The sequence below is a fragment of the Arachis duranensis genome, chromosome 6 (assembly GCF_000817695.3).
Source record: "Arachis duranensis cultivar V14167 chromosome 6, aradu.V14167.gnm2.J7QH, whole genome shotgun sequence".
NCBI classification, from domain to species: Eukaryota; Viridiplantae; Streptophyta; class Magnoliopsida; order Fabales; family Fabaceae; genus Arachis; species Arachis duranensis.
In genome coordinates, this window is record NC_029777.3 from 94,709,432 (window position 1) to 94,771,731 (window position 62,300).

A 62,300-nucleotide genomic window follows, 5' to 3' on the forward strand; every position below is an offset into this window, starting at 1 on the left:
TATACTCCTGCTGGTGGTTGGGAGGTCTGAAGGAATTGGAAAGGGAAGTATTAGTTAGACTGAAGAATCTTTAGTCAGATGCCCTTTATGGTTTAGCTTGTTTATAAGCGTTGATATTATCTGGAGGAAGTTCTAGGATTGCCTTTGGCTTTCCTCCATTATTATGTATTATATATGTGGAAGCTGTTACCATGCTGGGGACCTCTGGTTCTCACCCATGCGGATTTTGTGGTTTTCAGATGCAGGACGTGAGGTTTCCCGCTGACTATGTTTCCGATGCGGATTTTGTTCTCGGGGCTATGTTTCGGTTTATATGTTTTGCTTAGATACTTTTATCTCCATTAAATAATACAAACTGTGATGACTCCTCTTATGGGAGAATTTTGGAGAATAGGACTTATGTATTTGTGTCCCTTTGGGTTTCCTTTGGGGTTTTCCTCATTATATCATATGTATATATTGTTATGCTCGGACCGGTTATCTTCGCAGCCGAATTTTGAGTCTTGATATTCCTATTTTTGACACTCCTCTGTTTATATATAATCACGCGTTGGTTATCCTTGTTCGTTACGTTATCGATCGGAGTGTTACGCTTTCGAGTTGCGGTTTTTGTTTACCCCTTTTCTACAAAGGCTCCTAGTTATAATCAATTATTCATACTACTATACGTACTAAATTTTTATTTTTAGAGGTCGTAATACCTTGCCATCTCTGAATTATGACTTAAGCATAAGAATCTGTATGGTAGTGTGTTACAGAATTCATACATGATATAAGAACGAGGGTCAAAAATATAGAGAAATATGTGCAGTTGATTATCAAGCCCCAGAAAGAGGAACAAGCAAATTCCTTCCCAAGAGATATAATGCAAAATCCTTTGAAAGAAAGTGAGGAAATCAATCAAAGGAGTTCATACTCCAGTGAATTAGAGAACTTTCAACCCTCACACATGGAAGAAGAGGAAGATGCACCAACAAAGAAGGAAGATGCACAAACAAATGAGGTTGTAAGGGATGAAAACAATTATGGGAATCTACACTCCAATGAAGCAGAGAGTGGCATAGAGGGTGAGTTTATTGAACCACCAATTCAAGAAGTTCTTGATGAAGGGTACACTCTAACCATCACACAACACCCAAATTTTAAAATCAAAGAAATGAAGGCAACCAAGAAAAGTACTAAAAAGGGGATTGTGACCAAGAAACAAAAGAAAATATCCATGAAAAAGAAAAGGTCAACAAAAAAACAATCCAAGCTCTACCCCAACAAGCAAGGTGAATCAAGCTAATCACAATAAAAGAAAGCTTGTTAGGAGGAATTTATATCATGGGGAACTAATTTTCACCTCTCCCCCCTTGGAGACATTTCTTTTAACCAACTGGAAGAGGAGGAAGAAACTTTAACAATCAAGTGTCAAGCTAGTGACATTAAAGAAGCGCTTGTTGGGAGGCAACCCAACTACTAGTATCCTTGGTTTTGCAGTTACTTTAGTATTAATTTTATAGTTATTTTAGTTTTGGTTTTAAATTACTCTATCTCAATTTTTTTTAGAAATTTTGATGTTTTACATGTGTTTTGGTCATGTAGAGTGGTTAGAATAAGAGCATGAGCAATTAAAAAGGAATTTTTGACACCCTGGAGTTTTTCTTTGCTTGGGGACAAGCAAACTTTAAAGTTTGGTGTTGTAGAGTGCGCTCTCTATTTAGCTTATCATCAGTGGCACCATGGGGAGATGAATATTCTTCATGGAGGAGCACAACCGGAGGAATGAGATGGCCACCAGACCAAGGTGGTTGAGTTCCTTTCATTCTATTTTTCGTTCCGTTCTTATTTTGTTGTCTTCTATTTTCTGTTGCTTTGATTGCCTGCATGATCTTTAGTGCTTTCAGTTCTTAGATTTGGTTGCATTCTATTATTTGCTTTTAGTGAAAAAAAATTTGTCTCGTGTACCGCTCACTAAGCTTGAATCTAAAAAAAAAAGAAAAGAAGTGATGTATTGCATGAGAAATTGAGTTTATATTTAAGAGTAATCTTATTTACTTAAATATGGTGGTATTATCTGTGATTTTGAATGCATGACATGAACAATGCATATTTGAATTTGAATCAAGGGATGTTGATGTATAAGGAACAAGATGAAAGAGAACTATTATGACTTCTCTGAAATTAGTGAAAGCTTAATCCTTGAAGCAAAAGAAACAACAAAAGAAAAATAAAAGCAAGGTCTAAGACTTTGAGCATCAATGACTAAGGAGATCAGACATGAATAAAAACTCAAAGAGTTGTTTCCTTAGTCATATGCTTGTGGTGTTCTTGTGTCAAGTAATCCTTAAGACAGAATATTTAGAGTTGAAACCAGATACATTTAGCAGAGTATACCAAAGGTTTTGAGCACCATTATCTGGGAGTAGATGAAAGAAAAAAAATATTCAGAACTTAAAGAGAGTTTCCCAATTAAGTGCTTGTGGTGTTCTCGTGTCAACTAACCATTGAGACAGAACATTTAAAGTCACGGCTAGGCTCAAGGTGCAAAGCACCAGTGTCATGAGAATTAAAGGATATCTGATGTGTTTAAGGATTAAACTAAAGTTTAAGGATCAGAGAATTCATAATATAATCCGGATTCTAATTCCAAATGACAGTGACACTCCTCTGATTCAAAGGAGAGTGAGATGCCAAAACTGTTCAAAATTATAGGAGATAAGACCCACTTTAAGAATAGACATGAGCATAACTGAACTCTCACTTTTCATACAAATTCACATGTTAATCATGTACAAATTTTGGTTGCTTGAGGACAAGCAACAATTCAAGTTTGGTGTTGTGATGCGTGAGCATCTTCTCTATCTTTTCCAAGTGAATTTGCACTTGAATTCCTAAATTTAATCAAGATTTAAGTATTTTTGAGCCACTATGAATGCAACTTTGAGTTGTGTACAATTTGGTTTATTTCAGGTAGCATTCAGATGGATTTGATGGAGTTTTATAGCAGAAAAGGAAGGAAGCGAATGATGCTGTCAATCCCGACCTCCTTGCACTCAAACAAGAATAACTTGAGCTACAGAGATCCAATTGACGTGATTCTAGTAGTATTAGAAATCTAACTTCCAGAGCTTTTCAACGATATATAATAGTATACCCTTTTCTTCCATTTTGTATGGCCTTCTCCACGCTGAACTTGAGCTTTCTCAAGTTCAGCGTCAACTCAACGCACCAAAGGAACATCACGCGCATCACTCCACGCTGAACTTGAGAATTCCCAAGTTCAGCGTAGACTCTCAAGCCTTAACTGTTTTCTCCATATATTATTCACTAATTGTTTACTGCTTGCTTTTTGATATTCTGAATTTACTGTTTAATACAATTGAACTCTCAAACACCATTTTTTGTTTGTCTAACTAAGCAAATCACTTGACCATTGTTGCTTAATCCATCAATCCTCGTGGGATCGACCCTCACTCACTTGAGGTATTACTTGGTACAACCCGGTGCACTTGCTGGTTAGTTTGTGGGATATAAATTCCGCACCAAGTTTTTAGTGCCGTTGCCGGGGTTTGACTGTGATTGACAACTATTCGTTGTTTGATTGCTTAGATTAGATAATTTTTCTTTTAATTAATTTTTTTTATTATTATTAATTTTTAGGGCAAAGTACTAATTTGGTCCCCCTACGTTCGGGGTGAATTCTGTTTTAGTCCCCAACGTTTAAACTGTTCTATTTAAATCCAAAAAAGTTATGATTTGCATCAATCAGGTCCTACCGTTAAGTGGGTGTAAAATTCTTAACGTCGTATCCGACGTGGCAAGCGAGAGGGGACAGTGGTTAATAGACGTGTTATCATTCCCGCCTTTGGACAGAACGCATGCTTACCCTGACTCTTCTTCTTCTTCTTGTGAAGCACGAAACGATAACCAAAGGCAACAAACCCTACCGATCGACACTGAAGGGTTGTGATTCGCAGCCAGAGAAGTGACATTGTCCTTCAGTAACGTTAAAGGTCCACGGTAGCAGTTAGTTTGAAAGCCTTGCTTTCCAGAAGAATATCGTATCAGGTATTCCGTTATCAAATCTTCTCAACCCATTTGGTTTTAATCATCTTAATGCATGTTGATATGTAATGAAGCATGTTGATGTGTGATTTTTTTGTTTTATAGTTTCATATTCATTTCTTGTTTTGGTTTGGAAGTTTTTATTTTGCCCTAGTGATTGCATTTATGTATTTCTGTTGTTCTTGATCAATGTGAGAAATTTATGAAGTCTACTGTGTTTGTCTAACAGATTTTTCAGAAAATGAGTTATTTTAGTGTCAAGATACACCATGGAGAAAAGTTTGGGTTTGATGGTGAACCTTTACACTATGTGGGGGTGAGACTTCCATAGTAGACTACTGTGATGAAGATAGGTGTAGTAGGTTTGAGGCCATGGAGATAGTGGTCGAACAGGGATATGTGGCAGAGAACATTGCTGCAATGTGGTATAAGTCTCTGAAAGATTAAACAAATGTAGAACTAAGGATGCTTCACACAGACCAGGATGTAATGGACATGGCCAGAATTGGAATGAGGGATAACATGGTAGAGCTTTTTGTTGTTCACAAAGATGGTGCTACTACTAAGAAAGGCTGCACCATTGAGGAAGTTGAAGACATAGATGCTGGTGAGGCTGCTGCACCCACTGCAGACACTGTTGGGCCTGGTCCAATTGTGCTGCACAAGGCCCAATCATTTGCTCAGGCCAAAGTGGGTAAGAAGCCCACAATGGTGAAAGAAGCCCAGAATGATATGTTGGAGGATGATGATGAAGAGAGGTTAGAGAGGTCAGATTTTTTAGGTGATGATGAATCTGAGGATGATGACTACTAGCCAGGAAATGATAATGAAGGAGACAGTGATAAATAGTGGAGTGAAAACGGCTCTGGAGATAGTGATCTGGAGGTTGCATTTGATGACAGCGATGATGATTGGAATGGTGATGGGGGTTTGTATGATGTTGAACTCACAACCATGAAAGATTCCCAAAAGATGAAACAGAGTGTTCCAACTGGGAGAGTACAAGGAGAATTTAGTGGCAGTGTTAATAAGAGTAAGGAGAAAGTGGTGGCTGCTGGACTAAGGGATGAAGATGATGGGTATGAGAGTGAGGAGTTGTGGGATGTCCCTGTAAGTGATGATGCAAGTGGTTTGCTTACTGTCATAAGATGAAGAGAGAGGATACATGGCAATTGACCAGCTGTTACAAAAAACACAGATGTAGTAAGGCAACCAAGATTGGTATCATGAGTTCTCAGTGGTTGAGTAAGGCTTTTATGAAGAAGATCTGTGAGAACCCTAAAATCAAGTTGAGAACTTTGATAAAGAAGGCTCATAGCAAGTGGAATGTTGATCTCACAATGACCAAAGCTGCCAGAGTAAAGCAGCAAGTCTTGGATGAGATTAATGGTACTTATGGAGAGCAATATAAGAGGATTCATGACTATGCTGCCGAGTTACTGAGGTCAAATCCGGGTTCCACTGTTCAGATACAAGTGGAGAGACCCCCTAAATTTCAATTGGAGACACCAATTCCTGGTAAGGACATGAGACCACAATTTGAGAGGATCTATATCTGCTTAGATGCTTGCAAACGGAGTTTCATGGTGTGCAGACCCATGATCGACCTTGATGGATGCTTTATCAAGACTCCATATAGGGGTCAACTTCTAACAGCCATTGGATGGGACCCCTATGTGATTGTTGTTACTGTCTGATGAACCCAATTTATTGAACTAAATCCCCTGATGTCACTGTTTGTTGTTACTGTTTATAGAATAAAGCAGCTCCACAAGCCAAGAAAGGTGCTGGCACAACTAGGACTCCAAACCCTAGCAAGATCCCAGCCAAGACAGCAACACAACCAGCAACAAAACTTCAGCCAAAGAGAAAGAGCAATACACAAGTTGGAGGGAGCCAAGAGTCACAAACATCCTCCAAGAGACCTAGATGCAGCAGCAGCACCAGTCAACCCCAGCCATCGACAGCAACAGTCACTAGCCCATCAAGGAGGACCTTGAAGTTCATGGCAAAAACACCACCTAGGGTCTGGAAAGCATTGGGATGAAGAACATAGTAGATTTTAGTGTTTACCTTCTGTTTTGTAATGAAAGTGGCAATGACCAAGGGCTAATGTCCCTGTGATACTTTAGACACCCTACTTTAAGACTACTACTTTCATGTTGATCTCTTTTGTGTTGTTATCTTTTCATGGTTATATTTAAGACTTGTTTGGATATTATAATGGTTAAGAGAAGCTACTTTAAGACTTCTCCATTATCTAATGATTTAAATGAATTTTCAGCAGCATAGTTATGTGAATTGGCAAATTAAGCCTTCTATTTATTGGTAGATCAAACTGAAATAAACTTTTACAGAGCCAAATAATGCATGTCAAAATACAGGAACTCATGGCTTTTCATTTCACTAAAAAACTTGATAATGTTTACAGCAAATACCTTTACACATACAACTTCCAAAAAGTTTCAACTAACACATCACTGTTATCACCCTAATTGTATGTCAATTTTTTCAATCCCGTAAATAATTCACATTCCCACCAAACTAGGGACAACAACAGCAAAGCAAACAAACATAACTGATAACCCCCTAAACCTCAATTAAGTCGATCATATAGCAGCAGCCCAGCATTATCCATCCAAGAATTCCAACAGCAAGTGCCAATACAAATTTTCTTTCAGCTTTCTGCAGTTCTTGTTTCAACGAACTTGCTTTGTTCTTCAATCTTTCAATTTGTGGATCTTGCCCTTCAGGCTCTGCCCAAGAAAAATAATCGCATCCTTCTCCTATCTGTTCTTAACCAAACCAAAACAAAGACATCAAACAGTTCAGATCCTCTAAACACTAACACCCAACGCAATTTTGAAACAAGAGACAGAAAAGAGGAGACTCACCTGATAGTTGACACAGCTCCAAAATCTTCTTCCTGGGTTCTCCGCTGTAGATGATGTCTGCAATGATGGTCTCTCTCCACAGAAGCACGTCCTCCTTCTCCCACGATTCTTGCTGCTGCTACCCGAACTTTGGAAAGACGACTAAGGGCCATTCTCAACAAACGAAGAACATCAATTTTGGGGATTAAGGTTTACTTATTGGACCAAATTTCATTTCCTTTTTTTTCGTGCTTCTAACTGTTAACTGTAGCTACACTACCGAGTTTGCCACGTCGGATGCGACGTTAAGAATTTCACACCCACTTAACGGCAGGACTTGATTGATGCAAATCAAATTTTTTTTGGATTTAAATAGAACAGTTTAAACGTTGGGGACTAAAACAGAATTCACCTCAAACGTAAGGGACCAAATTAGTTCTTTACCCTAATTTTTATTTTTTATTTCTTTTGTTTCCTTTATTTTTTTTCCTTGCCTTTCGTTTCCATCCCCCTGTCCCCTGTTTTCTTTTTTTTACTTCCTTTTATTTTTTTCATTTAACTCTCGTCCGTTCTTTTATTAATTTTTCTTTTTATTTTTATTTTTTTGTATTTTCATTTTATTTTTTATTCCTTTTTTTTCACTTTTTATATTTTATTAGTTTTATTCTATTTTTGTCTTTAATTTTTAAAAAAAAAAAGTTGCATCTTATATATTTTTTTTCTTAATTTCTGAAAATAAGTTTGATATCCCCTTAGTTGTTTTATTCTTCCTAGCTATTTTACTTATTTAGTTTAAATTTTATACTCCTTTTTGCTTATTAGTTATTTTATTTTCTTAATTATTTAGTTTATTTTTTTATTTTATATTTTTTTGTTTTCATTTTCTTTTATATTTTATTTTATTTTTCTTTATGTTGTTTCTTCTTTACTTGCCTGTTTACCACATGGTGCGTTTAATTCTGTTTGGTATTTTTTGCTAAGAAAATATAATGGAAAGAGATTACATGGGTTACTACTCACACCCAAGGAGTGATTCATATTATTGTGGATGGAGCAAGTACCCAAATTTTGGTAGGCAAAGTCAAAACCAAAGAAACTTCAGTACTCTATGTTCGAACTATCAAGAACTACCATATCCATATTCATACCAAGAACCACCACCTCTTTATCCATATCAAGAACCATCATCTTTCTACCCATATCAAGAGCCACCATCTCCCTATTCATACCAAGAACCATCCTCTTTTTACTCTTATCAAGAATCATCATCTCTTTCTTATTCATATCAAGAGCCACCATCTCCTTATTCATATCAAGAACCATCAGCTCTTGAGCTTCTCATGAAAGAATTCATACATGATATAAGGACGAGTGTCAAAAATGTAAAGAAATATGTGCAGTTGATTATCAATCCCCAGGAAGAGGAACAAGCAAATTCCTTCCCAAGAGATATAATGCAAGATCCTATGGAAGAAAGTGAGGAAATCAATCAAAGGAGTTCATACTCCAGTGAATTAGAGAACTTTCCACGCTCACACATGGAAGAAGAGGAAGATACAAAAACAAAGGAGGAAGATGCACCAACAAAAAAGGAAGATGCACAAACAAAGGAGGTTGTAAGGGATTAAAATAATTATGGGAATCTACACTCCAATGAAGCAGAGAGTGGCATAGAGGGTGAGTTTATTGAACCACCAATTCAAGAAGTTATTGATGAAGGGTACACTCTAACCATCCCACAACACCCAAATTTTGAAATCAAAGAAGTGAGGGCAACCAAGGAAAGCACTGAAAAAGTGATTGTGACCAAGAAACAGAAGAAAATATCCATGAAAAAGAAAAGGTCAGCAAAAAAATAATCCAACCTCTACCCCAACAAGCAAGGTGAATCAATCAAATCACAATAAAAGAAAGCTTGTTAGGAGGAATTTATATCAGGGGGCACTAATTTTCACCTCTCCCCCCTTGGAGACATTTCTTTTAACCAATTGGAAGAAGAGGAAGAAACTTCAACAATCAAGTGTCAAGTTAGTGACACTAAAGAAGCACTTGTTTGGAGGCAACCCAACTACTAGTATCCTTGGTTTTGCAGTTACTTTAGTTTTATTTTATAGTTATTTTGATTTTAGCATTATAGTTATTTTAGTTTTGGTTTTAAATTACTTTATCTCAATTTTTTTTAGAAATTTTCATGTTTACATGTGTTTTGGTCATGCAGAGTGGTTAGAATAAGAACAGGAGCAATTAAAAATGAATTTTTGACACCCTGGAGTTTTTCTTTGCTTAGGGACAAGTAAACTTTTAAGTTTGGTATTGTAGAGTGAGCTCTCTGTTTAGCTTATCATCAGTGGCACCATGGGAGATGAATGTTCTTCATGGAAGAGCACAACCGGAGGAATGAGATTGCCACCAGCATAACTGAGGTGGTTGAGTTCCTTTCATTCTATTTTCCCTTCCGTTCTTATTTTGTTGTCTTCTATTTTCTGTTGCTTTGATTGCCTGCATGATCTTTAGTGCTTTCAGTTCTTAGATTTAGTTGCATTTTGTTATTTGCTTTTAGCTAAAAAAAATTTGTCTCATGTACCACTCACTGAGCTTGAATCTAAAAAGAAAAGAAAAAAAGTGATGTATTGCATGAGAAATTGAGTTTATATTTAAGAGTAGTCTTATTTACTTAAATGTGGTGGTATTATCTGTGATTTTGAATGCATGACATGAATAGTGTATATTTGAATTTGAATCAAGGAATGTTGATGTATAAGGAACAAGATGAAAGAGAACTATTATGACTTCTCTGAAATTAGTGAAAGCTTGATCCTTGAAGAAAAAGAAACAACAAAAGAAAAATAAAAGCAAGGTCCAAGGCTCTGAGCATCAATGACTAAGGAGATCAGACATGATTAAAAACTCAAAGAGTTGTTTCCTTAGTCATATGCTTGTGGTGTTCTTGTGTCAAGTAATCCTTAAGACAGAATATTTAGAGTTGAGACCAGATACATTTAGCAGAGTATACCAAAGGTTTTGAGCACCATTATCTGGGAGTAGATGAAAGAAAAAAAATATTCAGAACTTAAAGAGAGTTTCCCAATTAAGTGCTTGTGGTGTTCTCGTGTCAACTAACCATTGAGACAGAACATTTAAAGTCACGGCTAGGCTCAAGGTGCAAAGCACCAGTGTCATGAGAATTAAAGGATATCTGATGTGTTTAAGGATTAAACTAAAGTTTAAGGATCAGAGAATTCATAATATAATCCGGATTCTAATTCCAAATGACAGTGACACTCCTCTGATTCAAAGGAGAGTGAGATGCCAAAACTGTTCAAAATTATAGGAGATAAGACCCACTTTAAGAATAGACATGAGCATAACTGAACTCTCACTTCTCATGCAAATTCACATCTTAATCATGTATAAATTTTGGTTGTTTGAGGACAAGCAACAATTCAAGTTCGGTGTTGTGATGCGTGAGCATCTTCTCTATCTTTTCCTAGTGAATTTGCACTTGAATTGTTAAGTTTAATCAAGATTTAAGTATTTTTGAGAAACTATGAATTCTACTTTTAGTTATGCGCAATTTGGTTTATTTCAGGTAGCATTCGGATGGATTTGATGGAGTTTTGTAGCAGAAAAGGAAGGAAGCGAATGATACTGTCAACCCCGACCTCCTTGCACTCAAACAAGAATAACTTGAGCTACAGAGATCCAATTGACGTGATTCTAGTGACATTGGAAAGCTAACTTTTATAGCTTTCCAACGATATATAATAATATATCCTTTTTATCCATTTTGTATGGCCTTCTCCACGCTGAACTTGAGCTTTCTCAAGTTCAGCGTGGACTCAAGAAAAGCACAAAGGAAACACACTGTCTCATCCACGCTGAACTTGAGAATTTCCAAGTTCAGCGTGGACATTAATACACAAGTGGTCCCCAATACGTCCAGAGGCTGCACAAGAAGCATTTAATAAATTTTGATTAAACTTTATTTCTTTTATAAATAGGAAAAGATATTATTTAATTTTGAGAAAATATATTTTACATTAATTAGGATTAGATATAAAAGGGAAAAGAATCAGCCCTTAGGGTTCTTCTCTTCTTCTCTTCTACCTCATTCTGCACTTTACAGTTTTACAGAATCCTAGTTTTCTCTCTAAACCATGAGCAACTAAACCTCCACTGTTAAGGTTAGGAGCTCTGTCTATTGTATGGATTGATACTATTATTTTTTTGTTTTAATTCATGTACTGATTTATAATTCAAGAATTGTTTTCGTTCTTTATCTTATGAATTTGGGTGGAACGGAAGTACGACCCTTGTTCTAATTGCGTTCTTATATAACTTGGAAAAGCTCTTTACTTGAACAACAGCTTGAAAACATATTCTCCTAAACTTCTAATTATCTGAACTTAACGGGATACGTGACATATAATCCTCTTATATTTGGGTAATTAGGGTTTTTGTGGCATATAAACTAGAATTGAACTTCACCCTTTAATTGAAATTAATTGACCAAGGAATTGGCGGTTGATGAGAGCTAGAGGAGACTAAAAAGGCCTAAGGAATTAGGGTTTAGTCACATATAGTTTGCCATGAATTGAATCTTGCATGATTAAAATAGTTAGTAAGAAAAGTCAATCCGGAAAATAGATAACTCTCAAGCCTTAACTGTTTTCTCCATATATTATTCACAACTTATTTACTGCTTGCTTTCTGATAATCTAAATTTACTGTTTAATACAATTGAACTCTCAAACACCATTTTCTATTTGTCTAAGTAAGCAAATCACTTGACCATTGTTACTTAATCCATCAATCCTCGTGGGATCGACCCTCACTCACCTGAGGTATTACTTGGTATGGCTCGGTGCACTTGCCGGTTAATTTGTGGATTATAAATTCTGCACCAGTGACCTCCACTGATCCTCGCCGCCGCCGCTGCTGCTCCTCTCCCCTCTTTCTTCCTCGTCCTTCTTTCTTTCTTCTTCTCTCTCTCTTTCCCCTTTCCCCTTTTTCTGTGCCTTCGCCACAACCAGCCCGTCGTCGCCGTGCCGCCGGCGAACCCATCACATTCCTCTTCTCTCTCCTTTTCGCACTTCATCTCTGCCCTACTTCTGTTTGGCCACTCCCAGTTCTTCGTGGCTTTGACAAGTGAAACAGGGCCCAACCTCTATTTTTAATTCTCTAGCCACTCACAACCGCCTCTGGGCCGGCCACCTTTTCTGCTTCGGCTAACACATTCTTCAGCCACCTCCAGCCCCTTCCCGTCATGCCCAGACCACCGGCGCTCCACCACTGCCTCCCCTGTTTCCTCTTTTCTGTTTTCTATTTTCATAATTCAGGTTACCATTTTGCTTTCAATTTCTGTTTTTGGTTAGTGTTAGTTCCTTGATTTGATTTTGGATTTGTTTAGCTGAATTTTGATTTTCTGTTAGTTGATTTTAGGTGGGTATTGAATTGCTAAAAGTTGCTGTTGAATTGTTGTTGTTGACTTAGTTTAGATTTGATAGAATTAGCTGAGGTTATTGAATTTATGTAGTTAAACTGTATACATAATCTATTGTTGTTGTTGTTCTTCTGCGTCTGGTTGTTGTTGTTACTTCTGTTGTTCTTCCACTTCTGATTTAGCTTCAACTTCAGCTTCTGTTTTTGGTGGATTTTCAAGAAGAATGAGGAGGGTATTTTCGTCTGAATGACGATTTTAAAACAAACTGGAACCTTTGGGACCATTTTGTAACGAAAAAAAGGTTGGGGACGAAATAAATTTTTGACCTCTACATTTGGAACCAAAATCGTACTTAACCCTAAATAGTAAATAGGAACTCAAAGCATCTATCTCTTCTCTATTAGGAGGAACTAACTTTAGTCCTTGTTGTAGTCCCACTTAATTAATTTATTAAAATACTTAAAATTAATGTAATTATTTTTTTCAATAATATTATTTAAATTTATAAATTCAAAAATAATTTACTATTATAAGATATTAATATTAAAAAAAATCATATATAACAATAATACACAATATATAATTTGAGATTACACTAATTTATAAAATTACTTAATACAAAGAAAAACATAATTAAACTCTATAATTGATAAAAATAAGCAACCCATCCAAAATTATTTTATAAAGTGTAAAAATTAAATTATTTTTTTATATAAACAAATTTAATTAATTATAATTTAATATAATAATATAAATAATATTCAATATTAATTATGATATAAATAATTAATATAAATTATTAATTAAATAAAAATATAATTATTTAATTAATTAAAATTTTATACAATTATTTATTTTTATAATCATTTGCCACTTGACAAGTTATTACAAGTCTCCATTCAAAAGAACTCTCTTCTCTCAAAAATCGAGACCCTTCTTCTCTTCCCTCCAATGGTTGATTTCTCTATTTGCCAAAAAAAAGTGTTATTAGAACCGGAGCGTTGGAGTTGCTCTTATGACTCGTCCAAATGATCGTTCACATTATGCAGCAGTTTCAAATTTCATACTCAAGTGTCCAGAAAAGGCACAAGCACTATGGCCCCTTATCCCCAATTTCATAACACAGCTGACCATACACTGAGCCGCTAAGCCGCCGTCGTAAGGGTTGTACCGTTGTACACTCAGGGCATCCACCCAGAATTTTCAATCTACATGCTTTGGTTACGGGAACATCCAGTAAGCCACTCACAATGCTGTGCATAATCACATCATCACGTCAAAAATATTCGACAAAATCTGACCCTTCAACATGTTTTATTGAAAAAATTCCATTCTATCCTGAGTCCTGAGTTCTCAGAGATGCTAAAAACTAAAATGATAAGTCCATCTCCTCTATTTATAAAATATACACTTTCTTCGTTTATAACATTTAAAAAACTTCATCTTTAATCCATTTTAAATTTTTGTATTAACTAACGTTAATTTTATCCATTTTAAAAAAAATAAATTATTTTTTACAAAAATATCTTTTAACAAAAATTTTATTTTTTTGTGATTAAATTTTGTTTTTCAAAATATCCTTTAATAAATTATTTTTCTATTGATTAAATTGTATTTATACAAAAATATTTTTAAAAAAATTAAGAAAATCTAAAAAGAAAGCAATATGGAGAAGGAGAAGTATGGATTTTTCAATGACAATCTTCAGAAATAAGAGTGACTGTTATTTGTGTTTTTGAAAAAAATAATTTGATCATTAAAAAAAATAATTTTTTTCTTATAAAAATATAATTTAATCAATAAAAATAATTATGTTATATTAATTATAAATTTATTATTTTATTTTTAATCACACTTGTTAAATTAGAAAAAAAATCAAAGAAACATCAAATTAGAATTTATAGACAAATTCAAATTGAAATTCTCAGTAACAAGTTACTTCTTTATAAATAAATACATCATAAATAATTTTTTTTATAAATTATTATTAGCTTTAAAGATCCAATTTTCATCAAATCTAAGGTCGGATTAGGATTTAAAAAATATATCCTGTATATATTTAGAGTTGGGTTTAGGTTAAGACAAACCCAATTTCACCCGGCTCTCCCCTAGTTTGGTTGACTCGATTCTTTGCAACATCCATAGTGATACTCATAAATTGACTTTAACTTAATATGGTCTTTTAAATTTTGATATTTGACCCATAATAAGTTAGAATCATATTGGATTGAATTTATACAGATAAGCAGCAACACTGAAGAAACGAGACTAGGAATACTTGGATGCAAATTAAACAAATGATACAACATTCTATACTAATAATTATTATAAATATTCAAAAAAGAATACAATTAAATACGACTTCCAAAAACTACAAATCGAATTTAACAGTTCTCACGACAGGTTTCTTTGAATTACAATGATTCTGAAGGGAATCGGTATCAACTGTGCCCATGGCAGATAGTTTGATGCCAAAGGAAGCGAGTCTATTGATGTCCCTTGGAAGAGGAGATTGCCAAAGGCCATCCCACCAGGCAGGAGGGAGAAGTGGCGTGAAGGCGCATTGATTGGGCTGACGGCGACAACTCAATGGCCCGGCATATCTGTTCCAAACATGGCCCCAACCAATCTGGTTTTTCAAACCATCATTCAACAAATTACTTTGGAAGCTGCTAAAGAATGCAAAATTTGAACCGGTTGAGTTGTTTCCTAAATGTCAGATCATTAAGTTGTGGAATGATATTTAGACATTATTCTGCATAGTTAATAATGAAAGAAAAATCAATAGAAGGGACGGAGGTTGTGTTGTGCAAGCACCTAGATTTTGTGCTGCAGCGAGGGCAGCAATTAACTGAGCATAGGTAGTACCAACTCGCCGGTGCGCTCCGGAAATAGCAGCATATCTAGCGCGAGATGCAAGGAAAAAATCAACAAAAGCAACCCATCTGGGAGCTGGGCCCCAATCCTTCACTCTAAAATCAGCCTTCTGCAATCCTTGAAACATACTTCCCTTGAAGTTTTCATAATCAAAATGAATAACCTGGTCAAGCATATAATCAAAGGCACATGAATTTTGCTGCGTCTATTGATGGCTACCTCATACATCATATTCAGAAAAGTATTAAACTAGATGGAGGAAACAATTACTTAACACATTACATTGACAAGAAATTTCACACTTAAGAACTGAAACTTACCTCAGCAAATTCACTTATATTGGCTATGATACTTTTAACGAGGGTAGGTGTATCTGACACAACCACCACCTTTGGTCTTGATGTTAGGTGTTGACTCTCTATGGCTTTTTTTATACAGCGCAATGCTGCCTGTACAGCTCTTATAGACCTGAAAAATGGAAGAAATTGTATCTATCAATTAAGGCCATATTTCATTGTCGAGGTTGAAATTGCCTATTGCTGAACAGAAGTCAGGAAAACAGTTGAAAGCTCGATGGAAGATGCCAAATTTCAACAAATGGTACAAATGAAATAATAAGCTAACAAGAAAGCTAAGTTATTTTACATTGTTAAGGGACACAGTAGACGTTTCTCTTGACTTGTTTGCCTTGATTTATATAGAAGTTGAATGGGTACAGATCAGAATGGTGGCCAGACGGGATGAAAACCAGGATCATTCAAAATATAACCATTGCCCCAAAAATATTATTCACATTTTGATGTGTTCCGAGGTGTTAATTGCCAGTTTGAACAGTGGTTGAAAAACCAGTTTAAGATTTTATAAACAGAAATCTCTTCAAATTGCCTTGCAATATTTAAGACTCGCATTGCCATAGTTGGATAGGAGGAGAGGGAAACAATCAAAACAGGATGAGGAGGCAGGAATACTGTCCATGGAGGTATGGAGCAGAAACAAGAATCACGATACTCCCAAACCAAGGCACGTTTGCTGCTATTCCTAATTACAGTATGAATTCACTGAGTTGATAAGGAATATCTAAGGCTGGCCTTAATTTCTAATCTGTCAAGGAAAGACTTACAAGCACCTGCTGATATATGCGGTGTATTTGCTTCATTATGCAATGAAATTATCACAGATAAATTAAGTTATTTAGTTCTTTTTGCAAAGCTGCCCCACCTATTGGGATAAAGCTTTGTTGTTATCCCATTCATTCATTCTAATAGAGAGGCGCCTACTACTTGGGTCACATTGTCTCGGCACAAGGGGTCTCGGCTGATCCTAACAAAACCACAGCGATGCTAGAATGGTCGGTGCCTACGGACTAGCGGGCTTTACGGGGATTCTTGGGCCTTACCGGCTATTATAGGCGTTTTGTGCAAGGATACGGGGTGATCGCCAAGCCGTTGATGGAGTTGACAAAGCGAAATGCATTTGAATGGAATGACAAGGCCCAGGAGGCTTTTGAGAGATTGAAGAGGCTGATGCAGACCTACCGACTCTAGCAGTCCCGGATTTCAATCGATACTCTGTGCTGGAAACTGATGCATCGAGTGAGGGGTTGGGTGCGGTGCTGTCCCAGCAAGGCAGACCAATAGCATTTCTAAGCCAAGCAATATCTCCAAGGGCCCGGCAAAAATCTGCATATGAGACGGAGTTGATGGCCATTGTCTTCGCTGTCCAAAAGTGGCAGCATTACTTGTTGGGCCGCCATTTTATTGTTCTCACAGATCAGCCAAGTCTGAAATTCCTCACGGACCAGCGACTCGTGGACCCAGCTTACTTGAAGTGGACCACTAAATTGTTAGGCTTGGATTTTGAGATCCAATACCGGCCAGACCTTGAGAATAAGGCAGCAGATGCGTTGTCACGACAAATGATGGCAAGGGCAATCTCGGTAGTGCATATGAACCTCTAGGAAACGGTGGAAGAAGAGGTGGCTCACGACCAAGAGCTGCAAAAGATCCTGGTCGCCCCTGCAGTTTATCAAGGGAGAGCAGTGTTGCCCGCAAATTCTTCTCAGATCCCACTTTTGCTGGCTGAGTCCCATGATAGTGGGGCAGGAGGACATTCAGGCTTCTTTCGAACCTATAAGCGGCTGGCAGCAGCGGTTCATTGGCGCAGCATGAGGCTTTGGAGTATTTGGTGCGCTGGCTGGGCCTCTCCCCTTGTGAGGACAGCTGGGAGCGAGTGGCGGGCCACCTTTCCAGAGTTCCACCTTGAGGACAAGGTGGTTGTCCAAGGGGGGAGTATTGATGGAGAGGCGCCTACTACTAACAGGTTTGGGCTGTGTTACAAAAGGAGAGGTAAGTGGCGGTTAAGTAACGGTTTGTTTTAGGAGTTGTAGGCATGTCCAGCTGGCTGATAGGTTGTTAGAGTCTATTACTCACTGAATATAAATAGCTAGGTTATAGTTAGTTTAGGGGAGTGTATTTTCTGTTGTGAATTCTGTTAGAAGTTGGAGGGAATCTCTCTCCCTGAGTTGGTAGTTCCAACTGTGTAGAACCTTCTAGGGAGTGCTAATTGGCCATCCCTGTGTATCAATAAAGCTTAACCATACTGCTATTGCTGGTCCTATCACATTCTATTGTTGAAAAAGCGTATAACTTCAAAAAGGAAAAGAAAAGAAAGGCTTCACCAATCACCAGCCTCATTCATCAAACAAACATGATAATTCCTCTTGAATGAAATTAGCATGTACTCACATTACCTATTCATAAGCATCCGCATATGCAATGAGATGTCAGGGTTTTCCCCACCACCAATAACCCAATCGACAGCCGCTTCGACATCTTTTGAAGGGGATATGAGGACTCTCATGAGCTCCCCAAATACATTCGGCCTAGATCCTAGAACTTGTGGATCACCAAATAAATCAGAAGCAGCAATCCTCATCTGAGTGTGTATATTTTTCAGGAAGAATTGTGCTGCCACAGCATCTGTTGTTCCTTGAAACCTAAAATGTAAGGTTAATACTTAATAGTCATTACATGATGCCTGGGAGAGTAATAAGTAGAAGAGGACCTCATTTTACCATATGATAGGTTGCTTCCATTGCTTCCAATTGCTACAGAGAACATTTGATTCAGTTGGCTTTTCAAAATCATCAGTCCTCATAACCAGTGCCCTTCCATATTTGCTTTCACAATTGTTTTGTCTCCATAAATGCTTTATTTCTTTCATCGTAAAGGTAAAGTTGGAATAAGAAATGTAGTCTCCAAAAGGATATTTACCTCTGAAATGCAAAAAGCAAGTGATAATTAGATAGTGTAAAGATAGAGATATGTCCACTAAGCAAAATCTGAAGAGGATCCTAGGAAGCTAGGCTGCAAAACCAGAGCAGTTTTGCAAATTCAACAATGGCAGGCAACTATTTGAACAATGAAAAATAAAAACAAACTTGATACCCGTCAAGGATTGGGTTTGTTTAACAAAATTACCCACATGGGAGATTCATTAGGTAGTTTTATCGAACTAATCCAATCATTGATGAGTATTGAATTAGTTTATATCTTTCATGGCTAGAATTGTCGGTATTTGAATCTTTCATGGTCAAAAAAGGTAATTTATTCCATCTCAAAGGTCATTACTAATGAATGTAAACTATGGAAAGTGAACATAAGTTGCTATTTGACTGTTCAACAATGCTTTTAGTACAAGGCATATTTAAGCTAACACAGATAGTTAATATTGGAGCCAATGACATAGTGGATGCTCAAAGGGGAAGTTTGGTTATCACCTAAAGTTTAACAGAGAAGAATTATGGTGTTAGTTCCTGTATATAATTTTTCATGCAGAACGGGTCCTTGATTTTCACACCCACATTATTATAGGATACAAGATTAACCAAAAAGGACCTACTAGATGGAACTTGTGTTTTCCCAAAAAGCAAAGCAAAGTTAGTTCTTTAAAATGAAAAAGAAAGGCTTGGGAAAGAACCAATATGCCTGGTTTGGCCAATGATCAAGGACCGATTCAACATTATACTCAGTGCTGCAGCAGTTAAAACCTTGTACATTTCGTTCCCAAAACCTGCCTCAGCTGTCTTTCCAAGTACGAAGCCATGCCTACAGAACTGCTCCGGGGGCCAATCCCTGACTCTTGCAGCACCTGAAACATCAAACAATGTCAAGTCCTGATTTCATAACTGTTACCTGCAGAAGCACATATTTCCTATATGTAGGTTCCTATTACTATTTCCACCTTCCAAAAAAAGAAATAAAGGAGGATCATTGAAAAATGGCTATTATCCATTACCAAGTGCTCCCTTTACAACAGAATTAAAGTCTTCAGTGTGAAATCTAGAATACTTAAGTAAGGGAAGTCTGAAACATAATCACAAGCGCAGAAACTACATAGCACCAAAGTTCCTGAAACAAAGTTAAACAATGACAGGATCTTATTTCATAATTGTTATCTGCAGATGCACATAGTTCATGTCTGTAGGTTCCTATCACTATTTCTCTTCCCTTTTTTTTTTTCAATAAAAGGAATAAAAGAGCATCATTAAAAAATAGCATAGATAATAGCTGGCCATTATCCATTAGCAAGTGCTCCCTTTAGGAACATAGTCTTGAGTGCAAAATCTAGTAACATTAAGTAAGAATAATCTGAAATACTAATCAGAAGTCCAGAAACTACACAACATCAAAGTTCTTGTCTTGTAGAGAGCGTCCTCCAAATTTCATTACACCAAACAACAGAAGAAGAAGTATTTAGCAAAGTCCTGCGCTGATGAAACATACAAGCCAAGTAAGAGCTACACAAGTTACGTTCCACTAAAGCCAATTTTATGCAAAACTCAGATATTTAACTCCTTCAGCCAAAACATCATTTTTCTTTCAAGAAAAAATAAAAGAAAGAAAGAAAAAAAAAAGAAAGAAATGCGAGAAACTTAGAGAGAGAGAGAGAGAGAGAGAGAGAAAGGGGAACGAGGCTAACCATTCACATAAAAATGATGTTCAACAATTCTCCTCGCTCTGAGGGTTTCAATCCCAACGCTTCTGCTGAAATCCTTCCCCATCTTCTCTACCGTCGCGCACGTTTTCTCTCCCACGCCCTCCTCAGCCGCGTTCCCCACTCCGATGGTCGCATCGGCATCGTCGCCACCATCCTCATCGCCACCGATGCCGTCTAAACTGGAGCTATTGGACTCTTCGAACTCGAAATCCTGCGGGAAATCGACGGTAATCGGAGGATCCATCGGCCTCAACGCCAGCATCAACAGCCCCAAACCCGTCACCACCGCACACAACACCACAAACGGTTGCAACAACATTCGCCTCCTTCTTCCTCCTCCATATCTCATCTTCTCTCTCTCTCAATGTTTTTCTGTTGTTCTTGCAGCTTCTCAACAAGCTCAGCTTAGCATAGCTAGCTTCGTGTGCCTGCTAAGACGGATCTGAACTCTGAAGTGTGTCGTGTTTTCTTTTTCTTTTCCTTTTCCTTTTTCTCTTCGGTGTGTAAGTGTGTTGGCAATTACGCGTGCCTCTATCGGGTTTATATCCGACCCTAACCCGCACCATCATTATCTGAATCCGAACCCGCTCGTGTGAATGAGTGGCGCGCATTACGCACCGCATCCGTCAGAAAAAGGAAACATCTCTTTCAATGAATCTTAGTGGGGGAGCACAAACAAAACGACGTAGCAGAAGAAAAGAAACGTCAACGGTCAAACTTTTTCCATCGAAAAGGGGAAATTAATTAAATTTTTAAAAAAGAAAAAATAAATAAATAAAAATAAGAGAGATCCTCCTCAGTTCTCGCATTTGTCATTAGGAAACGCTTATTCATTTTTTCTTTTTGTGAGGAGGGGAAACATAACGGTCGTAACTACCATAATGGAGAACAACAAAGACGCCGGCGACGAACCGCCACGTTCTCCCATGGCGGACCCCACAGAATCCGATCCCAAACTAGAAACCAAATCAGAAACCGACTCACAGCCACCGCCGAACGAGGGAGGGGAGGATGCAGAGAGCGCAGAGAAGAAGGAAGAGACCGGAGAGGATGTTATTGATGATCCTCCGCTTTCAACCCCGCTAAGCCTCGAGAAGGCGCACGAAGACATGGATCAATTCCTCGAAACACTGAAACAGAAGGAGGAAGCGTCGGTTGAGATGCCTGTTTTCCTTGACAAGTTCTTGGATCTGGTGGAGGACAAGATAGCAAGGTACGACGCGGGAGACGATAGAGCGGATGATTCGTCGTTGTTGGAAGCGGTGAGCCGGATTTCGAGCCTAATGAAAACCGTACAGACTCAGCACCAACCAGAACCGCTCATGAACCGCATCGGCTCGATCCAGCAGCGTGCAATGACGTACTTGGAGGAAGATTTCCGGTTGTTGATGGAACAATATAGAAACGCTACGGAATCAGATCCCGGCGGCCATGACCACAAGGGGAAGCACGTGGAGGAACAGCCGCAGGAGGATTCCGAGAACGCGCCGGAGGAATCCGAGTTGGATTTCCCGGGATATTCCGAGGAAACTATTTCCAGCCTGAAAGAGATTGCCGGCGAAATGGTCGCCGGCGGTTACACCGCTGAGTGCTGCCAGGTTTATATGACCTCAAGGAGGAACGCGTTCGACGATGCTCTGCAAAAATTAGGGTTCGAGAAGTTTAGCATCGACGAGGTCCAGAAGGCGCATTGGGAGACTCTTTCGAGGGAGATGATCCCGTCTTGGATTAACACGTTCAAGCAGTGCGCCGCCGTGTACTTCCCCGGCGAGAGGAGGTTGGTGGATGAGGTGTTCGCCGATCGGCCTGAATTGGCAGCGGGGATCTTTAGCAACCTCTGTCGCGGCGTGGTGATCCAGCTGCTGAACTTCTTGGAGGGAACAGCGATGACAAAGCGCGCGGCGGAGAAGCTCTTCAAGCTCCTCGACATGTATGAGACCGTTCGGGATGTGATCCCGAAAATGGACGAGCTCTTCTCCGAGGAGCACGTGGCGGAAGAGCTGAAGACGGAGCTGAATCTGGCCAAGTCGAGGCTTGGCGAGGCTACTATCTCCATCTTCGGCGACTTCGAGAACAATATAAAGTCTGATACCGGAAAGACGCCGGTGCCAGGTGGCGCCGTACACCCTGTGACGCGCTATGTGATGAACTACCTTAATACAAGTGGTGATTACAAGGAGACGTTGGAGCAGGTTTTCAAGGAGCATTCGAAGATCGAGCGCGCAGATTCCACCAGTAGGCCCCATGGCGAGAGTCAGGGGCAGAATGGGAAAGAGGATGAGAAGGCAGCTGCGTCGCCGTTTGCAGCGCAGGTGATGAGGGTGATGGACTTGCTGGACTCCTACCTCGACTCCAAGGCCAAGCTCTACAAGGATAGTTCTCTAACTTCCTTTTTCATGATGAACAATGGAAGGTATCTTCTCTCTCTCCATTCCTATCTTTTCTGGTAGGAAACATCAAATAAATCTCAATTTTTATTTTAGTTATATAACGTACATGATTCAATCAATAAATCTAAATCTTTATTTTTGACTCATGAATTTTTTAAAAGATAATTGCCATTAATTTTTTATGTGTAGTTTCAGGGAAATTAAAGTATTGTTCTATGTAGTCTGATACTCATTTAGGATGAAAAATATGTTTTTTTTTTCTTCTTCTTCTTAGCTTTATTGCTCTTTGCAGCAATTTTTTCCAAGGAATATTATGACATCATTATAACATCTTCTAAATTTTTAAATATTTAATTAAATATATTCAATTATCTAATAATTTATAATATTATTTTTATAGAAAGATGTCGGTACGAGAATATCCACCGTTACAATTTAATGCAAAAATAAATCAACATATGATGTTGCCCTCTACAGTTGACATAAATCTTTGTTGATTTCCTTTTTTCCTTTTCTGCTTATTTGATAGTTTATTCAGGTGTCATATCACAAAATAAATTTATCGTGCTTCTCATCTCTACAGTTGACATAAATCTTTGTTGATAAATGAATATGTCGATGTTTAATCATTCAAAAGAGGTGACTGGCACTACACCAAATTTAAGAGTTGAAAACAATTTATATTTTAGTTATGTTAAAAAGATTTTATTAGGTAAATAATAACTTTTGTAAATAATATGAATAATAGATTTTAGAATTAACTCAATAAAATAAAAAAAATTTCACTTTAAATTATCTCTTAAATCTTAATATTAGGATAATTATCTGTACATCTAGTAAATTGAATATCCAACTATTATTAATTGTATATAAATAAATCGAATAAAAAAATAATTATCCAATTAAAAATAATAGATATAATTATTGGTATACCTATTGAACTATCAATATATCTATTGTTTGTATTGTTTACTATTCTCGTTGCTATAATTTTTCTTTTTCATGTTAAAATTGTAATTGCATGTTCGTCGAGATCCAATTTTTATGGTTTGTGCAAGTTACTGTCCATAGAGCGAGTGGCGCATGACAAGCATAATGAGGTAACTAACTAGATTGGTATGATGAGATCAGGTACATTCTGCAAAAGATAAAGGGGTCAATTGAGATGGCGCAAGTGATGGGAGACAACTGGTGTCGGAAGAGATCCTCAGAGCTTCGAGCATACCACAAAAAATATATGAGAGACACATGGCACAAAGTGTTAGAATCCCTGAAACATGAGGAGCTGACGGTGAACGGCAAGGTTGATAAACCTAAACTAAAGGAAAGGTTCAAGACCTTCAACGCCTTGTTTGACGAGATCCACAGGACACAGAGCTCGTGGGTTGTGAAGGACGGGCAGCTCCAATCAGAGCTTAGGGTCTCCATCTCCGCTGTAATCATCCCCGCTTACAGGGCTTTTCTTGGAAAATACGCTCAGGTATTGGATCCTGGCCGCCAAACAGAGAAGTATATCAAGTACCAACCTGAAGATATAGAGAACTATATTGATGAGTTATTTGATGGAAAGCCTCATCAGTCTATTGCCAAAAGGAAAACATGACCTTCAATTTATTTATATTATTCATCTTATCCTTCTCCACCATTACCACCACCACCCAAAACTTCCTATATGATCGTGAGGATGATGAGTAGTTATATATATGACAATATTTATATACGCAAGTATATATATATACATATTTATATATTTTTTTTAACTTTTAAACAGAATAAAAAATTGAAAATACAAAAGGGAAAAAAAAAAGAATATTGTAAGAAGCAGAAAAGAAAAGGTGCTTTGGCATGAAGATGGAGCAGAAAGAAGGGGTTCGGCATACTGCTTGCATGCATGTATACGTGCATGTGGATGGTTTTCTTTTTCTTTTTTTTTTTTTTGAAAAGAAGAGTACTAGGGTGTGAAATTTTATCTAATGATTCATTTTTTTTTGCTGATTACATATTGACTAAAATTTAATAAAATTGCTGGCTCTAGACTTTTTTTCAGAAAAAGGTGGGGGTACCACAAATGTTTTACTTTTATTTTGTACTGTATTGTATTGTATTATTGTATGGGGATGCATGTTTGATTAGAGTCTAAGACACAAGGCCTACATGTATTCCAAACTTCAAATCATGCCCTTTTTTTCATTCAATTTTCAGTTGAGCTCGTGTAATTTTTCTTTTCCTTTTTGAATCAAAACATTTGGTACATAATTAAGTATTGACAACGATGTGAATAGATATTTAGTTGAAGTATTGTTTTTCTTTTAGTTAATCTCGCTTATATTTTATAATGCAATTTCATAATTTCACCAAGTTTTATCTTCATCATTTTCATTTGCCATGCCATGATAAAAGAATGATGAGAGCATGGAGTAACGCATTCCAACACCTAATTCCAAAGAAATTAAATAACAATAAAAATAAAAATAAGACACTATATTTGTTAAATCAATTTTGATTCTAAGCTTTTTGAAATAATATAATTATTTGTTTACATGTCAATTTACTATATTTACAAATAAAACTATTCTACTGTTTTTCCTTGTAAACTATCAGGGCCTAATTTTTTTGATTGGAATTTACAATAAAGCCCTCATCACATGTTAGAATTCTTTTTTCTTATCTGAATTAAAATTCATGTATGTTCTTGATTTTTCCGTTGAACACTTGAACCTCAGTGTTTTGTGTATGTCATAGCATGTTAAGGATAATAATAATTTATATATCCTAATACTTATCTCTACAATGTATAATGAAATTATTATTATATAAAATGTCAAGTTGACCCCAAACAAAATTTTCGACATTTTTATTTAAGTTTCCAACATTTAAAATCAAAGTTCTCACCAATTCTAATAATCTTTAAAATAATAAAAACAAAAAATAAAACTATGAGAAAAAAAATTAAAAAAATAAAAAAAATATCTAATTGTTCTAGACAAAAAAAATATATACTGACAATTTAGTTAACACTACAAGAAAAACGCTGAGTATCATTGGATTTAGCGTCACATATTAGCGTCGGTTTTACCGACGAATTTAGAGACGGTTTTTATGTGGAATTCATCAGGTCAAATCATTATCGGCGAATTTCCGTTTCTGACGATAAATTTTTCAGTAATAGTTTGAGGAAAAACAAGAAAAATAGACGCGAAATTTAGTTTAGGATTTACTCGTAGAAAAATTCGTCGGTAATCCATTTTAGTAGAACACTGCATTTTGGTGACCGCAATGCGTTACCGTCGGATTTATCCGCCGGTAAAGAACCCTAAAATTCAAAGCGCGAACTCTCTCCCCCTTCATTTCAAAATCTCCTCTCTCTCTCTCTCTCTACGCTTTCTTTTCCCACTCTCTCTCTACCCGTCTCCTTTTCGCGCTACCTCGTCAGCACTGTTGCCGCCTCCCTCCTCTCGTTGCACTATCCCTTCTCCGCGACTAGAGAATTGCTCAAGCTGCGCCTCTGCCCTGTAAAGAATCTGCACCACCTCGCCACTGCGATGAGGAGTCTGCTACGCCACCGACCACCTCTTCCATTTCAAGTAAGTTGGTCGTTTCTACCATTAATGTTTGGATTTTACTGTGAAATAGATTTTAATATATGTTCTATGAACAAATTGAACAAATTTATGTAAATTTAGTGTTTAGAGTTTAAATTATGTTACCATGAAATTGGGTTTAGGGTTTGGAATTAATGACTGTGAAATTGGGTTTAGAGTTTGAATTTTGTTACTTTAGAATTTTGTAACAATTCAATTAATCATTCAATATTATTGATAATAATATGATAATAAGGTATGTTATTTCATTGTATTTATATTAATTATAAACTTAATATAAGAACAAAAAAAGTTTGTTCTAGGAATACGACTTTAGTTATTTAAGAAAATTGATGGGTTTTTATGTAAGGGTGTCAAATAAAAATAGTTATATTAAAAAAAATTAGTATAAGACTCGAGATATAAACATGCGAATTTGATTATAATACTAGTATATTCATTATTTGTTGTGTGTATGTTTTTGATAAATTAATTTTGTTATTTGATCTATAAATTATGAAATTAAAATAAAACTTTTTTTAACTATAATTTCTAGTTAGCCATTAAGAATAAATAGTTGAACTTTTATTTTGCACAAATCTAATCTTATAACAATCTAATTGTGTTTTATAATAATGTGTTTCCATGTGATATAGGTCATTACAAGTTTAAATAATAACTTGTTAGGCATATCTCTGTAGATTGAATTGTTAAGTTGTAGTAGTTCATGGCACAATCCCATTCACTCAACCAAATTCATATTTACAATTTTGCATATTGGTTTTGCATTAGATTTATATATGCACATCTTATTGTACTTGATTATGTTAATTTGTTGACTAATTGTGAAAGTAAGAAAAATTAATTATCCTAGATTTAAAGGTTTTAAAATGTTTGAAATAGAACTTGTGTTTATAATTTCATTTGTATATGATTTTAAACTTGCAAGACATATGTATATACTAGTACCATATTTGTTATGTTGTTAATCATGCATCAACATGGATGTTCTAGATTTTAAATTAGTCATGTTCAAGGCTTATTTATCACTCTAAGGTATAAAATTTTGGTCTTCTAACTTACATGTTATATCTCCAACCTTCATGAGATTAAGGATTATTGCTTTAGATTTGAATCATGAAGACTTCTTGTTTAATTGAGTTTAATTATTACGAATTTAATTGAGTTTTGACTGATGCTGTGAAATCCGTAAAGATGGATATATGTCCAAATTTAAGGCAGGTTATGTCAATTTTTTTTTGAAATAATATAAATATTGAAGGATTTGTGTAGTATATATGTTGATTAGTGTTAATAATACAGTCTCTTTGCAGATATGACGATAGGTAACAGAGGTAGATCGAGTGGGTCTCATGATCGTGGTAGAGGGAAGATTTTCACCGAATCTCCAGGGACTGCTCAATCGTCGCCTTCTACCCCGACTATCCCGTCAATCCATGTGACGTCATAGATGGGTCCAGCGGATCAGCAGTTCATCATAGTCCCGAATCCGAACTACGTGTCTCCTTCTACTACGCTCCTCTACAAATCCAGCGACAGAGCCCGTGGTGGGTGGTTCGTTTAATGCGTCCCAACAGGATGCCCCTCTACCACCGCCCGTCATACGGATGAGGGTTTGGCCTAATGGCATGCAAACGTGAGTTATTACGATTTTAATATCTTTTATACGGATAAGATTTAAAGTGGGCGGTAAGAACTAAATGTTGTTGAATTAACTATATTTAAATTGTATTTTATTTTAACTAAATAATGTTGTTGAATCACTTTGTTCACTTGAAATTTATATGGGATATGGAACATGATCTAATGGTTAGGAATATCTACGACCACCGGGTAGCTAAACGACTTTAGCAGATGATGAGCGACGTTCGATGAGGGCGCAACCATGTAACAATGTAGATCCATCCATCTATCAAGAAGGAACTAGAGGCCCATTTTAGAACTGATGATGGGTTCAAGCGTCGCCATCTGACAAACGCCGCTAACAGGTTTCATTGAGATCGTCAAAGTATACAGGTGGGTCGACTACCTTCATGAAGACGAAGAGTAGGCTAGTAAGTAGTTTGCTATTGTTTGTTAATTATTACTTGAATTAGATGTTTCTTGATTTAATTTATTGGTTGATTTCAATATGTGTAGTTTAAGTTATTGGATCGTGAGGTGACACTGGTGGAGACCTTCAAGTATACCCATATGTTGAAGGCCAACAAGGAGAGATTTGCTGATGAGCGGTATGCGGTTTATTATGTGAGTTTCAATTAATTCTAAGTTTGAAATTTATTCGGTTTACAGTCGATTAACTGTTATCCTAATCACAACGTGTGTTACATAGGAGGACTACACGCAGAGATTGGGTGCCATGACCTAGCAATCTCAGCCGCCTAGTGAAAACGATGACCTCGGCTCCGATACCTTAATGGTAGATCTTGATAGGGTTCGGCGTAACAACGCCTTTAAACCCCACAAGAATCGCATCTTCAGGTTGGGGTCATTCTTAGCCAGCGGCCTTCGCACCTCCACATTGGCAGCTTCATCTGTCTCTGCCTCTACTACCAGCCCTGTCGATCCCGAGGAAGTTGTCGAACTGAGGAAGGTGGTGTAGAAGCTCACACAAGAGCTTTACCAACAAGCTCAACAGTCTGAGCAGAGGTACAACGAGCTTCTTGCACGCATGGGAGACACCACAGCCATCAACTCGTAGATGACAGAGAAGCTGGAGCGGCTAGAGCATTGTGAGAGCATATGGAGGTGTACAACGTGCAGATGCGCGCTGGAGGCAACGGCGCTACTAGTAGGGCATCGACATTAGCACTTACTCTGCCGCCTCAGTAGGGAGAAGACAACAGCGATAACGATTACCGAGATCTATAAGTTTAGGGATATACTTTATTTTATGCCTATTTCATTGTATTCTACTTCTGTGACATTTTATTATATTGAGACAATTGATATTTAATAAAATTATTAGTTGATTTCTGGTAATTTGAAATTTTTGCCCTAATTATGTTAACAAGAATTTTAATTTGACTACTAATTGTGGCTTAATTGTGGAAAAAAACTACCGTAGAATTTACTGGCACAAAAATTCGACAGTAATTAGGCAGCAAAACACATAATATGGAGCCAAAGTTACCGTCGGAATAATTTGATGATAATCAGCAACTTAGTCTTGGCAAATTTATTAAAAAACTGACGAAATATCCGCTGGTAATTAGCATTGGACGAAATAATCTGCTAGTAAACAATTTTTGGCACCGTTCATACCGTCAAATTCAATCCGACGGTACTCAACGCTTTTCTTGTAGTGTAAATAAAATTGCTATGTTATCAGCTTAACACAAGGATAACGAAACGTATACTCAAGGTTGTAAATGCCTAACGATTACTTCATGACAGTATAATACCGGGAGAAGGGAACCTCGGGGTAAGCTACATTCTTTTTACTACAATCATCATAAAAGCACTACTGACTTAAGCATCGGAGTGCCTTTGTAGGTTGTCCTCCTGGCCTGGTGTTAACACGACTCACGTCAGGGTCCCAAAATCTCTTAAGCTCGTGAACAATCAAGGATAATGATGCATGAGCATCTTTAGTTGTTTTTTTTAGTATTTCTTTTAGTAAAGTTAGTGAATTTCTTATTCTTAATTGAGATTTTAGTGTTTTAATCAATATTTTTTGAAGTTGCTTTAAGCTATGGTATGTGTAGGAAAGTGTTGAAAATGAGTAAGAACAAGGATGAAAAGGAGTAAGCAACCATAGCACTAAAGAGCAAGACATAGAATGAACAAACAGAAGAGCAAACAGAGAACCTTCTAGACAACATAACAAGCAAAAAGAGAAGCACCTCTAGGAGCCAAATTCCAACCATGCGTATATATGCCAAAGTCTGGGCGTATATATGCCAAATTGCCATGTGTTCTACTTGCCTCACCAGGCGTATATATGCACAACCAAAAGCCCTTCTAGTAGCCAACCAACCCATGCATATATACGCCAAAGCTTATGCGTATATACGCCAAATTGCAATGCGTTCTACGTGCTTCACCAGGCGTATATACGCACAAGTAAAATGCACCTCCAGTGGCCAACTCCTTTCATGCGTAATGCTTGGAAACCATGGGTATATACTTGAGGAACCATCCGTATAATGCATGGGCCAAAAACACCTCCAGGGACATCTCATTCTTTCACTAATCTCTCCAACTTCAAGTGATTGCTTTGTCAGCCCAAGATTAAGTTTCAAGCCCATGATTTCAATTAAGAAAGGCACCAAGTTTTGAATTTCAATTGCAAGAAAGATCATTAGCTAATTAAGATTTATTAAGAAAAGATTTGATTTGAATTAGATTTGATTCTATTTTTATTTAGTTTGAATTCTAAGTTATTGTTTAGGTTTTAAATAAGTCCTTGTCCACAAACATGGGGATTGATCATCATATACCACACACCACACTTTATAGTTTTGTATTCATTCCACCATGAGCAACCACTACAAGGAAACCTAATTTCAGCGGCTATATTAGGGGAGCGGTCAATTAGAACCGCCGTCGCTGCTACCCTAATTTCATATTCCCGCGGTTGAGAGCAACCTGCCTCTGAAAAATAAATCCGGCGGCGGCCATCGTTTTCACTCCACGGCGATTCATGGAATTCGCGCCATTCTATGCTTAAACCGCCTAATTTCTCTTTCGTTCGCACTTCTCGCTAGCTCCACTACCCACTATCCACCATTACCTCAGTTCTTCATTTTTCCAAAACCTAGCTTGGCGCCCAGAACCCCAATTCCAGTGAACAAAACCTCTTCGTGCAGAACAAAAATCTACAAGGAATCATGGTTTAGCAAAACTATACGCATTTGTTCCTGTCTCTGGTAAGCTAATTGTATTTTTCTTTGTTCTTTTTCGATTCAATTTTATACTTCTTCTAGTTAATAATCACTAATAATCCATTATCTTATTATTTAGTTGTTTCTCCTTCTTGTTCATCACTGTGAGAACGCACGAATTTCTCTTCTGGAAGTGCAAATTTCTGCAATTTAAGGTTACTCTGTCTCTTTCTCTACTATTAGAAATTTAGGGGTTTATTGGATATAAATTGTAAAGAGGAATTCATACTTATTACTTAATAATGTCTTGATTAAAAGACAATCTAGCTTGAAACTAATAACAGGAAATTGTCCGATGAAGTAGTACGCTTGAAGAAGTTCTTTATGTGATTTAATTTGTATGCAATCTGTGTAATTTCATTGATGAATTCATCATTGGGATCGGAGTTGCATATTTGATCATATTTTCTGTTTAAATTAGTTCTCAATTGAGGTTTAAATTATGAAGTAAAATAAGCAACTAAGAGAAGAAAGGAGGGTGTGTTTGTTTGTTTGTGAGCTAAGTAAAAATTCTACATAGAACAATAATCATGACAAATAAAAAAATAAACAAAATCTGAGATACAAAACACAAGAAGAAATAGACCCAAAACTGATTGCAAGTAGAATCTGACTACAATGGAATAATAAAACTCCAAAGAAACCACCATGCATGCATATCAGAGAGGTATTTGATTTGTTTGATTAATTGATTAATTGGGTTTTGCAGGTCTTAAGCTGAAATAGTTATCCTCTCTGGTTTATATTCTTAGCAAAGGAAGCCAAATTGAGTCAAGACCAACTTTGGCACAGGTAATAATTATTAGTATTTTAAGATTTGTCTAATTTTGTTGATGAATATTAATAATTAAAGTTAAAAAATGGATTATTTATTTTACTATGAATGCTAGCCCTGTTTTCTGATGTATTCATACTTCTATAGTCAAATAGCTACTGCCAAGTGCCAATACTAAAAGTATAGATTATATTATTCCTATTCCACCACTGAACACATGCAAGTAACCAATAAAATGTCGTTTACTAATTCCCCTATCAATCAAGTAAATAGCTACTACCCCTTTATGTTTGTCTCGTCTATACTTCGTAAAACTTTGGTAAAACTTTTTGTTGTAGTGCATCAAGACAGGATCTCTTCCATTCTCAAATTTTGAGGTTCTTACAGCTCATCTCTGGAAGGTAAGTTAGTTAAGTTTGTTGCGTGCTATTTATTTATCTATTTCTTTATTGATTATTATTAAAGTTTAGCTAATAATGAGTTCTTTTAATGAAACATTTTCAAATATTTAAAAACAATGTTTTGACAAAGATCTGATTAGCTGATATGAATGTTTATTTGTTTCTTGACCTCTTTTGTTTGCTACTTATTCAAGGGAAGTAAGTGTGTGCACCCACCATTATAATTGTTGAATCTAATAAACACAATGACATAAACATGATTTGGCAAGTTTTTGAAAGTATTAGCACATGCAACAATAGGCAAGGGGTCCACTGTTCATGTAACAAGCGACAATTGATATTCTTTAGCTTATCCCTTCTCTAGTTTATCCCTTCTCTATTTCTGTAAATAAAAAAAAAAGAAAACATGGACAATTTAAACAAAATTTTCCTTTAAGATAATAATTTATACTACCATCAAGAGTTAAAAACTTGATAAATGGCAAAGACAAGAGATTCATGTCCATGGATGAAAAATGATTGCTTCTGTTTTTTATTAATGTCATAAAGCACACATGTATCTGCTGTGGTCTTTAGCTGAAACCAAAAAGATGTTATGAAAGATTTCAGGATTTAAACTAATTGACAACTAAAACAACCCAAGAAAAGGAATTGGAAATAAGTGCAAGATAAAGAATAAGTTAACCTGATTTTTTTATTATTACTTTACATGCTTTTCTTTGATTAGAAATAGAACACATGCACACACATTTAAAGGTCCAAAAGGCTTGAATCATTATATAGTTATTTGTTAGTTTGGTGCCTCTTTATACATATATATGTGAGTCATTTAGCTTTTACAAATTTTTATAAACTAAAATAGTTCATGAGTACTCAAATAAGATAGATGAAATTAGTTCTTTGCATAAACTTAAAACAGCTGATTTCTTATCCACTACTTCTCTTCCATGTTTGGTGTTGTGCACTTTCTTTATTGACATTTTACCATATGCTTCAATAATAGATTATATGATGCAGAGACTCCATACAGAGAACAATAAGCATTAGTCTATTGAAGCATAGACCATTCAACTTTACATAGCGAATTTGACTAAAACAATTAGTATTATGCTAACTGCGTAGTTTAATGGAGACATCCTCATCAAAGTTGGTTGGTGATGGGGATTACCCTCTTTTTTTATAAACTGATTTAATTAGTAATTTTATCAAGTGTTTTTAAAGTATATATTCATTAAATTATTTTTAATTTATTATTATATTTGTTAGGAAAAAATTAAAGATTTAGCTAGAGAATACTAGAAATAAAAGAGAAATAGTATTTTTTATTTTTAAGATTGATTCACTTATTATTTTATTAGTATTAAATTGAAGATGAGTGATAATTAATTGAAAAACAAAGATATCAAGGGCATTTCTGATATCTTTGTTTTTCAATAGTTGAAGTAGATCAGGAATTCAATAGTTGAAGCATGCTTTGGGCTATTTTGTGCAATAGGTTTGTGTCTATTTAAAATTCACACGTAGTGATATCATTGACATTTTTGTATACTTTTACATTAGGACTTTTCATGAATGAGAGCTCCATGAGTAAAATTACATCTTATATGGTTGACTAAGGACTCCAGACTAGTTTTGAATATAATTAGTACTTAATCAAAGGTAAATCCGAATGGGTACCTAACTTCTAAACATGACAGATAGCCTGGTAATGGATCGTAAAAATTAGTCAACTTGCATAAAAACTCTAGATCATAAATTAATTTATATAATCGTTCATTAGTGTGTTCTCCGTGGTCTGCGATTATTTAGTTTCACTTGCTGTAAACAACACCGGACGTGCATTATTTCTGATCATATTTTCATGCATTTGCTATAGAGATATTTATTTTGTTGTTTAGATGGTCTTGAAGTTAAATTGTCTAGTTTTGAGTGCATAGCTAGCTAACTAATTATGGACTTTTTTTTGGATGGAATTGAAAGAATGGAGAATGTATAGTAAATAGTGATGATGCATTAACAGTTAAGTCTTAAGAGTAGTACCATCTCTCTCTTACTTTCTTTGTGAAACTGCAAATGCAACTGCATGTGGAACTATTGCGTTTTATGTCTGAAATTGGTGCTAAGTAACAGAATTTTTATTCCAACCCATAAGAGCAGTAAATGCATGCAATGATATCCAATTTTTATTATTTTAAGAGAGGGGGAGGGGGCAGGGGAAAACTATGATTTGAGCTGGTTTTTGGAATTGTATTTTTAAGGTGCGTTTGGCAGGATAACAAGCCAACCTCTTGTGGTTTTTGCCAACCTACATAGCTACTATCTTTCATCCATGTTAATTCATTTTTCTAATTCTAATTCTAATTCTTATTTTATTATTTTTCTTTCGCAGTGAAGGCTGTTTTGTTTGGAAGTAACATACCTACCTATTCCATTTTACTTATCTACTATTTTTTTTGAAAAACAAGTAAGTAACATCTTTTTCCCTATGGTTGGTAGATTAGTATTTTTAAAAAATATATATTTACATAGTTGTTACTAAATAGTGCACATGGCTTTAAACCAGAACAAAACACTTTAAATCTATGGAAGTTCTGGATAAATCGTGGATTAAGAGACCACAAAATTCTCTTGAGTATGCACAAGGTGTGTCAAGATTTATTGAGTTTGCTTTTGCACATCACTCTGCCGATGGAACAATCATATGTCCATGTAATGCATGTGCTTTTAAGAAGTGGCTAACAAGGGACGAGGTGTACGATCATTTGATTTGTACACAATTCCTAATAGGATATACATTTTGGTTTTACCATGGAGAGCGCTCGATAGGAGAAACTAGCAACGTCTCAAATAGTATTTTTTTCAGACTTACAACAAAATTCTATGGCCGACGAGCAGCATCCTATTGTCGAGGTTGATTCAATTCGAAACTTGATTAGTGAAGGTCTAGGAGTTGGTGGGAACATCAGAAATGAAACACCCGTCATAGAAAATGAAGTCATTGATGGTGGTGCTCAAAGATTAGATCCTAGTGAATCTCATGCAACTCTTGAAGTGAAAGGGTTTAGCAAGCTGCTTAAGGATGGAGAAGAGCCGTTATATGAAGGGTGTACGAGATACTCGAAGTTATCTTTTCTATTGAAGTTGTTCCATATTAAATCCCTTTGTGGTATGACCGACAAGTCCATGAAGATGATTTTAGAACTATTGAGTGACGCATTCGAATATACAAGGATTCCAAGTTCTTTTTGAGGCAAAAAAGATCATTTCTAAACTCAATTTGGATTGCAAGAAGATACATGCTTGCCCAAACAATTGTATGTTGTATTGGGGCGAAGATGAGAACAGGGAGACATGTAAGGTCTGTAATAGGTCTAGATGGAAGACATATAAGAAAAAAGGTCCAGTTGAGGCATCAAGTATTATTGGTAACAAAAAGAAGATGCATCCAGCAAAAGTTCTTCATTACTTTCCTTTAAAATCTCGATTGAAAAGATTGTTCTACTCGTCAAAGACTGCTGCTGATATGCGATGGCATGCTACAGCTGAGAATAAGGATAACGCAATGAGACATCCAAGAGACTCTGAGGCCTGGAAAAGGTTTGATTTGGAGCACTCCAACTTTGCATCCGATCCACGAAATGTGCGTCTTGCATTAGCTACTGATGGCTTCAATCCACATGGAACTTTGAGTGCAAATCATAGTATTTGGCCTGTCATTCTCATTCCGTATAATACTCCTCCATAGACGTGTATGAAATCGACATCATTCATAATTTCAATGATAATTCCTGGCAAGAAAATGCCAGGAAATAACATAGATATTTATTTGTAACCTCTAATAAAAGAGTTAAAGGAGTTATGGGTTGAGGGTTGTGATGCATATGATGCTTTAACACAAGAAGTGTTTAAGTTGCACGCAGCTTTTTTGTGGACAATTAGTGACTTTCCTGGGTTAGGGACTCTTTCTGGATAGAATACATAAACAGGACTTGCTTGCCCATCTTGCAACTTCGATAACATCCCTCATCGTCTCAATCACAGCAAAAAGTATTGTTTTATGGGTCATCATCGCTTTCTGGATCAGAGACACAAGTTTAGATTAAACACCGTTCAATTTAATGGAAGACAAGAAACAAGGCTTCCACCAAGAACATTATCTGGCAGTGAAATCCTTTCATAAGTTGAGAATATTAATGTCACCTTTGGCCGAAGAGAAGAAATAGGAAGAAGTGGTAAAAGATTACGCACTGGTGGAACTGTTGAAGGAGGTGGTACTCAACAATGGAAAAAGAAGAGCATTTTTTTTGAGTTACCATATTGGAAGTCTAATTTGCTGCGTCACAATCTCGATATGATGCATATTGAGAAAAATGTATGTGACAACGTGCTATATACTTTGTTAAATGATAGTTCGAAGTCAAAAGATCACATAAATGCTCGAAGAGACCTTCAAGAAATGGGTATCAAGCCTGATCTGTGGCCAAGGGAAAATGGAAAGTGTCCTCCGGCAATTTATACTCTGAACAATTTGGGTAAGAAGAGATTCTTGACAACTTTGAAAAATGTCACTGTTCCCGATGGTTATACAAGCAACATATCAAGGTGCATTGACCTAGAGTCTCTTAAGTTGAGTGGGATGCTAAAAAGTCATGATTGTCATATACTTATGGAGCAATTATTACCATTAGCCATGCGAACAGGGCTGCCTGATGAGGTCTCTGCAATGCTTATTGAGACGTGTTCATTCTTTAGACAATTATGTGGTAAAGCGTTAAGTGCCCCCTGTTTGGAAAAGTTGCAAGATCAAATTGTCCTCACGTTATGCCATATGGAAATGTTATTCCCTCCTTCATTCTTCACAGTTATGGTTCACTTGATGGTGCACCTTGTAGAAGAAGCTAAACTTGGAGGCCCTGTCCATTATAGATGGATGTACCCTATTGAGAGGTAAAATTATTAGCTTAGATCGTTATTTATAACTTTGTTGGATAGTATTTAATCTTCATTCCTGGATAGGTATTTAAGACACTTGAAGTCATATGTACGTAACAAAGCACAACCAGAAGGATCCATAGCGCAAGGATACTTAATTGAAGAAATTCTTACATTTTGCTCCAGATATTTAGAGAACATTGAGACTAGATGGAATCGACCTCGCCGAGTTGATGATGAACCAACCCATGAAGAATCAAATCCTTGGTTAGATACTTTGTTTCCTCAAGTAGGCAAACCACTTGGTGTTTCCTCATATTTCACTTTCACAGCCACCGAGAAGTTACAAGCTCATAGACATGTGTTAACTAATTGCTCCATAGTTGACAACTATCTCCAGTGAGTATCTCAGCATGTTCTAATTCATATTTGTAAAATTCTTTTAATGACCTTTAATCCTAATATTAAGACATATATAGGGAGTTTAGAAACATTGTACGAAAGCAATTAAGAAGTCGCACAAGAAATACATCAGAGATAGACAAGAAAGTTCATAGAGAGTTTGCAAGTTGGTTCTCTACCCGTGTGAGTCAAATTCTTCCTCGTTGAAGTTATTTTTTTCAATTTCCATCATATGAAGTTGATAAAAAATTCATCATGCTTTCTTAGATTGTTCGAGATCTTGATAAAATTGAAGAATCTAAGAGAATGGTATTTTGTAGTCTTGCCAAAGGGCCGATTGACCAAGCCAGAAGATTTTCTGCATATAATGTCAATGGATACAAGTTTAGGACTGTAGAACGTGAAAAAAGATTTAAAAACTCAAAACAGTGGTATTTTTGGGACATTTGGAACAAGAAGTTACTCCCGCAATAGTGATCCCAACATGAGGTTTGGAGCAGTTCCTTATTATGGAAAGTTAGTCGACATCATTGAACTTAATTATGATGGTATATTCTTTGTAACCTTGTTTAAATGTGAATGGGCTAACACAACAAACCCAAGGGCCATGAAAATAGACAAGTTAGGTTTTACCTCTATCAACTTTAGTAGATTGATACATACCGGTGAGCATGAAGATGATGAGCCATATATTAAGGCTAACAAAGCTCAAATGGTTTATTATGTGGAGGATGAGAAAGAAAAAGGTTGGAGCATACCAATTCAAGTAAAGCCAAGAGACTTATATGATATGGGCAATGAGGATGAAGACATAATTTATGACAGTGTGGGTTATCCATCACAAGATTTGGGACAATTTTTTCCAGATAACATTTCACATGTACCATTAGCAAGATCAATTATAGACGAAGAAAGTTTAGAGTAATGTAAGTCTTCAGTTGCAAGTCATAGAGTGTTATTTATTGTTTTCTTTCATAATTTTATGTTTTATTACATATACTTAATACTTTGAATTAGTGGTTTCTTGTTTCTTTGGTTCTTAGCTGATAAAATTAAGTACTATTATTTTATTTTCATTATGTTATTGATATATTAATCTTAATATCTCTTGATACGTTGTAGAAATGACTAAGAGAAAGGTTGTTTCTTCACGTGAGAATACATCTACTCGAGTTCAATGATTCACCCCCGTTGATCAAGATGAGTCCTCTCAATCCATAGAGCCTGAAGCTACTTTATCTACTGATTCAGAAGTTCCACATGTTCAATTAGATGTACAAGGAAGAAAGTCCAATAAGTACTGGACAGTTGAATTGGAAGGTACGTTATTAAGTTTAGTTCAATTATAGCACTGTATATTTAAATTTCTATAAGGAAGGAAGTATAATAATGTATGGTATACTACTTGAATAATTTGATAGATGCAAATGGAATGATTAAGGAATGTCACTTAAGGTTGAAAGATGTATGGGTGCTGTCTCGTGAGACTAAAATTATTGTGCATTAGAATGAGCATGGCCAACCGATTGGTGAATCTGGTGGACTTTTAGGATTGTTTTTGGGAGTTGTTGCTGGAAATTTCAAGAACTTTCCTATAAGTTATGAGAAATAGCCTTTGGTTCCAAAAGAGCCATACAAAAATGGAGCCTACAGGATATTATTCAGGTTCTTTTTTATTTAATTATTTAATAACAATTTAATTATTTTCAATACATGCATTCCTATGTTCTAGTATTGTGTCATCCAAGGACAATTTCAGCTGTTATTTATTAATGAAAATAATATAGCTGGCCAACTCACTAAATGCCCCCTAACCTAATACGTATTGTTGTTGAATAACTGAAGATGGGCTATTCATGAAAAAGTTACTAGCTAGCTTATTCTCTTAATTAAATTTGTATTGGCCACTCACCAGATATTCTATGCTTTATTTATTTAACTATTGAATGTGCTTGGTTAGGTAATCAGATAATCAACTATTTTTTAACTAACACTAAAGTTAATTTCATTCTTCATTCTTTCCTCATCCTTCTTTTTACTTCTGTTTTTTTTTTTTTTTGTTAGCAAAAAAAAAATTGATGTTTAAATTTTTTGTTGTCAAATTTATAAATGAAAAAACCAATTTAAAAACTGGGTCTATGTTTCTTTTTATTGGTGGCAAGAAACTTGTCTTTCATTTTATTTTATTTGATTTTCAGGCATTCACTGTTTTACTATGTGCTTTCCTGGCTTTTTTATTTAGATAAATATGTAAAATATATTACTTATCTACACGTGCATAAGTGTACCACACTAATATATTTCTTATGTTGCATGCCTCTTATGGCCATATTATGTTATTATTTTAGTTGTAAATATACATTTTGTGGTTCTGATATGCTAATAATTAACTTCTTTGGTGCCATATTATGCTAATAATTAACTTCCTGCATCTCAGATTGGCAATTGGGCATAGCATGAGTCTATGAACATTTTTGTGAATTATGTTCCAATTTTAGTTATTAATAAGTTTAAATAATTTTACCTATAAGTCTATGTTATAATTATTCAGGTTAATTATTTTTATGTTTATACTATGTAGAGATTCTTTAAAGTTGATGATGGATAGCAAAAGAAGTACATACTGCAAAATCTTGGTAGGAAGTGAAAAGATGATAGATGCAAATTGTTTAACGACAATTATAATTGGAATCTTACTCGAGAGCAAAATATAGCATTGTTACCAAAAGGAGTTGGAGTTAGCTTGGATCAATGGGCAACTTTTATTGATTATAGATTAAAGTCCAGAACTCAGGTAATTGTATGAACACACATTCTATCTTTCACTTTATATTGACAAGTTGCTAATTGAATTTGCATGGGTAGAAAATGTGTGAGAAAAATGCAAGTAATCGAGAAAAACAAACAATTCCTCATACACTCGGATCGAAGACGATTGCTAGAAAGAAACACGAGTTGGTTTGTGATTGAGTCTTTATCAGGATAATATTATGTTATTTAATTTTTACATGCGTTGAAATTGAATTTCGATTTATTGAATTGATAGGAAACTGCAAACAAGAGAGTTTTTACTAGAGCTGAAATGTATCCAATTAGTCATAAGAACGATGGATCTTTTGTTAATGATGAGGCTAGAGAGAAAAGTGTAAGCACTTTCCCTTTATTTTGGCTTTGTTTGTTAATGATGATGGATATTATTCTAATGATTATGCATTTCTCAAATTTTTATCATAGGAACAATTAACTTTGCTTCAAGCTAATGAGAGTTCTACTGATGATGCATATATCAAGTTATTTGGAAAAGAACACCCGGGTCGTGTTAGAGGTGTAGGATTTGGTGTTTATCCCTCCCAAATCATGAAATCTTCTAATAGTTTAGGAGGGGCATCTTCTTCATGCAATCATGACTTTGATATGGCTAAAGTTCGCTCTATGGAAGTAGAATTACAAGAGAATAAAGCAATAATTTCTTTATTACAAGCCTAGGTGACATATTTCATTAATCATTGTATGGGTGAAAAAGTGCCACATGACTTTCCTACAGCTACGAATAATGGGGTAAATATTATATATAGATTTTTTTTCTTGAATCTTTCATTGTGCATGATTTAGTAAAATAATGATTTAGTTATTGTTATTCATTTTCTTAATTTGTGTAGATGACTTATGTCTTTTCATATTAGACTTAAATTATTTAACGGTCTTTGTTTTTATTCTAACATATTTTTATTTTTTTTTTAATCCTAGGTTGCAGAATCTCCAATAGAAACAAGGTCACCTTCTACTATTCCATGAAGTAGTTGTAGAATTTTATGATTGAAGTGAATGAAGACCTTTATTATCAAAGTAACTCTTTATTTTAGGCTTATAACTTAGTTAAATATTAATAGCAAAATTCTTTTCCAATTCAATTTTAGTATTGCATTATTTGAATTTACTTTGATATGTAAATATAGGTGTTAAACACTGATTGTGTTGGATTTATGATTATGTAAGACTTATTAAATATATATTATATTTTGAAATGCAATGTTCATATTATTTTGGTCATTTTTCTATTTTACTTTGAGATGTAGATTTTAATATTTGTAGTAGTTATTTTTTTTATTAGGATTGAAGTGGTAGGAAATAGTTTATATATAAATTTATTTTTTTTAAAAAAAAAACATGATACAAAAAAAAACAAACATGATGCAGTTTTTGCGGCAGTTAAAAACTGCCGTGATTATCATGGTAGAATTTCCTGCCGGCCTTTTAGCGGCGGTTTAAAACCGCCGTGAATGTTCAATGCTAACTAAAATTTCGGATTTTGCGGCGGTTTTTAAACTGCCGCCATACACCCACTCTGCCTGGTTCATGCACATAGTGGCGGTTTTAAACCGCCGCTATTTTCCGAGAGACTCTGGCGGCGGTTGTTCCAGCGGTTCTTCAAAATTGCCGCCGCTGCTGTGCCGTTGGTTGACCTGGCCGCGTTTCGCTCACTGCCGGGAGCTGATTCTAGCGGCGGTTATAACCGCCGCAACCCCCCAAAATAACCGCCGCCGCTTTGCTATTTTGTTGTAGTGAACTAATCTCTTTAGTTAAGGTTAGGAGCTCTGTTTATCTCTTTTATAGATTATCAATATGAGTGTTTTACTTTATTTAAGGTTTATGCTTTGATCTATTTCATGATTGAGTTTTCGTTATTTATCCCTAAAGATTTGGAATTGTTGGGAAACATTCTAACTCCGTTTTAGATTCTGAATATTGTTTTGGAAAAAGTAATATTAGAATTAGCTTAAAAACTCTTTCTCACAATTTTTTTTATTTAACTAGGAATAGTGTTTCAAAAAGTATGCGATACTTTATCATTTGCAATTTAGTTTGAATAAGTGACATAAAATTCAGATTAGAAAACTTTTGGAAATCATTCTTTCTTGTAAGTTTTAATTGTTTAGGACTAATTTGGATAAGTGACATATAGTTCAACCTAAGGACTATTCTTGAATCTTATTTGAAACTAAATCAGATTTGTGCTTCACCTCTTTTCTTAAATAATTGACTAAGGAATTAGTGATTAATTAGGTTAAAGAGAAATTGAGTTGTTAAAGAATTGGAATTTGATTATTTATGATTTGTCGTGATTGATCTCTGCATACCTCAAATAAATGAACACAATGATTGTTTTCCTAGACAGTGAACATCTCTGAAACCTTAACATTCTCATCATCATTGTTTTTATTCACTGTTTGCCTCTGTTTACACGTTTGAATAATTCACTCCTCTATTTTTTATTTGTCTATTTAGAATAATCAATTAATCATTGTTGCTTAATTCATTAATTCTCATGGGAACAATAACCCACTCACCGCGGTATTACTTGATACGATTTGGTGTACTTGCCGAGTTGTAGTTTTGAAAAATTTTGTATCAGGTATAGACATTTGGCACCATCTGTGGGGACCCTCATACGCTTAGTACCATGGCTTATCATAAAATACAATTAACTGTTAACCCAAACACTCCCCACAAAGAAAGGCTTCACAAAGATGAGCACGAAACTGACCTCAACACCACGGATAAGCATCAAGTTCCTCCGGGTTTTGAGCACCATCAGAACCATAATACCGAAGCTTAGCACTTCGTAGGCTTGGGCCTGGCAAATTATGTTCATGCGATGCAGGAGATGCGTCATAAGATGCAGGAGTTAGAGCGTAAACTTGCTAAATATTTGCAATCTCGACAATTCCGATATCAGAGTCATATGACAAGAGGTTGATGAAACAACCGAGAAAGGAGAATGTCGGAGAGATTTCAATGTCGTAGACATGAGGACGAATGCCAATGATCCCATTTTCCACGAAGGAATAAGAGAGAGTCTCTTCGACATGAGAAAGTACATTGGGATCATGAGAGACAAGGAAAGTTTAATTCCAAGTCTGCCAGTCTAAAAGGAAGCGAACTTCGCAAAGGAGTCCGAGTCCTAGAAGGCATAGGGATTCTTGGGAACACATAATCATGGGACAAACTCCATTCACTTCGCATGTTCTTCAACTCAGGCTGCCCAAATACTTTGACAAGCCGATAGACTAGAGTATGAAGGCAAGTCAGGTCCTCAAGAGCAAATTGACGCCTTTGAGGCACGAATGAACTTAGAAGGAGTAGGAGATGCTATAAAGTGTAAGACATTTATGGTTACACTATTTGGGCTTACGATGGCATGGTTTAATACTTTACCTTTTGGTTCTATTATCGTTTCACGATATCAAGATAAAGTTTCTTACTTATTTCACTACAAAACAAACTCAAGCTAAGCATCCCATTTCACTACTTAGGGTAGAGCAAAGATTTGGGAAAAACATTTGAGATTCTCTAGATCACTTCAATAAGACACTTTTGGAAGTTAACACACAAACTCCTGAAGTCATGTGTCTTTGTCTCATAGTTGGATTACTCGAAGAAGATTTCAGAAAACATCTCACTTCTAAAGATGTCAAATCTCTGAAAGAAATCCATAAAATTGCTCTAGAATACATGAGGGACAAAAACATTTTGAGAGTAGTTTTAACGATACGAAAGAATCTAGCCCCCTCGCCTAATAAGGCGAGGAGTTCGGGGCAAAATACTCCGAAGTCATCAGTTCCACATGTGGAAAAGTTCTCCATATATACACCTTTGGTTGCATCATTGGCAGAAGTCTATCAACAAGTTTTTCATAAAGGTATGTTGCCAAAAGCAAGGCAACTTCTAGGATATATTGCCATGTTTTCCATAAAGGTATATTGCCATGTTTCCCAGGGGAGGCATAAAGTCCACAAGGTCATTTCCCGTCATTCCAAGATTCGCATTACCTATTCTACCTTTGCCTTACCCGCAACTGCGTCTACGAGTCAACATCAGGTCCATGTTCACACCAAACAAGTGATATCAAGTTAATCAATCTCAATATCACAAGTTTAGTACTTTCAAGCCCCAAATGCATGCTCATGAACATTCATGCCACATATATCAGTTAGATAACCTAATTTACCATGTAAAGACTCCCAAAGTATGCCCAGAAGTACAGTCAGTTAGTCCCTCAAGCTCTACAAAAACGAATTACTCTGATACCATAATGTAACACCCTACCACACAGGGCTTTACGCTTAAGCTGTAAAACGGAGGTGGTGTGGTATTACGATCTCTAAAATAAAACATACATACATAATATGGTTGAAGGAATATAATATTCAAGGAGTCTTGAAGGTTGGTTAAAGTAAAGTCATGAAGATAAAAGTGCAATGCTCAAGATAACGTTTACTTGCGTACGAAGAAAGCATATGTGGTGTTGTCAGTGATGATGATAACGATGGTGGTGGCAGCAATATTGATAATGACGACATTGAAAAAGGAAGTGTGTAAAAAAAAGAAGAGAGAGGGAGGAAGAAAAAGAAAAAGAAAAAACAGTAACAATAACAGTAACAGCAATAACAATGACAATGCGTACAAGATAATAACAAAAGAGAAGAAAGAGAACAAAAAGAAAGAAAAAAAAGCAAGTGCAACACATAAATATGAAAAAGAAAAGTTGTAATGATTGAATTGAAGAGTTAATTAAAAAAATGTTTGAATTTTTAATTTTATTGTTAAGAAATATTAAGATTAAAATAATAAAAAAATTATTAGAAATGTTTTATATTTTAATTAGACACAAACTATATTTATTCTCATATTTTAAATTATTAGTAAAGTTAAATTCTAAGAATAACCAAAAAAAAATTGACTTAATTGCATAGTTGTCAGAACCGGACCGGACCGGCCGGTTCGACCGGAAATCCGGTAAACCGGACCTAGTACCGGTCCGATCCAAGCTTGCGACCGTTTCAGGCAAAGAACCGGTACGAACCGGTCTAACCCGGTGTGAACCGGTGAAAACCGGACCGGTCCGAGTCAATCGGTCAATATTGAAGGTAAATGTACAATAGACCAGCAATCTGTAACTCCACCATGCACCATACCCTCCAGCGCTGCCAAATGTCAGCTTGTGATGTTTTTTGAAAAATTCTCCAAAATACTTCCAATGGGGTTCGAACCCCATCCTCCTGCATAAAGCTGGCTTGCTTCTACCACCAAGCTGGAGTGATTCTCATTAATTAATATACAAATTATAATACATATAGCATTTTGCTTTTCACTTATATTCAATTTATTTTAATTTCAAAGTCACTCATTTTTAAATCAATTACATTTTATTTAACTATAAATTTTATTAAATATATACAAATTAAAAATATAAACAAAAAAAGTATTAATCACGATTTATTTTTCATGATTATATGATATCTATTAATATTATTTTTTCAATAAATAATTATAGCATATAATAATAGGTAAAGACTCACATGCAGTTATCTTCATATGAAGTTAATAATTGAAAATCGTTAGATGATATTTAGTTAAACTTGTCAAATCATCTAACTGTTTTTAAATATCAACTTCACATGAAAATTAACTGTATGTAAGTTTTTATTTATAGTAATACAATAATACAATAAATATAAATTAATTAATAAAGTATTAAAATTTGAAAATGATAATTATTTTTATAAAAACAAAATAAAAGTACTTATAATAAAGAAAAAATAATTAAATTTTATATAATTATTTAATTATACTGGATTAACCGGTTCGACCAGTGATTCACCGATTGAACCAATGACCCAGTGACCCAATAACTTTACACCGATTCGGTTTTGACGTCCATTAGACTGATGTAGAGTGCAATAATTTGTATGAGTTTAATGCAGGGTAGACTTATATATACGTTGCCCAAAAGATATTTTTTATGTTCAGGCCTTGCAAGTAAGTGGACAAACTTCAATAAATTATTATGGTTTTTATTTTTCCTTTTCCTAATATTGGTCCAATATAAATAGTTATGAATTTGTGAAACAAAACATCTTCTCCATTTACTAAAATCAGCTATCTTTTGTGCAAAAAAAATGATCTATTTAGTGAAAATTTATAATTTAATTCTGATAAAAAAATTTCAATCTGAAAATACAACAACATTGATTATTATTTTTGGATCTATTTAGATTTATTTTAAATATAATAGTTGGACGTAGTTTGAACTAATAATTTTTAAATTTTAATATTGATATTTAGAATCTATTAGTTAAAATAATATAGAGTATAATTTTAAATTATAAATTAATGTATCTAAATTATATTAGATAATTTATTATTAATTTTAAGAATAATTAAAAGTAATTCACTTAGATGTAATTAAAGAAATCATTATGTAATTATCTATTATCTATTATAAAAGAATGATATTCTCGCAAAATAAAATAAAAATTTGTTTCGCAGTTAAAAATACAATTTATTTAATTTAAACATTAACAAATTCGATATGTATTAGACTCTTTTTTTTATCTATTAATTATTATACAAATATTATAGAAAGAAATATTTAGTATTGAATAATAAATATTATACAAAATTCAATCGTTGTTTTATTTTCATATTGAAATTTTTTATTTATTAGAATTAAATTATAAACTTTTCTCTAAATAGATCATTTTTTTGCACAAAAGATAGCTGATTTCAGTAAATGGAGAAGATATTTTGTTTCACAAATTTATAACCATTTATACTGGACCAGTATTAGGAAAAGAAAAAATAAAAACCATAATAATTTATTGAAGTTTGTCCACTTACTTGCAAGGTTCAAACATAAAAAATATCTTTTGGATAATGTAATTACAAGTCTATCCTGCATTAAACTCATGCAAATTATTGCACTCCACACCAGCCTAATGGACATCAGAACCAAACCGGTATAAGGTTACTGGGTTACTGGGTCATTGGTTCAATCGGTAAGCCACTGGTCGAACCGGTTAATGCGGTATAATTAAATAATTATATAAAATTTAATTATTTTTTTATTATAAGTACTTTTATTTTGTTTTTATAAAAATTATTATCATTTTCAAATTTTAATACTTTATTAATTAGTTTATATTTATTGTATTGTTATATTATTATAGGTGAAAACTCACATATAGTTGTTTTCGTGTGAAGTTGATATTTAAGAACCGGTTGATGATTTGACAAGTTTGATTAAATATCATCTAAAATTTTTCAACTATTAACTTCATATGAAAACAACTGTATGTGAGTCTTTACCTATTATTATACACTACAAGTATTTATTGAAAAAATAATATTAATTGATATCATATAATCATAAAAAAATAAATTGTGATTAATAAAATTTTTTGTTTATATTTTTAATTTGTATATATTTAATAAAATTTATAGTTAAATAAAATATTATTAATTTTAAAGGGTTTTAAGCATTTTGAAAAATTTTTCAAATATCACTAGCTTGACACTTGGCAGCGCTGGAGCATATGGAGCACGGTAGACTTGCAGAGAGCTGGAGCGTCGTAGATTTGCTATCAACCCATTGTATCACCACCTCTCCTCTTCCTATAGGCTAGTCAACTCTTGGCCATTCTTAGCCACCACTTCCCATGCCACCATAGAACTTCCCTATATATATATTACATTAATGCACTTCTCATACATAATTAATCATATTTCAGGCTTCCTTCACTTCCAAGTTACCTCCGCTTTCTAGTTCAACCCCTTTCACTATCATTACAATTCAATTCTAGGGTCTTAGAGAATAAAAATAGAAATTTAGAGGTTCAAAATCATGTTTAAATCATAAAACTCAAGTTGCTGAAAAACAGGGCTCCGCATATGCAAACCATGTCCTGCATAGACGGTGGTCTGATTTTTCCCAACTCACGTACACGAGTATTCTGGATAGAGGTGAATGGTTGCTTAAGCAGCCATGTTTTCGCGTACGCGTGTGCCTCATTTTCCCAGGCCGCGTATGCGATCCTTGCTTACGTACGCGAGTGCACTGGACAGAGGCGAATGGCCGTGTAGGCAGCCATACTTCCGCGTACGTGCCCCCTTCATTTTCCTTAAAAAAACTGCTAATAGTGCAGAATTCACATTTTTCACATCCAACTTCCGACACGTATAACTTTTCAATTAGAAATAATTTTTAATTTGTTCTTCGAGCGGCGTAAATTTCACGGATCCAATTTTCAAATGAGACAAGTTTAAAAAGATTTGGGAACCTGGAAGTCGAGTTATGACTCGCCAAAGTTCAGTCAAAAATCAATTTTTCACAAAAATTCTTAAACCTCTATTTTCACCAAATCACAATTTCCTACTAATCTTTGACAACTATACACAGCACCAATACATACCAATCCACACCTCAACACTTCATTTTCATATCATGATATCCCATTCCGCAAAATCATCAAGTCCAACTCCAATAATTACATTCTATACACATTATTCATCAATATACCAACAATAATAATTCATGTTCATTAATCTCGCTACAACATCAATCATCAATGTATCGTTATAGTTCATTAAAGCCATCACCTCATCAACCATACACCACATTCATACCTTTCACCAACGTACCAAATATCCACAGCAATCTAACCTATAATGCATTAACTAAAATCACTAAATAGGCATCAAACACACAATTTATTTTATCCTAGGTTGTCTAGCCTAAGTTTTCACGACACATTACATATTATACATGAGAAACTAAAATAATACCTTGGCTGATTTCTTTCCTAAACTAAAGAGACCACAAGTTGGCACAAAACTGAGCCCAAGATCCTCAACCTTCAAGATTCTAGCACCTAAAGCTGCACCAAGCTTCTAATCTCTTCAAATGAGTTCCAAGATCACATATACTCTACCTAACACATATTATCACATTCATATACCAAATTTCAATACGAAAACCCTCAAATCTCTCAAGCTAATTGGACTCCAAAACATCAAAGAATTAAAAATCTCAACACCCACAACCTTGAAATTTCGAAATTGGGAGAAGAGAGGTTGAGGATGAAAACGTGGTTTTCTTACCCTGCGATGCACGGCATTGACACGGACATGGGACACGACACGATACAGGACACGCTGACACGCGAATATTAAAATCTTATAAGACACAGGGACACGCATACATATGAAATATAAAGTATTTTTTAGATAAATCGTAATGATATTTTAATATTTTATTGATATTAAAATATAAATTAATTTTTTAATTATTTTTAATGTCTTATTTTAATTATATTAAGTATTTAAAATATTTTTTGTTTTAAAAAATAATAATATATACTATATCTAAATATATTTCAAGAATATATGTTAAGAATAAGACTGGACACGCTGACACGTAATGGTATTTAGGTGTGTCCAAGCGTGTTCAGAGAAGAATTTTTTATTTTTATTGAGATACGGTTGGACACAGCAGACACGCGTGTCGAACGAGTGTCGGTAAGTGTCGTGTCCAAAATGTGTCTGATATGCGGACACAGCAACTCAGCGAAGTGTCTGTGCTTCATAATTCTTACCAAATTGAGTATTGGGATTTGTAGAGCTCGACGCGGTGGACGCGTAGTCGCAAATGGCACCGCGATCGGAGCTCGGAGTTATGAGATATGTGAAATTTAGTAAAGGGTTGGAGTTAAAGTTCTTCCTTCTCCTTCCATGGATGCTCATCATGTTTCATTATGTTGGAGGGAGAGAAGAGTTGATGCTCATGTGTCTAAGTAAGTTGGGTTGGGCCTTGGGCCCGGTTTGGCCTAATATTCGGGATAAAACTTTTAAAATTAGTGTCAAAATTAATGTTTTAATTAATTATAGAGTAAAGTATCATTTTTGTCCCTAACGTTTGGGGTAAGTCCTAAAATTATCCCTAACATTTCAATCGTCCTATTTAAGTCCCTAACGTTTTAAAATTGACTCAATGTTGTCCTGCTGTTAGGGATCCGTTAACAGAATTGATGGTAGGGCAAAATTGAAACGATTTTAAAACGTTTGGGACTTAAATAGGACGAAAACGTTAGGGACAAAAACGATACATAAAAATAAATTTTAATTTAATTTTATCTTTCAATAATATTAATTTTTTTACTGTACATAGTATTCAATTATTTTTTAATTACATCTAAATAAATTACACTTAATTACATTACTTTCATTTTAAATAAATTTATTTTTTTTTATAATTTTAAAGAATTTTGATACATTAGAGACAAAATGTATAATTTATATTTTATTGAATATATATTATTTTTTTTCTTTTTTACAATTTTATATACTAGTCATTCTACAAACATTTCATGATAACTAAAAATCTTTAAGAATAAAATTATAAAAAAATTAATTTATTTAAAATGAAAATAATATGATTAAGTGTAATTTACTTAGATGTGATTTAAAAAATAATTGAATACTATATATAGTAAAAAATTGATATTATTGAAGGATAAAATTAAAATTTATTTCTATGTATCATTTTTGTCCCCAACATTTTCGTCCTATTTAAGTCCCTAACGTTTCAAATCGTCTCAATTTTGTCCCGTCGTCAATTCTATTAATGGATCCCTAACAGCAGGACAACATAGAGTCAGTTTTGAAACGTTAGGGACTTAAATAGGACGATTGAAACGTTAGGAACAACTTTGGGACTTACCCCAAACGTTGGGGACAAAAACGATACTTTACTCTTAATTCTAACTCATTAAACTATAAAATTCTATCTTCTAATTTTTTATTAATAATTAATTTATTTGCTAATTATTTACTAATTACGCGGGGTTTACAACCTCCTCCTCTTCCTCTTCCTCCTCCTCCTCCTCCTCTCCTCCTCCTCATCTCCTTCTTCTTTTCTCATTGGAATTTCTTCTCCTCCTTCTCCTCCATCATCTTCATAATCACGATCATCATCGTTATAGTCATTGTCGTCTTCTTCTTATACATATCGTTATCGTCATTAATGTTATCGTTATCGTAGAATTTTTGCCATATTGATGACGTTTCTTGATCCAAAATTAATTTGGATGTATTTTTGTTGATAATTCAATTATTTTTTTGTGTTGTTTTTTAACTGAATTTGTGTATCGCAATCATTAAGTAATTTTGGTGCATTTCTGAGTTAATTGAGGTGTATTTGGTCTCCTTCACTTGGATTTTGTGCAATTTTGTGTAATTGTAAACATTTGTGCTTTTCTCACAAAATTTCGATGTAAAAATCAAGACATTTATGTATTATTGTTAAGAAATTTTGGTGTATTTATATTCTGATAAGTTTTGCATAATTCAAAACTCTTTCTCTTCCTCTTCCTCCTCATCTTTTGCTGTTTCTTCTTGTTTTTCATCATCATCATCATCATCATCATCATCATCATCATCATCATCTTTTTCTTCTTCTTCTTTTTTATTCATCTTTTTCTTCTTGTTTTACCTTCTCAAGTTTCTTCTTGATTTACTCTTTTAATAAGAATAAGAATAAGAACAAAAAAATTAAATAAAGAAAAAAAATACATACTGCTACAAAATTACTTAGAAGATGATGAACCTACATTCATTCAACTAAAAGAAAGAAAGAAATCAGGAAAAAAAAAGAAGACGAAAAAAATGCAGCATTAAAAAAATATTTTTGTGTATTTATAACAAAATTTTGATGTAAAAACTAAGAAATTTATATGTTATTGTTAAAAAATTTTGGTGTATTTTTATTCTAATTTCATAATTAATTAAGGTGCATTCCAAAAACAAGTTCAGACTAAAAATGTACCTTATTTAAATCTATAATGCACCGAAATTAAATATAGAATGCACCAATATTACTTACTGATAACCCTCAATGAATTAAAATTACTTAATGATAACCCTCTTAAAACCTTGTATCACAATTAAAAAATTTCAATATCAAAATTGAGAAGTTTCTGTGCAATGGTTAATAAATTTTGGTGTTATTTCCTGATAAATTCTACATAACTCAAAATTCATTTTCCTCCTCTTTTTTCATCATTATTATCTTCTTCTTTTCTTATTCATCTTCTTTTTATTATTTTACTTCTTAATAAGAATAAAAAAAGAAAAAATCAAACAAAAAAAAATACATAATGCTGTAAAATTTCTAGAAAGAGAATGAACCTACATTTACTCAACTAAAAGAAAGAAAAAATAAGAAAAAAAAGAAGAAAAAAATACAGCAATAAAGAAAATATTTTTGTGTATTTGTAGCAAAATTTGTGTGTAAAAACTAAGAAATTTATGTGTTATTGTTACAAAATTTTGGTGTATTTTTATTCTGATAAATTCTACATAATTCAAAACTCTTCCTTTTCCTCCTCCTCATCTTCTGTTGCTTTTTTTTTTTCATCTTCTTGTTTTGTTTTCTCATAATTATTCTTCAGAGAAAAAATCAAACAAAGAAGAAAAAATACATAATGTTACAAAATCAATAGAAAGAGGAAGAAAAAAATGAAGCAACAACAACAGTAATAAAAAGAGCGACATGAGGATGAAACACGTAAAAAAGAAGAAGGAACGCGAAGAAAAAGGAGGAAAAATACAATGAAAAAGGAGAAGAAGAAGGAAGAAGAGGAGGAACGCAGAATACAAACATTGGAGGAGGAATGCAAAGAAGAAGAAGAAAAAATACAAAGAAGAACGGCGTGATTTCACACGCACTTTATGTAAGTGGGTTTTGTTGGGTTAGGGTTAACTTGGTTGGACTTGTTTGACAAAAAGGGTTGTATGTGTAGGCAGGGACGGATGTATGGGGGGAAGTGGAGGCTTGGCCCCCAGCTTTAAAAAAAAATAGTAGAAAGCTTAACCCAACCCAAATAAAACATAAATGCTTTTAAAAATTTTTAAATCCCTAAAACTAATTTTGTTTCTTCACGTTTCCTATTCCTGTGTTGTTTCCTCACAAGTCACGCGGCGCTCACCAAGTCAGTGTTACAGCGTCACTGCCATTCCCAAGCTAAGGTAAGTATCTAGTGTTATTTTTATATTTCAATCATATATAATATATTCATATCAAACGCAAGGTATTCATTTTATTTTTGAGATTTATTTTCTCTTATTTTTTTATTTTATTTTTTAATGAAATTGATAGTAATTTACTAAAAAAATTATTATTATTGATATTTAATTAATAAAAAAATATTTAGATTTTGTTTATTTATGTAAGTATATAATTTTTTGAGTTTTTTTTTCAGGTAAAAAGAAATTAGAACATTTTATGATGAAAAAGAAAAGTAAAATTGATGCAATTTTTAAGAGAAAAGCTACTGATAATGTTGGAGTTCAAACAAGTCAACCCTCTAATCTTATTTCACAAGAAGTTCAAGTAAGTGAGTTCTCTAATCTTACTCAAAATACACATCAACATGAAACCAAAGTACCAAGATTAGAAAGAGATGTTGATATCTCTTTACTAGAAAGGGATCCAGGAAAGCGACGTCCAATTTGGCAGTATAATGTCAATGAACGTGATAAGATTCGTAGAGCATACATAATAGCTGGGCCATACCAACCAACTAATATTAGCTATCCAGCTTCTGGTAATAACAATCACTGTCGATATTTTCAATCTTCTTGGATTAAGAAATTTTCAAGTTGGTTAGAATATTCACCAGAAAAAGATGCTGCTTATTGTTTGCCTTGCTACTTGTTTGGTAAACATTATGGTGCTCGCAATGATGGAAAAAATGCATTTTCAGAGTTAGGATTTAGTAATTGGAAGAAAGTAAATAATGGGGTAAATTGTGCATTTGTATGTCACGAGGGTTCTATTCCTAATTCTCCCAATAATTTATGTGTGAAATCTTGTGATGATTTAATGGCTCAATCTAAGCATATTGACAAAGTTCTTGATAGGCATAGTGATGAAACTATTGCAAATAACCGTTTAAAGTTGAAGACATCTATTAATGCTATTCGATGGCTTGCATTTCAAGCATGTGCATTTAGAGGCGATGATGAAAGTCCTGGATCTTTGAATAGGAAAAATTTTATTGAGTTAATTAAGCTTTTAGCTTCCTGTAATCAGAATGTTAATAATGTTGTCCTTGAAAATGCTCCTGAAAATGCTCAATATATATCTTCCAGTGTTCAGAAAGATATATTGCATATCTTTGCTAGAAAAGTGCGTGCAACAATTCGAGAAGAAATTGGTGATTCAAATTTTTGTATAATCAAGACATATTGAATGCTTTAACTCTGGTTTCTACTACCAAGACTTTAATCCAAAGAATGAGAGAATCAAGTTGGGAGGCTTTCATAAAAGAAGTTATACTATTTTGTGAGAAACATGAAGTTGAAGTTCCTGATATGAATCCATTGCATATTCCTAGAAGAGGCCGAACTCGCAAAATTGTTGATCAAATTTCAGTGGAGCATCATTACCGTGTTAATTTATTTCTGGCTGTAATTGATACACAATTGCAAGAGTTTAATGGAAGATTCAATGATAATATGGTGGAATTGCTTACTTTAAGTTCAACTTTAGATCCCAGAGATAATTATAAGTTCTTCAGTGTCAACAAAGTATGTGAATTAGTAGAACGGTTTTATCCAGGTGACTTCAGTGACCAAGAGAAATTTCACATTAGAATGTAAGCTCAACATTATGAACTTGATGTTCCTAATCATGCTGAATTACTAACTTGTGCACGATTTCGGAGTTATGTCAAGGATTAACGAAGACAGGAAAGTCTTTAACATATCCTTTGATTGATCGTTTGATTCGCTTGGTATTAATTCTCCCTGTTTCAACTGCTACAACTGAGAGATCTTTTTCAGCTATGAATATTGTGAAGAATAGACTCATAAACAAAATGGAAGATGAATTGCTTGCTAATTATCTTTTGATTTACATTGAGAAGAAGATTGCTGAAAATTTTGACACATATTCTATTATCGATGAATTTTATGATATGAAAAATCGACGTGTACCACTTCGTTAGTAAAAAGTACACATTTTTTATACTTTAAATATATATTCTCTATCTATATATTTTTTTAATACATCTTACACTATAATTTATTTGCATATATTTTTTTATATTATATATATTATTGGCCCCCCCATGATAACATTCCTGGATCCGTCCCTCTGGATCCGTCCCTGTGTGTAGGGGACTGAAAAACATATTATAGTTTGTATCTATATTTTACCAAAATTTACAAATATGAATTAATATAATTTGTACTCACATTTTCCAGAGTTTACACACATAAATTAGTAAATTTTATTTGTTAAAGACAATTTAGTATTTGTGCTAGTCAAAAAATGGCTAAAAATATTAAAAATGACTGCCCCAAAAGTTTCTCATATATATAATTTTTTTATTTTTTATTTATTAGATTTGGATCTACAAATTGAATTTGTGGATACTTATTAAAGATATTAATCATAAAACTAAATTTAAAATCAAAGATCAATAAATAGTTTTTAAAACTTATCTAATCACGAACCATTAAAAGAAACAATAACTTCATATCTATAAATTAGTAAAACTCAACATTATGTTCACCAATATTTTTCATATCTAAACCTACAAATTAAAAAAAATTAAAATTCGATGAATTCATAACTACAATTAAATTTACTACTTGAATAAGGGATTTTTTGTTTTAATAAATAAAATAAATATAATAATTACGAAAATAAATATTTTTTCGGAAAATTATCGATTTAAATTCTCTTTTTATATCTCGTTTACACTGTAAACGAGATGTGTCATATCTCGTTTACACTATAAACGAGATATGGCCCGTACCCGCCTATATATAGAAGTCGTTTACAGCCGACTTCCAGGCCCCAGTTTCACTTTATCAACATCTTTCTCTCCTCTTTAAACCCTTTCTGACTATACCTTTGACTCAAGCGGTGATGGCGCGCCAAATAGGAAATGACGGAGACATAAACAAGCTGAACGAGATGACACATTATGCCGGGGCGGCCGACTTTGAGGTTAGTTTCGTTATCATTGTTAAATTTAATGATGTTGTCATTGTTAGGGTAGTCATGAAGATCTGAAACATTGATATATGAGTTAGTAGTTAGGTCTGTAGGCTTAATTTAGAACTCTATCTGCTTGTGCTAGGTTCGTATAAACTCAGGTATGATTAGTTTGGAACCCCGTTATTCCTGTACTATTTTGTTAGTATTTATAAATTTAATGCTGTTATAGTGGTTACGTTAATAAATTTGATATTTTTATTTTATTAGAAATTTAAAACTTTATTTTGTTGCATTATATTATTTAATTTGTAATAAAAGTAATAATAAAAATAATTAATCTTGAGACTTTTGTGAGATAAATAATATGAGAAGTAAAATTAATTTTTTAAAATGTTAACAAATAATTTATAAGTTATAATTGATTTTATATAATTAAACTATATTTTCGTTTGTCGTTACTCAAAGGCCTCGCCTCCTACTGTTCGGCGAGTGAGCCATACTTTATCTCCACCGGACGCCATCGTCCCGTATCTGGCTGAGGCCGGATTCGGTGACACCGTGCCTCTCAAGGATTTTACCTTTGACAATTTCCTTATTTCGATATTGGTGGAGCGATGGCGTCTAGAGACGCACACGTTTCATCTCCCATGGGGTGAGGTCACTATCACCCTGTAGGACGTGGCATACCACCTAGGCCTACGTGCACATGGTAACCCCGTCGGGGTGCTTCCGTGACTTTGGTAGGTGATACCATACGGAGACGTGGGTGTTGGTGGAGCATCACCTCGGTGCTTGGCCTCCCGTGGCAGCACAGTAGGCAGCGTAGAGGAAGGAGTCATTCACGCTGAAGCTTGTGTGGCTACGGGATCGTGTCCACCAGATGCCACAGACAGACGATCCCGAGAACCTCCGACAGTACACCAGGTGTTATATCATATTACTGATTGGAGGGTATCTGATGACCGACAAGTCCAACAATCTGGTGCACCTTCGTTGGCTACCGTTGCTTAGGGACTTTACGGAGTGTAGAGCGTTTTTCTGGGGCTCCGCTGTGCTGGCCTGGATGTATCAGTCCTTTCCTTTGGCAGCTCAGCAGGGCATCACGGATATCACCGGCTGCACTTCGTTGTTGATGTTCTAGATTTATCAGAGATTCTCCCAGTGGTGTCCATCAGATAGACGCGTCTACCAGTATCCGCTGGCTGTAAGGTCAGAAATGTCTTTTTATGTATTTGAGTTAAATAATTTTGTCAAATCTTTTGGTATGTTACTTAAAGAATCCTTTTTTGCTCTCGTTCGATGTGTTAGGTTGGTTGGATTGCCACAGCAGAACAAGGATCAGCATGAGGCCAGGGTCCTGCGTTGGAGGGTTTCCCTGGACCGGCTACAGTTCGACGAGGTCAGTAGTTATTATGTATGTTTTTATTTTCTATAATTAGTTAGATATTGTATCCTTTAGTATGCTTGTTATAAGGATAATTCAAGAGATTTTGTATAATAATTGTGTTTGTGTTATTGGTGAAAATTTTCTTTCTTCAGTTTGCATGGAAAGTCTACGATGACCCCGCCCTGCAGGCGTTGTGTCCGTCCTGATTTCGTGAGGAGGAGGAGTGGGGAACATGGTTGTCAGCCGTCCTCCTGTTGTACTTCAATATCGTCCGATTTCACCACGTTGATTGGGTGAAACGACAGTTCAATGGAGAGCAGCAGGTATCAGGCACTCCGATAAATCTTGATAGGTGAGACTGATGCTGTATTTCTACTTACTTATCCGTTAAAATATTTCATTTATTATGACTTAACGAAGTATTTAACACAACATGTTCATTGACAAGTACCTGACTACTACTGGTCGAGGTGAGGATGTATGGTGGCCACTCAAGCTGAATGAGTGGTACGATAGATGGCATCAGAGGTTTGAGCCCGGTCGCCGGATCACTGTGCACCACACGTTCGATACGAGGCCGACCTTGGAGTACTATGACTGGTGGCGTGGGGCTTCTCGTGTTAGGCATCTATCGAAGCAGGATTTATTAGAGGATCCGAGGCTGGCGAAGTTGCCCTCTGACGTACAGCCCACTGCCAGCAAGCCCAGGGACGATCTCGCCCTTCCTTGGGGCGTGCCAGATCGACGTCGACGTGCGAGGGAGGGTAGGGATGATACTCGACGACCTGCTCGGAGGGACAGGGGCCATAGAGAGCGTCAACCTGGCGAGCCGGTGAGGAGGGAGAGGGCCCGCCCATGACGGGTAGGGGTCGGAGTTGAATCTGATGAGGAGGCAGAGTACGCCCACCAGGAGGAGCATGGAGACATACCACAGGACAGAGAGGCCTCACCTCTACCTCTACCACCACCTCCTCCCCCGTCACATGGAGCTTGGCATGCATCTGGGAGCGGCGGTGCGTAGCCTATGGGAGACTGGGATATATCACCTCCTGGTTGGCATGAGGGTGGTCCTTCTGGTACCCATCGGGAGGAGGAGGAGATGCTTGATGAGATCCTCCTTAATGACGCCTTCCAGCTTCACACGGCTGCGCCGGTAACTATGGATCGTTTAGCCGAGCGTTTCCACATAGATAGGGAGGTTGGGATAGCAGATTACCAGCATGTATCAGGTCTCGTGCAGACGACCTCCTAGATTCCTCAGATATCACCGGCTTCTACGTCGTCGTTCGGGGCGGGTATCCGGCCGGGTAGCCAGTATGCGCGGAGACCCTAGGCCATCTCGACCGCATCGCCAGGCTCAGCCTCCACCATATGGCACCGGTCACAGACTCCACTATCAGGATCCCCACCACAGATGATGTTTACTAGTAGCCATTTTGTGTATTTTTTCTGTACTTTAGTTGGATTGTATGTGTGTACATTATTATGAGTTATGTTTATGTATTCGTTGGATTTATGTTATGTTTATTTTGGTTGGGTTGATGTCATGTTATCTTTATTTTCATAGTAACGAATAATTCAGAGATACGACGAAGAAATTATTTAACATTAAAGAACTAAACTTTAAACGATGACAATAAGAACTAAAACATGGAGTTCAACACTTTCAAAATGAAACTAAAAAAGTAGTAAAGTACATCCAAACTAAAATGACCTAGGCATCTCCGGTGGGTTGGTTAGGGCAACCCCGTCTAGTGTGGCCGACTTGCCTACACAAGGCACACCGCTTCTCTTGATGCTCGACATCATCCATATCGTTTCGGAATCTGGTGGACACTGGTCTTCTGGTCGCCTTTTGCCGCATGGTTAGGTTAGGACACATCATCGTTCCATGCCACTCCGACCACAACGACTCATTTGGAATGGGTGGGAACTCCATCTCATACACCTTGAACACAGCTTCCTGCCGGTAGATTGGATTTACATACGGGACCCACTCAATGCTAGCGGCGGTGCACCCGGCAACTGCGTGCCGGCACGGATAGTGAAGAGACTGGAATAACCCGCAATCACATGTGCCCTCTGATAGCCGAACCCGAAAGGAACCATGACCCTAGCCCTCGAACGGCTCTAGCTCCTCCACAACAAACACAGAGGCCCACCTATCGCAATGTGTCACATGCATCTTCGGAATGCCTTTCCTATTCTTCTCAATGGCCACTAAGAGTCTCTGTGAGAAGCGGTTCCCAGCCACCAACTGGCTCTGCGCTTCCCTACCCTTCGTAACAAACAACTTCTGCAGTCTCTCATACGTGATACGTATAACAGCTGAAATAGGCAAGTAGCGGGTCCCCTTCAACACAGCATTGATGCACTCGGACAAATTGGTGGTCATGTGACTAAACCTCCGACCACTGTCGCAATGCTGAAGCCAAATCTCCTTTCTGAAATGACCAGCCCAGTCCGCCATCGCCAAGGAGACACCCCTCAATACATCCATGTACCACTCAAACCCGGCCTGACTTGGACTGTAAGCAGCGTTTATGAGGTATCGCTTGCCCTCGGCTAACTTGAACCGGCTCATGAAATTCACTGTCATGTGTCTGATACAGTAATCATGGAAAGCCCTAGGGGGATGCCACCCACTATCATCGGATGCTAGGGCGGCCTTGATGGCCTGAGATCTGTCCGATATAACCTATGAAGCATGGACACTTCGCTGAATTGCCGTGTCCGTGTGTCGGACACATTTCGGACATGACACTCGTCCGACACGTGTGTCTGCTGTGTCCAACCGTGTCTTAATAAAAAATAAAAAATTCTTCTCCAGACACGCCTGGACACACCTAAATACCATCATGTGTCAGCGTGTCCAGTCTTATTCTTAACATATATTCTTAAAATAAATTTAGATATAGTATATATTATTATTTATTAAAACAAAAATATTTTTAAAATTTGATATAATTAAAATAAGACATTAAAAATAATTAAAAATTTTAATTTATATTTGAATATCAATAAAATATTAAAATATCATTACGATTTATCTAAAAAATACTTTATATTTTATATGTATGTCCCCGTGTCATGTAAGATTTTAAAATTCGCGTGTCGGCATGTCCGGTGTCGTGTCGTGTCCCGTGTCCGTGTCAATGTCCGTGCATCATAGGATATAACCAGTAAGCCGTCTTGTGGGGTGACGTGACGCCTCAAATTAGTAAGAAAGAATGACCATGACTCGGTGCTCTCAGACTCAACAATGGCGAAAGAAATTGGCAGTATATTGCTGTTCCCGTCTTTCGCCACCGCTATAAGCAACACTCCACCATACTTGCTATAGAGATGTGTGCTGTCTACAAAGACAAATGGCTTGCAATGCTTGAAGGCCTCCACACATGACAAAAAAGCCCAAAATACTTTGTCGAACATGCAGCAGTCTCGCACCATGAGGTGTCCTTCGTAGTACAGTTTGACGCGTAGGTCACATATGGTGTCGGGGAAACAGCTCTGCAGTGCCTGGAGCAGTTTTGGCACCTTGTTGTACGACTCTTCTTAATCACCGTAGATCTGTGCAATCGCCTTCTGCTTTGCCATCCACACCTTTCTGTATGACAGTTTGAAGTGATAGCTTACCTGGACCGCACCTTGCAAGACCGGGATACTCACAGACGGGTTGGACTGAATCAATGGCAATATGACTCTGCAGATGAGACTGCTATCTAATTGACGATGGTCTTGAGACATGGTGGGTGTCAGACAGCTACGTGGTCCACCAAACCTCCGAGCCTCCCTAATCACAATAAAAAATTTATTCTTACATAATATCTCTAACTAAAATAACATATCATACAAAACTACTCAAATTCACAATTAAACTTGAACTTATCAGTATCCGAGATTCTGACGAAGGGCCACACGGAGACTCCATTGACACCCACTGTCAGCTTGACGGTACTGCACATGGTACTTTAATCGGTCGGACTCGATCACACGGTACTCAGCACTCTTGCGAATACTGTAGTTCTTCACACCTTGAAGCACCGCCTCTCAGCTTCTGAACCTGTGTCCGACCCGAAACTCCACACCGCCGTCTAGGTTGTAATCCACTCCACAGGTGTCAGAAACCGAGATCCTCTCATGCATGGCATCCAGATCTAGACTGTGATAGTGACTAGGCACAGTCGATAGCGCCGGAATCGTGTGAGGTGGAGGCAGCACATGGCGCGGCATAGCCCCTGTAGGTGTCTCTAGCACAAACTCATTATCATCCTCACCATCGGAAATAATGCTACCGGTGCCCTCCCCACACTTAAAACCAAGCATCGTCCTCGATGCTAAACCGGAGGATCAGTGGGAGGTACAACGATAGGCTCTGTCTCTGGCTGTGGGACCGGCTCCTCATGAGTCTCTGGTGGCTCTATAGTGGCATGGGTA

The 62,300-nt window shown here is 35.6% G+C and overlaps 4 protein-coding genes across 4 annotated transcripts; 2 read left to right on the top strand and 2 right to left on the bottom strand.

Moving 5' to 3' along the window:
• Positions 1–14,625: 14,625 nt before the first annotated feature.
• LOC107494767 (uncharacterized) lies at positions 14,626–20,756 on the bottom strand. The gene is made up of 7 exons (XM_016115800.3): positions 20,224–20,756; positions 19,230–19,392; positions 18,317–18,517; positions 17,993–18,238; positions 15,564–15,711; positions 15,184–15,406; positions 14,626–15,075 (listed from the first exon to the last, which is right to left on the bottom strand). Exons 1-7 carry the CDS (start codon positions 20,588–20,590, stop codon positions 14,738–14,740), a joined length of 1,686 nt encoding a protein of 561 aa, XP_015971286.1. The 5' UTR covers positions 20,591–20,756; the 3' UTR covers positions 14,626–14,737.
• A 309-nt stretch (positions 20,757–21,065) lies between these two features.
• On the top strand, positions 21,066–24,545 carry LOC107494714 (exocyst complex component EXO70B1). Its single transcript, XM_016115750.3, has 2 exons — positions 21,066–22,654; positions 23,763–24,545. The coding sequence occupies exons 1-2, from the start codon at positions 21,123–21,125 to the stop codon at positions 24,232–24,234; spliced, it is 2,004 nt and encodes a 667-aa protein (XP_015971236.1). The 5' UTR covers positions 21,066–21,122; the 3' UTR covers positions 24,235–24,545.
• A 29,207-nt stretch (positions 24,546–53,752) lies between these two features.
• LOC107494715 (uncharacterized) lies at positions 53,753–54,718 on the top strand. The gene has a single exon (XM_016115751.1). It carries the CDS (start codon positions 53,753–53,755, stop codon positions 54,716–54,718), a length of 966 nt encoding a protein of 321 aa, XP_015971237.1.
• A 4,859-nt stretch (positions 54,719–59,577) lies between these two features.
• On the bottom strand, positions 59,578–62,096 carry LOC127748518 (uncharacterized). Its single transcript, XM_052263104.1, has 5 exons — positions 61,927–62,096; positions 61,500–61,656; positions 61,044–61,382; positions 60,016–60,561; positions 59,578–59,916 (listed from the first exon to the last, which is right to left on the bottom strand). Exons 1-5 carry the CDS (start codon positions 62,094–62,096, stop codon positions 59,578–59,580), a joined length of 1,551 nt encoding a protein of 516 aa, XP_052119064.1.
• Positions 62,097–62,300: the final 204 nt, after the last annotated feature.

Excerpts from the sequence above, each read along its gene's own strand:
- LOC127748518 (XM_052263104.1), bottom strand. The coding sequence starts at position 62,096 with ATGCCGCGCCATGTGCTGCCTCCACCTCACACGATTCCGGCGCTATCG. Across the intron at positions 61,657-61,926 it reads GAGTTTCGGGTCGGACACAG|GGAGGCTCGGAGGTTTGGTG; the intron begins GTTCAGAAGCTG and ends TATTGTGATTAG. Across the intron at positions 59,917-60,015 it reads ATTGCGATAGGTGGGCCTCT|TCTCTTCACTATCCGTGCCG; the intron begins GTGTTTGTTGTG and ends GGGTTATTCCAG.
- LOC107494714 (XM_016115750.3), top strand. The coding sequence starts at position 21,123 with ATGGAGAACAACAAAGACGCCGGCGACGAACCGCCACGTTCTCCCATG. Across the intron at positions 22,655-23,762 it reads TTCATGATGAACAATGGAAG|GTACATTCTGCAAAAGATAA; the intron begins GTATCTTCTCTC and ends TGATGAGATCAG.
- LOC107494715 (XM_016115751.1), top strand. The coding sequence starts at position 53,753 with ATGAAAAAGAAAAGTAAAATTGATGCAATTTTTAAGAGAAAAGCTACT.
- LOC107494767 (XM_016115800.3), bottom strand. The coding sequence starts at position 20,590 with ATGAGATATGGAGGAGGAAGAAGGAGGCGAATGTTGTTGCAACCGTTT. Across the intron at positions 15,712-17,992 it reads ATGCGGATGCTTATGAATAG|GTCTATAAGAGCTGTACAGG; the intron begins GTAATGTGAGTA and ends TCCATTTTTCAG. Across the intron at positions 15,407-15,563 it reads ATATAAGTGAATTTGCTGAG|GTTATTCATTTTGATTATGA; the intron begins GTAAGTTTCAGT and ends ATGCTTGACCAG.